The 70777-nt window shown below is 46.5% G+C and overlaps 2 protein-coding genes across 5 annotated transcripts in view; both read right to left on the reverse strand.

The window, feature by feature from the left end:
* Window positions 1–7811: 7811 nt before the first annotated feature.
* Window positions 7812–30893, reverse strand: LOC110551298 (amiloride-sensitive amine oxidase [copper-containing]). Of its 4 annotated transcripts, XM_060380034.1 has the most exons (7): window positions 30760–30893; window positions 27265–27617; window positions 17459–17538; window positions 10195–11768; window positions 9118–9403; window positions 8668–8800; window positions 7812–8438 (listed from the first exon to the last, which is right to left on the reverse strand). In XM_060380034.1, exons 2-7 carry the CDS (start codon window positions 27292–27294, stop codon window positions 8172–8174), a joined length of 2370 nt encoding a protein of 789 aa, XP_060236017.1. In that variant the 5' UTR covers window positions 27295–27617; window positions 30760–30893; the 3' UTR covers window positions 7812–8171. The 4 variants fall into 4 exon arrangements, with proteins under 4 accessions (XP_060236017.1, XP_060236018.1, XP_021497462.1 ...); XM_060380035.1 differs by lacking the exon at window positions 17459–17538; XM_021641787.2 differs by lacking the exons at window positions 17459–17538; window positions 27265–27617; window positions 30760–30893 and adding an exon at window positions 14233–14314.
* Window positions 30894–67028: 36135 nt separating this feature from the next.
* Tmem176a (transmembrane protein 176A) overlaps window positions 67029–70777 on the reverse strand; it is a 4124-nt gene continuing 375 nt past the window's right edge. The window contains exons 2-7 of the mRNA XM_021641785.2: window positions 69985–70185; window positions 69702–69812; window positions 68562–68618; window positions 68220–68435; window positions 67628–67738; window positions 67029–67286 (exon numbers count right to left, since the gene is read on the reverse strand). Of these exons, the coding sequence (XP_021497460.1) occupies window positions 67245–67286; window positions 67628–67738; window positions 68220–68435; window positions 68562–68618; window positions 69702–69812; window positions 69985–70185 (738 nt within the window). The 3' untranslated portion in view covers window positions 67029–67244. The remainder of the gene's footprint in view (window positions 67287–67627; window positions 67739–68219; window positions 68436–68561; window positions 68619–69701; window positions 69813–69984; window positions 70186–70777) is intronic.

Genomic DNA, 70777 nt, shown 5'->3' on the forward strand with positions numbered 1-70777 from the left:
AACCAGCAGCCTTCTTCTTTCTTGGAGCCCTCTTTCTGTCTTCGAAATATGGCATTTATTCCTTCCCCAGAGTTCTCAGATTTAAATGATCTGTGGCTGGCAAAGGGCCCCTCTCAGAACCTGCATGAGGCAAATACTTTGCTGCTGTTGACAGTCTGAGTCAGTCCCATATCCTACACCTGGGATCAAAACAAAAACATGTTTACAAAAAAAAAAAAAAACCACAACAAAATGTTTACATTCCTAACACCGTAGAGCCATGTGAAGTCCCCTAGGTTGTCACATGGAAAGTAGGGATTGACTACACTGGGTACAGACACACGGTTGGCATAGAAAAATCCCACTGTGCGTACAGGGGGAGAATAATGGCCTCTCTGCAGGCTTGGGCAGTGAGTCCTGGAGGATCATTTTGTCCATTTGTCTGTCCTCATGTCTCTGAGCATTACGTCAGAGTTACTTCAGTCTCCAGTGTTTGACACTTGTGCTCGCAGACCTACCAAGGTCTCCAGACTGGTGAGGTGCAGGAAACCTTCTTTCTCATAAGATAAACCAAATGCAAAGCTATCTGGATTCCAGGCCAGGGTCAGCCATGTTGGTGAAGATCAGGCACAGGTAGCCACAGAACTAAGAAGCTGGAAGTGTTAAGGAAAAACTAAGGGCTTGGTGGCCTCCTACCTATGTGTCATAGAGGAAGCCGTACTCTATGGGTTTGCAAAGGTGTGCATGGCATTCAGCGTGTGTGCACTCAATCCCATAACGTGTAGGCCATGGCAGTCAGAACTCCGAGTCATGTCCTGAGGGTACTCTGCCACGACCATCTATAGCACAAAGACGATGTCACCCAGGCCAATGCCATATTCTGCACCTGCCCAACCTCTCCAGGAAGCAGCAGAAAAAGCACGTAAGCACTTCCCTTTCTGAGCTCTTGCATCTCAGAGTGACTTGCTCATGTGCCTTGGCATTTCACTGCTGACAGCTTCCTCAGCTCGATTCAGCGGAAGACAGAGCTTGGGTCCCTATATCTCCACTCCTGATTCTCAGCTCTCTCCTATGAGCTCCCTCTGCAGAGCTCCTTCATCTATAAACCTCCCATAGTCTCTCTTACTTAAAACCATTCTCATATTTTGATCTTTACGGCAGGGTATCTCAGGGAGGAAACATTTCTTAGTCGGGCCAGCGATGAGTCACAGCACCTCAAGGCTTGGTCCTCAAGGGCTGCAATCATCTATGTCCTGGTGAGGCAGAGGGCTGTACTGATGGTGAAATTATCTATTGTGCAACAAAATATCCTTTAGGGAATTGTATTAATGATTTATTCTTCTGCTCTTCAGGGGAACGTGCTTAGAGGCACTCAGAATGTTCAGCATTTGACATACGATTGATTGTAGGCTGTCCTACAATACAGCCTCTAACAAAACTAGGCTGTCTTGAATCCCTGGCAACAAGATTGTTTATCTGTATACCAAGAAGGTTGGGAAAGCACCTAAATCTGCACGCAGTGTGTGCCTATGCAGAATGTGAGGGGTTCATGCGGTGAGGCCTAAAGTCCTTATGAGATTGTCTAAGACAAAGAAGTACATCAGCAGGGCCGATGGAGGGTCCATGTGTTCCAAGGGTGTCCAGGGACAGGATCAAGCAGGCTTTCCTTATTGAGGAGCAGAAAATTGTTGTGAAAGTGTTGAAGGCACAAGCATAGAGACAGAAAGCAAAATAAATATGCAGCTTTTTAAAGTAATAAAAGTCAAGGCTTTGTCTATCAAAAATTATTCTTTATGTTCAAAGTGCTGGTTCTGGGCTTGAGTTCTGCTTGGGTTCCAATAAATGATAATGTCACCATGCCATGTTGCCCAAAGTCTCCACTGTCTCACATGTGTGATTGTAATACCGACAGAACCAAGACCTCTTGAGCACTGGACAACGACAGCCTCCCAGATGTGGAGTACTGGACACGCTTCTCTTTAAAGAACATCCCGACAATACAGTGTCCATCTCAGTACATTGCAGGTTCTGAGCACTGAACGTTGGCGGGACTGAGTCTAGGGTATGGAGCCAGGATGAAGACGACCCTGTCTGCCCAGCCTTCTCTGGGCCCCCAAGCGGGGCACTCAGGATCCAAGGTCTGGTTCTTGACCTGAAGGCTACTAAAGTACCCCTGTGTAGTCATTCCAGACCGAGATCCAGGTCAGTGTCCTTATCCGTAAGCTTTTGAGGGAAGAAATAGTCAGGGTCTTCACTTCTTCACCTTGTCCCCAAGCAACTAGAAACACAGTGTGTGTGTGCATGCAGACCTTGGTCACCACCATTCTACCCATCCTTGTACCCAGACATGGGGCTGTCTGCCAATTCCAGCTGTGTGCAGAGCTTTTGCGAGACCTCAGGTCTTGCAGGTGTTGGCTGCTGTCATTGAAAGCAGCCTTGATTTCTCTAGATCCTAAGACCTGACCTCAGTGCTACTGGGTCCCCATGGGGAGCTCCTCCCTAACTGCATTTCGTACTGAGAACCTGTCTTGTGTCTGTCACTGACACCAGAAGACTTCATTTACTGAGGATTCCCTCTCAAGGGCCCCTGAGTCTCTAGCAAGCTGGTGTGAGTGCAGAGTCTTGATGTCTGGCTTGAGTCTGTGAATGAGCAGATGGACTCTGAAAGGACGTGGCTGTCTGAGGGGGTTGATTGGCTTTTTTTGCCCCAATTAGAACCTCCCAGGAGAACTCTGGGATATTTTTCCCTCCTATTTAGACAGAGGGGGCCTCAGAGGTCTGGTTGGATAAGTATTCTTCACCAGCAGGGGGATCTACACCTGTAAATGGCTTGCAGGATAGAATTTAGGCGAAGGGAAGCAGAGGGCTTTCATTAGGGACATGAAGGAGGAACTGGAGCACAGAACCTGGGCATCGTGGATGTTTCGTGTTTTCTGTTTGAAAGTGTCTTTTCTTGTGTCACATGTTCCACTCATAAAAACCCTTGTACTCAAAAGACTCCGGTTTTTCCTCATGGATCCTTCTACCAATCAAGATTTCCTACTCTTTTCTCTATGCCGGGTTCAGATGTCATGTCTCTGTGCCTCTGTGGGAGATGTCTTTGTGGGAGATGTCCAATGGACTGCCTGTCTTGGACCTGGACCTGAGCCTGACTCTGTCCATGTCCCACTCTCTTCCCCTCAGCACTTTGGTATTTAGTCCGCAGAGAATGAGCGTCTCCTGACTGTAGCAGTGAACGGGGTGTGCTGCCCTGCCCCACTGCCAGTGAGCTGCTGGGAGCCTCAGCATTCTGTCCTTGTGTCTACTGGTCCTGCTGGTCCAAAGCTGGCCTGAGAAGTCCTCTCACTGTCTCAGGCTCCTTCCTGTTGACTTGCTTGCTTGTTTGGCCTCATGGAAATGACCCATCCTGGGGACTTCCACAAATTGGCTCTTTCCCCTCTGGTATTGAGGGGTGATCCCAGGTACTCATGTGACATTATGCTTTCAGAGGCCAGTCTGATGTGAGTTTATTAGACAGGCGCTTCTTGGTGAACTCAGCCAGCAGATGACACTGCAGTCAGTACCATCTCTGGGCAGGTGGTTATGGATTGTATAAGAAAGCCGGCTGAACAAGAGCCTGGAAGCAAGACAACGATCTGTGTGTTTCTGTGGTCTCTGCTCCAGATTCCTGATGGAGAGTTCTGGTCCAGACTGTCCTCAGTGATGGATTTGTTTACCAGGGAGTGTGAGCTAGATAACCCCTCTTTGCCCTGAGACTCTTTGGGTGGTTGTGTTGATCACAGCAACAGAGACGCTAAATAGGACATGTATGCTAAGGGTAAAGTATCTTACTCAGCTGTTCCCCCATTTGGTGACATGGTCTCTCACGGAATCGGGAGACCACAGATTCAGTTAGACTTAAACTACTGACCAGTGAGTTCCAGACATCTGGCTGCAGGGAAAAATCTGTCTGTGTCACCAGCTCTGAGGTTACAAGTCGTAGATTCTGGACCAGTGGCCAAAGAATGAAGATGTTGGTAATTCTGTCAGCCATTCCCAACAGCAGCTCCTTGTGTATGCCCATCGCTGACATGAGACAATCCCACTGAGAGGGAGATGGAAAAGTCAGACATGGAATACAGCATCTTGTGGGCTTCTTTTGCCCTTGATGGGGAGTGCTCCGGGGAGTAAACTACAAAACATGAAAGGAGCCCTTAGCCGCCCAACTGAGCATGTGGCACTATGTCTCTCTCAGCTCTAAGAAGCATCTTAAAGTGGTGGGAGAGGAAGTGTTTGTCTGTCTCTGTGGGGCTTCTGCTGTCCTCCAGAAACTAGTGCTGATTCCTTTACATGGAACATTGTGGCCAAAATAGAACGGTATCATGCAGGTCGCATCCCCAGGGATCCAACGATGAACATGGTTGTGATTTTTGTCCTGAGGCCACAGCATCAGGTCTCTGGAAACCATCGAGGGTTCCCCAGGGAAAACCTTGAACGGCTGGAGCAAGAAGCCCATGAGTTCTAGGCGAGGCCGTGCTAGGGACATCCTTGCAGTGGAGGTTGTGTTGGGGTTGGGGTGGGTATCCTGGTCCTTTATCCAGAAAATCCAGCTCACCCTTCTTGAGCAGCAGCACCTCAATGAGAAACAGGGTTCTTGGCCAGTGTCGATGTCTTGTATGGCTGGAGCTCCACTTTCCTCTTGTTCATCAGGAAGGTGTGCACTGACCCCAGCCTGTGAGCACTCAAGGATCAGAACACCTGGGCCTTGTCATCAGGGTCTACATGGACATTCTGCCACTTCTGTCTGTGTTGCCAAGATGGCTGTTGCCCAGACCACTCCTTCATGCCAAGCCCATGACTCTGGAATGCAGCATAGTAGAAGAGGGAACTTAGGTACTTTCTGCTCCAAGCTAGCCTTAGAGCAGGTAGTTCTCATCCTTTTCCTATCATGTGAGCTTCCTCCTCTAAGCCAGAGCTGGAGTCTCTGGGTTTCCATTCACCCCTAGTGTTGTTCAGGCCCCTGTGTGTCTATCTATTTCTTCCTCACCTACAAATCCCTTATGGTATATCTTATGTAGGTAAGGTCTCATGATTTCCCTTTTTATTGGTGTATCATTGTCAGAAGATTCGTAAGTGGATCTACCATAAATAGATAGATACAGATAGATAGATGTAAATAAATATACATGCCAGTGTAGTATAGCATATAGGAAAGAGAACAAGAAAGGGCTGGATGTAGGTAATGAAATAAGTAATGAAAGATGATATGACGCTAATTGATTTTGTAGTTCTAGCTCTGTCATGGACCCTTTGTTGTTTGGTAGTGGCTAAGTGCATAAAATATATTTGATAAAGTACAAAATCCAATGAGAAGCTCCAGAGCTTCTTTCTGAATCTACTGTAATGGTATAGAAACTTACTAAGTTGTATAGTCTTTGGATCTGTTTAATTTTGATGTGTGATTTTTTTATTTATAACATTTTTAAATAATAAAGTTTAAAATAAAACACATGCACATTAAATGGAGTTATGCCACACAACATGATAATGCTTCTCATAAGAATCACAGACTCTTATTTGACAAAAACCTCACTGCCAAGCATGGGGAATCTTCTTTTCAGTCTTTGATCAAAGGAATCCAAGAGACTCTTAAAGTGAAATCATTGCTCCTTGTTGCATCCCACAACCTGAAGGTATTGTTGAAGACCTCATCCTCTTTGGACATAGGACTTGGAGGAATTGAGCTAGAACTGGCCTGGAAGACTCATCTCTGAGGTCCAGAGATGAGTTTCATAGTATTGTAATGAGCTATGCAGGCTTCCAAGGAAGAAAAGCAATCAACATTCCTACCTAGCTGAGATGCCCATGAATCCCAACAATGACTGACATGGCAAGGTATCCCCAATGGAGCAATAGCGACAAGAGCCTCTACTTCTTTACTTTCCTAAACCAACACGATTTCTAATTGACTTCTAAACCAGCGGTTCTCAACCTGTGGGCCGAGAAAACACATATTTCTCAAATTTAAAACACAAATTTATGGACTTACGAACCCTCAACTATAAATTTATTTTCGTTGTCACTTCATAACTGTAATTTTGCTACTGAGTGGTGGCTCAGTTCCTAAGACTATCAGATATACGTGTCTTTCAAGGTCGCAACCCAGAGGTTAAGAACCACTGTTCATCTCTATACCCACAGAGAAGTGCAGCTCTCCGCCCTCATTAAGGAAGCATCATTTTTAAAAAAGATGTATTTATTATGTATACAATGTTCTGTCTGCATATACACCTGTACACCAGAAGAGGGAACCAGATCTCATTATAGATGGTTGTGAGCCACCATGTGGTTGCTGGGAATTGAACTCAGGACCTCTGGAAGAGCAGCCACTGCTCTTAACCTCTGAGCCATCTCTCCAGCCTGTAAGCATCATTTTTAAACAAAAGGAGACTATCACAGAGACCCACAACTGGTTGGCAGAGAATAAGTGACTGTGGGCTGCCCAACTCCAGCTGCTACATCTGCAGGGCAACTCCTAAAACTCAGGGAAACTCTCAGAAGGGGGAGATGATTGTAGGAATGGGAGGACCGGTAACGTCTGCTGTCAAACAGTCTTCTAGACGTAACAAAGAAACTGCACCCTTGACATCTCAACAATAAGACCGAGAAAAGACCTGCGAGAGGACAAGCCCAGCCGCATGTGAGTGTGGCTGAGGGAAAAATGATCAGACCCATCAGTGGATGAAGCCCTACATGGAAATGCTGGGAAAGGAGAGTCAGCTTTCTTCAGGAAAAATATCTCCCCGACAGGTTGTCCCATCCCAGGTCACCAGCCCTACACACATGTACATACAAACAACAGGCAAAATGGGGTTAGCAGAGGTGTGTGTGTGTGTGTGTGTGTGTGTGTGTGTGACATACATATAAACAACACAAAATGGACTCAGCAGGTGTGAGTGTGTGTGTTTATGTGTAACAATAGTAATCAAAGAAGAGGTCATGAATTTGAGAGTGTGTGTGCAGGAGGGCAGATGAGAGGTGGAATGGTGGAAATGATGTAAATATATTACTTGCAAAAAATTAGAATTTTTCTTTCACAATTTTATACATAGATTATAAATAACACACTTTGGTACTCCCTCATTATCCACTTATCCTCATGCCAAACTCCTTCCCAACAAATCCCCTAGTACTTTCGTATCTTCATTCATTCATTTTCCCTTTTTGTAGTCCACTGTGCTTTCTTGGGGATTATTTTCCTGAGCAAGAGTAACTTACCAGTGGTTACACCATGGATGAGTGTGACTTCCCCTTCCCCCAGTAACCATATTTACCTAACACTCCTTGGAGGAATGTTGATGGAACCATATTTTTCCTTTTTAACAATAATTCAGATTCATAGAAAAATTGAGCAGAAGGCATAGGGTGCAACCCTGTTTCCCCTGGGGCCTTCACAAGTTCCCCCCCCCACTACCAGCATCCATAGCATGGTATCCATGTGTGATAATGGTTCACACACACACACACACACACACACACACACACACACACACACGATGGGGCGGGGGGTGGGGTGGGCATTATTCACAGGAGCTGCTTGCTTTCTGGTTTTCATCAGCTTGTTCTCTTCTGAGCTCTCTGAAAATGCTCTTCTAAGCCAAGTACAGCTATCTTTTCTTGTAACAAGAGACGGTTAGAATCTGTTTTATTAGCCCACTAGCCTTGCGTGCCCCTAGGCTTTTCGTGTTTTACTGACAAAACTGCAACAAATCACTATATGTATTTGCAGGGTTTTTGTGTGTGTTTGTTTAGGAAGAGATCAGGGGGTAAACCCCAGACACTAGACCAATGTCTAAATGGTGAAGGTGTCATTTTATTAGATTTTCATACAACAGTTTCCTTATGTATGCTCATCACTGAGGTGAAACAGTTTCCCTGAAGCCTCCTGATAGGAAGATAAAAGCCTCCAATGTTAAAAAACAAAACAAAACAAAAACCTGAAAGACCCACAGCCCACCTGAAGAGAATCCTAGCATCCTTCCCTTGCTTGGGTCATGGAAGTCTTTGGCAGGTATAGTTCTGAAACATGAGTAGAGCCCATGGTCAGCCCTTGCCTGCTGCCAAAAAGGCAACATACAGGGTAGAAGCAGAAGGGTATATTGCCTGTCTTTGTGGGGCTCTGAGGCTATTCAGCAGAGGCTGGGTCAGAACCATCACACAGGCCTGTAGGTCCCATTGTAGCTGAAAGGAGGAGACGTCAAGCAGTCCCTGGCCTCAGGGATCCAGCGCTGGACATGGTTGAGGCCTTTGTCCTGGGGCCACACTATCACAGTGTCTCTAGACGCCAGGGATGGGTCCTTCGGGAAGAAGTTGAAAGGCCGGATCAGGAAGCCCACAGAGTTCCCAGGTGTGGCTGTGTTGGGGACATCCTCTGAGTGGGGGATGTGCAGGAAGCCCACTGTCACCCAGGCCACCAAATCCTATGGGAGAGACAAGGCTTAAGTGGACAGGACAGTGCTGAGTACCAGCCACCCACGGGCACTTCCGCTTGGGTCATTAAAAATGTGTCTACAAACTTCCTGAGATGCTCTCAGTCCCATTAGAGAGGTGGGCGGGTCTATGATGACCCTGAACTTACCACACTCTGGAAAAACCATACTTCTAGAACCACAAGGCCTGAGGTGGGCAGGGGTGGGGATGGCTCAATACCTCCTCTTCAATGTTCTCATTGTTCTGAAGGAACTCCTCGAAGACCACAGGGGGGTCCCATGGGTCATTCTGGTTGTAGATGCTGCTGCTGTAGCGCTCGGATTCCCGATACTTTGTCACTGCCAGGGGGTACCTGCAGAGAAGAGCAGTCAGGCGTCTCTGGGCACCGGGGCTGCCCTCGAGGCCCCTCCAGGGAAGCATCTTCAGGGCTGAAGATGGGGAAGTTGTTGCTTCCACAGAATGATGATTATTTCCTGGGACTCTGCAAGAATGCCCATCAGCATTCAAGGGCCAGGAGCCCTATGAGCAGCAGGCACCCCTCCTCACCCCCCCAGTGCAGGAGAATGCACACCTACAAGCACACACAGACTCAGGGCCTGGAAGACAGAAGCACCAACAGGCACACACAATCGCTGAAGGGAGCCCCTGCCCTTCCCTGTGTCTCCTCACCTGGCCCAAGTGACAGCCCGCTCCTCCTGCCAGCCTGGTGGCAGCACCTGCTCAGCCATAGAGTGTATCTGCAGGCGGTAGCTGCGCCTGTGGCCCCAGCGGTTCTTTTGGGGGCTGCTAAAGAGCAGGTACTTGGGCAGAGTCTGTCCAAAGCGGAAAGCAGCCTGGCGCTCCCGCAAGTACTGGGTCTGCTCGAGTGTGGGCTGGACCAGGGAGTGACTTGGGCTCCAGGGATTCGTGATGTTTTCCAGCTTTGTCTTCAGTGTCTGGAAGCTGTTCTTGGTGCCTGGGTACATGAGAGGAGACAGATGGAGGGTGAGACTCAAATATTGGGAGAGAAACCTGGCTGTTTGTAACATGTCCATCTTAGGCCACACCTAGAGCCAGCAGTAAAGAAGATACAGTGCTGAGAGCAGGCATTGGCCCAGTGCCTGGCATCACGGTGAAGGCAGTGACAAAGAAAAGGAAACCAGGGGAGTTAGAGACCAGCTCACAGGTTGGTCATGGCATGAGGTATGTGCACATGATCCCTTGCAGATCTCTGGAGAGCTGTGTTCTGGTACATTTTGTGGTCTGAACCTTGGCACAAGGGCAGCCATGTTTGTCCAGCCCCAAGGACTGTTAGTATACTATGGGTCTGAAGTCAAGTGGGACTAAAAGGGTGGAAGCTATTTACCTGGTCTTGGTATTGCTCTGCTTTCAAATCTGACATCAGCTCTCACATCCCTGCTGCTCTTACGTGGTGACATCATCTATCCATGAAACACATGGAACAACCCCAGAAGACATGGAGCCCCGTTTCAAAGTACTGGGTTATTCATCTGCACAGTTCTCCCTTCCTCACTCTATATATGCCAACCTACTGAGCCCAAGGCAAGGACAGATGCACACCTTCGTACCTGGAAACCCTAGGGCTCTGTTCCCTGCCTCAGGGACACATGCTGCTTCATGCCGCTAGGAAGCAGACAGGCAGAAGAACCCTGATGTGACTCAGACAGTCTCAGTCCATGCCCTGTGGAGGGACTCTATTCATGAGAAGCAGCGGAGTGACTAAGACAGTCTGGTACTGAGTCATACCTGTCACATCCAGGTCAACACGGTAGTGTACTAGGTGAGTGTGAATGTTGCCAAGCAGGTGGGTATGTAGGCGAGTGCCATGGCGCAGACCCTGAGGGGTGTAGAAGGTTGCATGGACATAGCCAGTGGCGTGAATCTTGGTCTCCATCACACCATTAGGGTAGAAGATGAAATCCCAGATATAATCATAATTGTAGACTGTTGATGTAGTCCGTAGCACCAGCACATAGCCCTTCAAACCCGCATAGAAGTTGAAGCCGCCCTTGAAGTTTGAGTCAAAGTGGCGCCTAAGGGGCACCCCGGTGGGCATTTCAAAGAGGCAGAGAGCACGTGGATAATGGACAGGACTGTCACTGTCATAATAGTGGAAGGCATCTAGGAAGGTGGCGGTCTCTGGACAGTCGATGCCAGGGGCCAACTCGTGAGTGACACTGCCCAGGCCCCAGCCAACATCAATATACTTAGTCTGCATGCCTGCGGGTGTGTGTCCTCCGTAGAGCGCCACCGCCTCTTGCACACTGACCTCGTAGGCAATGCGCTCACCCCCAAAGAGCATGTTAAAGATCTGCAGCCCAGAAGAGGATCTGAGCCGGTAAGAGAAGCTCCAGCCCCCGTAGAGCACGCTGTTGCCCTCCAGCTTGTATCGGGGGCCGCTGGGCTGGACCACGTGGGGGCCAGCCACAGAGATGGGTGTGAGGAATTCCCCCCGGGGCTTGTAGGAGGAGAAGAGTGGAGGCTGCTCTGTCCCTTCAGGCAGCAGGTCCTCCAGGACCACCGTGTCCACTTCTCCATCCGCGTATTTCTGAGCCAGTTCCTCTGGGCTGTTGTAGAACTTGCCGTTATACCAGAGCTGCAGGACTCTCCAGTCCTGGACGTCTGTGCTCCCGTGATCCACAAGGATCTCCAGCCCTGTGGGGTGCAGGAAGTAGCCTTCCATGTAGCGCTGCATGATGAGCCAGCTCCTACGCTGACCGGACTCCACTCCACGGGGGGCAACGTCGGTAAAAGTCAAGCACCGGGTGTCACAGCCCAGGAATGAGAAGCCAGTGGTGTCGAGGAAAAACTGGTGCAGGGGCTTGGTGGTGTTCTTCAGCATGTGGTAGAGGAGGTCGTACTCTGCTTTGGAGATGGGTCGGGATGACCAGGATAGATGGTGGCCTGGCCTGGGGCAGAGTGCTCGAATGTAGTGGGGCTGTGGCAGGGGCCCCACAGCAAACTCAGTGACATTGGGGTGCTCCTGGGCACCGAAGAAGATGATGGCTCTGGCTTCCCGGATGGGCCTTTTTCTTCCAGTGTTCAGGAATTTCAGCACATGCATCTTCTTGGGCATGAGCATCTCAATGAGAAACACGGAGTTCTTGGCCAAAGTCAGCTTCTTGGACGGCTGCAGCCCCAGCTCCTTCCTGTTCATCAGGAAGCTGCGCACAGTCTTTATCTCCTGGGGGCTCAGGTCTGCAAATACTCCAGATTTGTCATGTGGAGTCCTCACGGCAGGTTCTGTGCCTGCCATCTGTAGAACCAATATGACAGCTGCCCAACCGAAGGCCAGCCTCATTCGTGCCAGCCTCATGGCTCTGGAACACAGAAGGGGAGGGGAGAGGACTTGAGAACAGCCTTCAACTTACTGTCACCTCACAGAACCTTGTCCCTCATCCTAGCACTTTGCTCCCTACTAGCTTTCTCCTGCAAGTCAAACAGAAGGCAGAGGTGGGGTCTCTGGGTCCCCACTCTTGGTTCCTAATTCTGTCTAGCTCTCTCTGCACACACCCACTGACTTCTCTTCTGTTTACTTCTTGAACTCATGCTGAGTTTCTTGTCTACACACATTCCCATGTTTGGTCCTTTCTGGCAGTTTACTTCAAAAGAGGAACATTTCCCTCAGTCATGAGTCACAGCAGCCCAAGAACCCAATCTCAAATGCCATGAAGGCTTGTATCCTGGTGGGAAAGACACTTGTTTTACTCAGAGCAAAGCAATCACCTTTTCTGAAATTGTTTATGTGTGTATTTGTGTTTGCATAGCTGTGTAAGGGTATGTGTGTATGAGTGTGCTTTGTATTGATACATGTGTAGAGGAGAAGTCAAATGCCAGTGTCTCTTCCCTTCATTCTCCACTTTTTTTTTTTTTTTTTGGTAAGGCGAGTTCTCTGACCTATACCTGGAAACTACTGAATTCATTAGGCTTGTCTCCAAGCATTCTCCAGGCATCTTTTGTCTCTGCCTCCCTGGCACTGTGATCTCAAGCCTGTGCCACCACTCCTGAAATTTCATGTGGGTCACGGGGATCAAACTCAGGTTCTTGCACTTGCAGGAGTGAGTTCTATCATCTGCGTCATCTCCCCAACAATAAAGGTCCCTTTAAGGGCCACCTTCTGAAGTTCAGCACAGGCGTTCAAAGTGTAGCCTCCCAGTTTTGTCCAAGTTTTATGTCCTGCCGAATGACATCCTAAAGAAAACTTGTGGGATCTTGGCCACATTGCTTTAAGTTTTCCAAGGTCTCAGCTGTGAAATAGAAATGACAAGAGCGTCATGGTTCACTCTAGGCTCATCCCCAAAAGCAAATCAGATGTTAAGTAAAGAGTGTGGAACGAAGCTGGCCTTCCGGGAACACCTGGGCTGTTAGCTAATCTTTTCCTTTAAACTGACCCCTTGATGATGCAGTCTGGACCACAGTACGGGGGTGTGGAGGACACTGCAGACCCCATAGGGAGCACAGGGACAACCCTGCTCTCTGGTCCCTCATTGTAGTGTGAGCATAGGGGTTCCTCTATCATCAAAGGCTCTAGGAGCCTGCTAGTCAGGTCATCCCGGGCAGCAAGTCAGAGAGAAGCCCTTCCTCTGTCCTTTGTGGGGAGGGCGTGGTCAAGATCTTTACCCCCTAACCCTGTACCCAAGTCACCAGGAAAACACTGTGTATGCATGCAGGGCAGGGTCTCTGGGGTGCTAGGAGTCTTAAGTGTCCATCTGTCAGAACTCCCATGTACCCAGAGGTGAGGCTGTCTATCAGTTCTCCCGGGAGAACTCTGCTTCCACACACATGTTGGCTTTTGTCATTGTCATGAGCTCCGAATTCCCCAGATTCTAACCTGACCTTGCTGAGGCTGGGCCTCCACGGGAAGCCCCTCCCTGTGACACTCCTCAGCAGGAGAGCTACTTTGTGTCTATCACTGACAACGGCAGGTTCAGGCGGAACCTGGAGTCCAATACAGACACTTCCACCGGCTCTCCTACTGGACTGCTCAATCCTGAACGCGCTTGAGCTTTATAGCTACCTTGACCAGGAAGTGGAGAGCACTGCCCCACACCCTGTCCCCCGCCTTCTGCCCCAGCCTCTTTTGCTATCAGCACCCACCAGCATGTTCCACGTGCAACAACTGAGTTACAGGGAAACCCTATTAATACTATTAATATCAAAGCCGATGGTACAAGCAGAGGATCCTGCCATCTGCAGACAGGCCCCTGCCACCACAGTGTCAGGTAATAGTCTTTTGTCCTTTCCCTCAAATCCTCTAAGCTCTCCATATTCCTCCCTCCCTGCAGTTCTCCCTCTGCCAACCACTGATCTTTTACTGCCTTCCTGGAACGTGGGGATGTAATCTTAGCATAGGCATTGTGTGTTCCTAGTGTTTTCATGCTCTTTATGACCAGACTCCGTCTTATCCCCAAATGTGTTTTGCTTTAGCCAGTAGGAAGGCAATTCAGAAGACATTTAGAATCCTCTCTTCTGAAGTCACATGGGCAGTGTGTGTGTGTGTGTGTGTAGCTGAAGCAGAGCCATTGAAGCAAGGGAAAATTTGGCCTCCACTGACCCTTCCAGCTTCAAATGGGAGGAATGCCAGCCCCCTGTAAGCCACCCTCTTACAGGAAGCTTTTCTCTCACCCCAGAGTTGCCTTCAATGGCCTTCAACAGCCCATTCTGGGCTCTTGAACTTCCTGGATCCCCACTCTGTCTTCCTGTCTCCTGACCCTCACACTGTGCCTGGTCCCCTTGCCCTTGCCCCTTCCCTGCTGACCTGTTTGCTGTCCCATCAGAACGCACCTGTGTGCTCTGCTCCGTCGCTTCCCAGAGCCCAGACTTTGTTCCTGGCCACTGACCCCAGAAGTCTTCTTGAAGATATTGGACCCCGCCCCACAGGGAGGGACAGGGTGAGGTGTGGATCAACCAAGCTGGAGACCTATAGCTCATGGGGTTCCTCCGTGGAGATGTGCTGGGGTGCTGCTGGCTGAAGTACAAGTGGCCTTGAACTGTTTCCCTGTGATTTCCCCTTTAACAGTAGCACCTTTCACAAGAACTGTCCTTGGCTTTCTTTGTTACAAGCTGTGTAGTGTCATAATTTGTTAACACAGTGCTATGTTCAGATATTAGAGTGAAAGCTAAGGAGACATTTACTAGCCAGTTTGCTTTTCTCAGCTTTGTTATTTATTTATGGATACATACCCACATGTATCCCCAAAATTTACACACACACACACACACACACACACACACACACACACACACACTCAGAGATAGAGATAGAGAAAGAGAGAGAGAGAGAGAGAGAGAGAGAGAGAGAGAGAACCATTTTGTCCCTTTCCTTTCCTCCCTTTGGTAACTTCTAGGTATCCCTCTCCAACCTCTTTCATTTCTCCCAACTCCCAAATTGATAGTCTCTTTTTCATTGATTATTATTGCTATACACATACATACATATATGTATATATTTATGTATGGTGTTAATGCACAAATAAATAAACTCAATCTGCTAAGTCCAATTTTATTATTTATGGGAATAAGGTTTTAGGGCTAACCATTTTGTACTGGATAACAAATAAGCAGGCTCAACCCTGGGAGAGGCAAATTTTCCCTCTCCCAGCGATTATTTAGTCATCTATAGTTCTCTGTCTTGGGGTGGGACCCTGTGAAAATTCTTCCTTCCGTATCTCTTGTCTGTTAATATTGCCATTCTTCTGGCCTCGTTGATGCAGCCATTTCTAGGAGAGACTGTCTCACAGCAGGCTTCTTGGCTTTCTGGCTCTTAGAATCTTTCTGCCTCCTGCCTCCTTGTCTATCGTGTTCCCCAAGTCATAGATGCAGGAGCTATGATGTTGGTGCATCTGTTGGGGCTAGGATCCCCACAATCTACTGATTTCTCCGCTGTGGCCAGGTGTGGCTTTCTGTGATGGCTTCCATTTGCTGTAAAGAGAGCCTTCTGGTCCATTCTTAGCAGGAAGCAGACCCTGACAAAACAGGGCTGATGAAGACAGTCACCCAACAGCAAACAGAGAGCAGTGGATGCGTTTATAGAGCTCAGAATCAGAGAGGGAGCCATTTGAAAGAAAGAGAAACTGCCTAGTTGAGCCTATAGAAGAGATTTTTTCAGCACTCTGGGATCCTGGCAGACAGGAAAAGACAGAGGTGTGTCTCTGAGACAATTTTGTTAATGTGGGTGTGTGTCAAGTCAATATTCTGGGACTTTGAATGGGGTTAGCTCTAGCCAGCACAATGACTATGGCTGCGGTGAAAGTGAGAGTTTCTGTCTTTAGCGTTGGGAATTCTTTGTGGGCTCAACGATTCCACAGAGCCTGGAGACAGTTCAAGGAACAACCTGACTGGAAAGACAAGAAAACAATTAGTAGCATGAGAAGGTACTTGCGCAGGTTATGAGTGAAAGGAGGAGTCACAGACAGAAGAACGGGGTTGGACCCCTGCCTCACACCTCACACCCGTGTGAACCTGAAATAGACCAAAGACCTAAACATACACTTGGAAGCATAAAATTCTTAGAAGAAAACAGAGGGTTAATCTTAACCTTTGGTGTGATATGGGAGCCTTAGCAATGACCTCCAAATCACACACACACACACACACACACACACACACACACACCAACCAAAAAACAAAAACAACACATGAAATACAACAGATAAATAGTACAGCAGCAGCAATAAATGAAGGACAAACAATTCTATTTGAAATGGACAGATGGGGCTGGAAAGACAGCTTGGTGGTAAAGAGAAAGTACTGCTCTTGCAGAGGATCTGAGGTTGATTCCCAGCACTCATGCTCCCTGTAATTTCAGCTCCAGGCAGTCAGTACCCTCTGGCCTCCTCTGGCATCCGTACTCATGAGCATCTACCCTCCCCTTACGCACATCGCATAATTAAAAACAAAATGGATTTTTATCTTAAAATGTGCACGTATTTGAGTAGACATTCATCTGAAGAAACACATCTCATCACTTCAGTTACCAGAGATGTGTGCATCAATGGAAGGACAACTTCCAACCCCTGCCTGCTGCTTGGAAATGGTTCATTGCTGTCAACTCCTGTCTTCCCACTGTGCTCTCGAACATTGAAGGTTATTTCAGCTGCATCTTTAAACACACCAGTCTTCCTCTCTCTACATCCCACCCCTTCCTATGTTCTGTTCACCATTCATCTGTTCTCTAATGTTGTTGTAAAGACAGAGTATCACTGTCTGGCTGGCCGGGAACTGCTATCTAGGCCATGCTGGCCTCATACTCACAGAGATGTGCTTACTTCTGCCTCCCAAGGGCTGTGATTTAAGGCATGTGCCATCATGCCAAGCTCCAGACTCCATTTTTATGAGATCAATGAGCAACTTTTTGACTTCCACATGTAAGTGAGAACACAGAGAATCTGTGTCTCTGTACTTGGCTTATCTCACTTAACTTATTTCAGTCCCAGTGATGGAAGTTCTCAACATGAATGGCAAATATCTGAGGTGACAAACATGCCAAGTTTACTGATCATTACATATAGATATGTCAATGTATTTAAATGTCACCTTTTATTTTGCAGTATTTACAATCAGTGTGTGCCAAATAAGATAAAAATATCAACAATAACAATGAAATATGTAGAATGGAAAAATGTGGTTTATTAACAAGTGTTGGCATGCTAGGGAGAAATCTGAACTCCTATGCTCAGTTCTTGGTAATAAAATGAGACAGTCACTTGCGAAAACATGACTATAAATTTTCCATACGATCTAGAAATTCCACTGCTAGATAAATGCTCCAGACGAAAACATGCATTCAAATAGATGTGTGCACAAATGTTTACAGCAATATTAGTCATAATTGCCAAAAGGCAGAAGAAAGTTGCATGTTTAACAACTGATAAACAGTTATTCATCCATAGAGGGGAATAAATACTGGTATGTGTTACACCACTGTTGGACATTAAAACCACTGTGTTAAATAAAAGGTCACGAAAGGTCACCATTTACGAAAGGTCACCGATTAGACGGTTCTACTTACAGGAGGTGCCCATCATCTCCAGAATGGACGTGGTCTATAGAGCAGATTAGAAGTGTTGGTTGCTCAGGGCTGGACATGGGCTAAGAAGATGGAGAGAGATAAGATAAGCATGTGTGTCTGTCATCTATCACAATCTGCTGGAGTGCATCCTTTAAAGGGGTAAATTGTGGGTATGATTTCTTCAATACAGCAGGTTTTTAAAAACATGAGTGAAATAATATCTAGACAACACAAAGACTGCTTGCAAATCAGAGACAGCAGTCTCTATATACCCCAGGGTAAAGAATCTCAAAGGTAATTTCGAAGGAAGGAAACCAAGAGGGCCCATTTGGAAAAATTCAAAGTGTTCTGCAGCGAGATCTAAGCAAGCATCCAGTAATAGCAGGGACTGGGCAGCTGGAGGATGCCAGTATTGCCACAGACATGTAGGCAAGAGGAGCCTGTGGGAGAGGGGGCAGAGTTGGTACAGATGTTCTGGAGTGCAGTTAGCAGGGTGTGGACAGTGAGGCTGCTGCACACATGCCCCACAGATCAGCAATTCTGCCTATTGGTGGATGTGGCAAAGGTCCTGGCAGGCCCAGAAGTGCGGCATGGACCCCAGCTGCTGTGGAGGTGGGGAGCTGGAGGTTGTTGGAACTCCACGCAGAACCCCCCCAGGAAATCTTAAGATATCCCCCAGGAGGGGAGTTTAAGATCATGGGAAGAAGCAGGCTGAATGTCAGAGCACGATGCTGCCAAGTTAAAATGAAAAGAAATGCACACAAAGCCACTGGACATATTTTTAAGAACCAATAAAGGATGACATTAAACTCATTAGGTTCCCTGGATGCTGTGTGATTTTTCTTGGGAAAATGAGAACAAACTTCTATTCATCCCCATACAAGACACCAACGACAGACAAAAGACACACTCCACCTAAGTCTAGTTTGCTGGACCGATGAGTTTATTGGGTTTCTTAAAGGATCATGAGTAACTCAAAGACAACATATGAAAGATGTGTCCTTGGGTTTCTCTGACTGACATCTAAGAAGCTCCATAGAAAGAGCATCTTCCCCTCAAGCCGTTGCTTCCTGTTTATGAACCCTGGGGAGTGGTCTTGTAGCTTTCTGAACTTCCTGGGCCTTGCAGGTTTTGTTAGCTGTTGAGGTCTTACGATCCTTCTTCCTCTTTCCGGTAGGGAATGCTTCAATTAGAAGGAAATAGCTATACAGCTCACAACCCCTTCCTCTAACTCCTACGTTCTTTCCACCCCTTCTGACACGAAGTGTTGGGTGTGGGGTGTGATGATACAAAGGGCTGAGCGCTGGACTTTATACCATGACAAGAGTCATTTATTCTCAGCAGCTTATTAATATCTGCGGTAACCACCACCCACTGCAAAAAAAGAACATTCTCTTTAATGACCAGAGCTCACAGCGTTGATAATCTGTGGGCATACACACGGGTGTTTAGAAAGCAATTTGCTAGGCACATCACATCTGTTTAATAAAGCTATAGCAGAGGCTTCCCCACTGGGGCCGTTGACATCCTGAATTATAGTTCTTTGTCCTGGGTTACAGTACCGAACGCGGTTATTTCCTGCATAGTGGGCTTCAAATCTGATAGCAAAGGAGTTGTTTGTACCCACAATAGTTGTGCCACTATTGCACAAGCAGAAATATATTGTTTGAAAAGCTGGTGTTACAGCACGTAGGATGCATAGCTGAGCAGAACTGTTGATAATAATTTTCTTTCCAGCAACTTGCACAGTGCCTTCTGAGACTATAAAGGCCAGTCGTGGGGGGGGGGGGAAGAACATCTAGCTCAGGCCAGGTTTACTTCCCTATGACCTGTTGCAAAAGCATGTGGTATCTTCAGCAACAGGAACTCATCTTGCTGTAGAGTATAGTCAGCAGTAGTGGCAATAGCCTGTATGGTGTGGCAGCCTCAGGAGTTTCTCTGGCCATGACTCTTAGGGAAGTAGACTACCCTTGGCACTGCCATCTTCACTCGACCACTCCACCCTTGGCACTGTCATCTTCACTCAACCACTCCAAGAGGCTCTAGGGGTGCCCTTTCCCACTCACACCTTGTTCAAACCCCTTGCCTGCTATTTTTAATGTCTTTCCAGATGTTTTTCCAACTCTGTATGACACTCAAGGGTTATGTAATGGAATTCCACAGTGAGTGAGAAGGATCTCTGAAGGCCCACCGCTGTCCATTCCAAAAAAGAAATGACAATTGTTCCCAAATGGTTAAGAGGATAATAAACAAAAATGTTAGTGAGGTTCAGCGTAGCGCAAAAAGATCCCATCAGCTTGGCCAGTCATTCAGTCAGAAGAGCAGCAACAGCATAGATGAGAGACACTGCCTCCTCCAGCCCTCTGTAACCGGCAGTCATTTTCCATGAGCAGTCTGCTCTCCTCATCTGGGGAAGATGAGGATGCTGCTGACACTGACCGACCAGGCTGTGGCCATCACTCCTCCATCGGCTACACCTGACTGCTGAAAGTGCCTGGGATGGAGGAACGATCTCAGCCCCCGAACCCTTTCTTTCCTTTTTTCTATTTTTTTTTTAAGATTTTTAAAATTTTATTTTATTTTATTAATTACACTTTATTCCCAAATAAGATTTTCCCCCCATAAGCCCATCCCTCCTCCCCTCCCGATCCGACCCTCCCTTCCCCTTCTTCATGCATGCCCCTCCTCAAGTCCACTGATAGGGGAGGTCTTCCTCTGCTTCCTTCTGATCTTAGTCTATCAGGTCTCATCAGGACTGGCTGCATTGTTATCTTCTGTGGCCTGGTAAGGCTGCTCCCCCCTCAGGGGGAGGTGATCAAAGAACAGGCCAATCAGACTGTGTCTGAGGCAGTCCCTCTTCCCATTACTATGTAACCCACTTAGACACTAAACTGCCATGGATTACATCTGCGCAGGGGTTCTAGGTTATCTCCATGTCTGGTACTTGGTTGGAGTATGGGTCTCTGGGAAGACCCCTGTGTTCAAATTTTCTGGTTCTGTTGCTCTCCTTGTGGGTTTCCTGTCCTCTCCATAACCTACTATTTCCTACTTCTTACATAAGATTCCGTGCACTCTGCCCAACAGTTGGCCATAAAGTCTCAGCATCTGCTTTGATAGTCTGCAGGGCAGAGTCTTTCAGAGGCCCTCTGTGGCAGGTTCCTAGGTTGTTTCCTGCTTTCTTCTTCTTCTGATGTCCATCCTCTTTGCTTAAAGAGGGGATATATACACATCTCACTCTGGGGACCCTGTGTACCCCCATATGTTTAGCCTTTTCCACCTGCGCCTCTCTGTCATTTAATCTTCCCAGCTGAGCTGTTGCCCGGGCTTTGAAGCTTCCCAGAGGCTCACAAGCACTGAACTTGGCTTCTTGATAATATTTTCTCTAGGAACTGTCGCTCCATACAGATGCTGCTGCATTTGCCCGAGAGTGAGCCAGACAGGCCTTTTTGCTTACTTGTTATTCTTTTACCCTCTTTTGATTAACCTGGTTTATATGTTGGTCTAAACCGTTCAGATCTGCCAGAGCCTCATAAAAATCATGACCCACCCCAGATCTCAGCAGTGACTCTAACACTCTCTAAGTTAATGCTTAACCAAGTTTATTTCTTAGCTTTCCTGTTGACGTGTTCATATCCAGCCCTATGAATCGGCCATCAAATACCATGTCTTGCGTGCCATTTCCCTCAGTAATTGTCTTTTCTTTCTTGCCTTCTAATGACCGATTTTCACAAGGACCTCACCTAGTGTTAACAAGCATCCCTGGTTTCTCATACGAGACAGTCCTCAGGTGATGCAGCCTCTGTCTCAAGGAGGGATGGGTAGCTAAATTACTGTCTCTCTGCTTCTGAAGCGCTCAGACAGACCCCATCTGCCCGCACATCCCAAAGTTCATAAGCCTGGTCGTAGAAGGTTCTTGAATGCCCCATTTCAAAGTCCGACTTGGGGTGTTACCTGACTGTCATAGTTCCCACACTGCACTGTTACTTACGTGTCTGTCTGCTTCCTGGATTACCGGATCTCTGTGCTGTATTGATGGCTGGCCCGGAACTCCATCTTTTATCTCTGTTCCCCTTCTCTTCCTTCCTCTTTATTGATTACTCACAGAACTTCCAAGTTTTGTGCCTCTAGAAATGAATCTGTAGCATGCATCTGCTTTGTACTCTCGGTCCCTTGCATCCTTGCTAGCCGAGAGAAAAGGCAAGTCCACACCTCCATCTCTTTCCCCCCCTTTTCCTGCTTTTCCTGACAAGCCAGAGGCTGATGTGGAGGAGCATCTCTATGGTTCTTTCTTTTGTAATTCTCCCTTGCACAGGAAGCCTTTTCTGGGAAGACAGACAAGCCTCGGGTGCATGTCTTATTACCCACGTCGAAGACCGTGCATCAGCTGTTGTGGCCTGATTATGGTCCAGTCCCACATTTGCTACTTCAGGAATAATTATATGTTTTCTAGTTTACCAGCTGGCCTGAGGCTATCCCTTACTTGGTGAATGAGTCAAGGAGACATATCCCACATCACACAGGAAGACAACCTCCCAGGGATCTCCCCCTAAGGATGTTTTACTCCCAGGCAGCTTTCTCTTACTCAATGTCTTGTCACTCACCACCAAGGAGAATGCAACTGACATTACAGCAAAGAGACACACTATCAGGTTACCCCAGGAGAAAGGTTGCCGTACGGGGATTGGCCCTGCAGATACTCACTCTTGGAACCATTAACTTTCATTACATGCCCTTACCACTCATAACAGGTGACAACTTTTCCTAGACTTGTTTTCAGTTCTGTCAGTCTCAGTTCAGTCAGCAACTGTATTTTGTGGCTTTTCCTGAGGGAGACATGAACAAATGTCTATTCGCCCCAGATAGGGCACCAATGATAGACCGAGTTGCACCCTACTCTACTTTGGTGAATCAGCGATGGTACTGACATTCCATACAGGGGCATGGTGAGGGGTTTCTTACAGGGGCATGGGCAACTTGAAGAGAGCTGCATCACTGTAAGACCTATCCAAGAATGGGTGATGACTCACAAGAGCTGCATCCCTAGAAGCTCCCTGCCTACTGCATTGCGGCTCTACTGGAGAGAATGTCCCTGAAGATTACTCACTGTCTATAGAAGGCCCCTGGGGAGGGGCCTTATGGGTACTGTAGCTTTCTGAACTTCCTGAGCCTTGTAAGTTTTCCCATTCTTTTTGTTTGTTTGTTTTTGTTGTTGTTGTTTTGTTTTGAGACAGGGTCTCACTATGCAGCCTTGGCTATTGTGGAACTTGCTCTGTAGACCAGGCTGGCCTCAAACTCACAGAGATCCACCTGCCTCTGTTTCCCAAGTGATAGGATTAAAGGTGTGCACAACCACTGCCTGGCTTCCTCAACTTTTTAGCTCCCCTCAAGACAGATTGTTAAATTTTGAGAATAGAGCTGTACAATATTGCCTGTTTAAAGTAGGTAGCATATATAAAGGCAACAGGAGTGAAGCTTTAGAGAGGTTTGTAAGTTTGGAAGGAGATTTCCCTTGTAAAATGCCAAGATGTCTTTTATAAATTGAATGGCATAAAATGAGCTTTTGTGACTGGCTGCTTTCATTTTAACAATGGCTTTAAGGTCAATCCACATACATATGCATGTATATACAGGTACATATAAATGAAAGAAAAGAGCTGGGAAGATGGGTGGGCCAGTAAGACACTTGCATCATAAGACCTGAGATCAGATTCCCTCATAGCCATGTGAAAAGCCAGGTCTGGTGGTACACACTTAAAATCCCAGAGGCAAGATGGGAGATAGAGACAGGTACATCCCTTCCACTCATGTGCCAGCTAGCTTAGCCTACTTGGAGAAGTTTCAGAGCAATGACAGGCCCTGTCTCAAACAAAAGGTGGAGGGTGACTAAGGAATGCCATCCGACATCACCTTCTGACCTTCACACGCACATGCATAAGCGCGTGAATACACAGATCCACACATGGGTATTGCTACACACACACACACACACACACACACACACACACACACTCACACACACACACACACACACACTCACACAGACACCTTCATGCACACACTGGCATCTCCACACACACACACACACACACACACACACACACACTCACACACACACTCACACAGACACCTTCATGCACACACTGGCATCTCCATACACACACACACACACACACACACTCACACACACTCACACAGACACCTTCATGCACACACTGGCATCTCCACACACACACACACACACACACACACACACACACACCCCTAAAGATAAGATGGAGCCTTGCATGGGCCTCTGAAGTCATTCATTGTTCAGGCCAGTTCTACAGCAGATGTCCGCAATGAAATAAATAGATGCCAGAGAAGATGGGGTGAGTGACTGCTGTCTGTGACACTGAGAGATGGAACACTACCAGCCTCACCCCTGATGGGCTGGGGAAAAGAGAGTACAAAGAGTGGTTCTGCCTGCATGTGGAGATCTGTGACACACAGCGAGGTTTTCTGTTTTCACTAAAGGAGCACATAGGGCAGTGTACAAGAAGGCATAGAAGAAATGCAATAGGAGTGGTGCTGGAGAGGCAGCTGCAGGAGTGACATTTCTCTCTAGACTACAAACCCTTGAGCCTCCGGGCTGTCATAATATATTGGTCTTCTTGGGATCTTGCTACAAAGTGCCAAAATTCAGCACAAGATAGCAAAAATGGATTCTCTTGTAGTTTCAGAGGCCAAAAGCCTGAAATCGGAGTATTGGCAAGGGCTGGATCCTTCCTTCCTCTCCCAGCTTCTGGAGTGGACAGTATCCTGATGCCATCCTCTATCCTTTGGCTTGTAGGTGCATCATTCCAACCCCTGCCTTCACTGGTGTCCTGTCCTGAATCTCTGTGCCTTCTCTCATGGTCTGGATGTACCAGTCACTCACTAGCTCATTCAGTAGTCCATGCTACTCCATCCTAAATAAGCCATCTGTAATGATCCTATTTCCAAAGAGGCCCATGTTCTGAATCACAGGAGGCACGCGATTTAGAGATGACCATCGTACAATCCGACACGCCCTCTTCTCCTACCTCACTGTATGGAGCCGTGCAGAGCAGGTGAGTGGCTTCCCAGGCCTGTGCTCTGATGTGGATTGCTGGGGCTCTGGGAATCCAGGGAGGAGCCATTTGGGGTATGACAAGGGCTGAGGAGTAGGAGAAGGTGCTCTGGGTAAGGAGAGGGTGGTAATAGAGTCACATAGCTGACATGAGTGCTTTGCCCTTAGGACACATGTGAGCTACTTCACGAGGGTTGTGTCACTGTGCTAGGGAAATGGGGATGAGGGGGAAGCTAAAGTAAGGAACTCCTAGAATGTGAGGTGAGAAGGACTTAAGAAAACACAATGGAGACTTAAGAGAAGGAGATGGCTTTTAGAGAGGTGCCCAGGGAACAGAAATCCTTGGGTAGAAAACCTAAGGCAACATCATCCATTTAGACTGTGTGTGTGGCCTAGACTGGCTTTGGGTTTATGGCAATTCTCTTGCATTAGATTCTAGTGTTGGCTTACACCAGGCCTACCTGAGGCCACCAGCCTTGATTTAAGTTTAGTGAACATGGTGGTTGGGGGAAATGAGTTTAACATCTGAGGATCCAGGCTCTCTGACCATGGCTGTGCCATCCCTTCTTCCTGGGCTCACAGCTGCCAGTCTTTTCCTATAGTTGTTGATGACCTCACTTCTTAGGCACGGCCCTTCCCTCCTGCAGTTAATGATTGGTGACAATTACAGATAACATCTGGGCAAAGATTGCAAGTCCTCACCCTTCATCTCCTCAGCTGCCTATCTCTCTTAAAGGCACAGAACCGATTGACTTAGGGACAGACTGCTGCCAGCTGGGGAGTCCTGGGAGGTGACACCGTGTGTAAAGTGGATGCGGAGTCCTGGGCTCATCTGGCTGATGTAGGAATTGACTTCAACGTAAAAGCCTCAGGGGGGATTCGCTGAACGCCAGGCTCATCAGGGACAAGAGTCTGCCTCTTGCACTGCTCGGTGTGAGACAGCCTCCAATGAGACTGAATACCATTTAAAACAAAATTTATTTTAAAAATTACTGCAATTCCGGGATAAAGAAGACTATGACACGGAGCTAAGTACAGAAATAAATAGTGAAAAACAAAGTGACTCAGGACTGGAGGGATGGCTCAGTGGTTAAGGACACTTAGTGCTCTTTCAGAGGACCTGAGTTCAAGTCCCAGCACCCACATAGTGTTTAAAAAGGTCTATAACTCCAGTTCCAGAGAACCCCACATCCTCTTCCGGCTTCTGTGGGCTTTGAACACACGGTACAAAGATACATATGCAGGCAAGACACTGCACACATACAATTTTAATTTTTACTTTTTTAAAAAAAGAAGACTCAATAAAGAGGGTTTCTGTCTTCTGGTCTCACTTCATATTTCAAAGTGTCCCCCATATCAAAAAGTTGCAGAAGCTAACAAGTAAAACCCGCTACTCTCACTCAAAACCCTGTGGAATTGGCCTTGCTGGTAGCCAGCGACTGAGAGGAGGAGGCCAGAGCCAAGGGAGAGAAACGCTTTACCATGCACAGTCAGCCAGAACCCAAAGGGTTTCAAGAACTCTCATTTTAAAGGATCCTATTATTCACACTGAGTCACCCAGCTTCTGACCAGGAGACCATGAGAACTGCAGGGTTGGACTCTAACCAGTGGGTACTCTGCAGGAGAGACAGGTGTGTCCTCAAACAAATGCAACAGAAGTCACATGCTCAGTGAGACCCTGACCCCTTCTGAAACCCACACAACTGACAGGATGAAAATGCTAAATGCCAATGAGCTCCTTGCAGATTTAACCTCTTGAGTAGGTCTGTCTACAAGGGGGAAGAGCAGTGTAAGTATTCCTGCCCCCGAATGTTATTTTCATCAGAAGCTGACCTTCTGTTACCTACCTTGGGCTTTCTAATGGGTTGTCTACATCCACTCATTGCAAGGACCTTGCCTTTAAAAAAAATTAGATCCTGGGCCCTGGGCCCTAAATAAAAACTCCTCTGGTTTCAAGTCAGTTTCCAACCAATCTCAATTTGTCCTGCTCTATTATGCAGAAAAAGGATTTCTACCCCCCAAGAACAGGTTCAGGCCAGTGTCACTCATCAACTGATAGTAGCCAAAGGATATTAAAGACTTGGCTCTTTCTTCTTAAGATGAAGGAAAGCATAGGGATGAAGAGACAGCTCAGTGGTTAAAAGCAGTTGTTCTTCCAGAGGGACCAAGGCTCAGCTCTGGCAGTCACAAAGTGGTTCACAACTCTAGGACCAGGGGAACTGAAGCCCCTTTCTAGCCTCTTCAGGCATGAGGCACATACATGGTGCATAGACACACATGCAGGCAGAATACGCTTACACACACAATAAGTTAATTTTAAAATGATTAAGGAGAAAGAAATCTCTGATGGAAGAATGAGGTAGATAGGGATGTTTATGTAATCACAGATTTAGAGCCCTCTTTCAGTCTGTAAAGTGAAAATGTGTCCATTTTCCCCATTGTAAGTTGTGCATGGAATGATCCTGGCCCTATCCTTTCTTACCCTCTACTCCTGTCCCAGGAACAAAGTGCACCATGGGAGATACCACAGGTCTACAAATAAACAGGGCGTGGACTCATATCTTATATGAGAAAAAAAATTCTCTTGAGGCAAAAGGATGAATCTTAAAATATGCCAGCTCTTACTGTAGTGTAGTTAGACTAGAAGAGTTGATAAGATGAAGGAGAGGGAATGAGGCCAAATGCACAGGGCCATGGAAGGCTCATTATCAGCACTTACCAGGAAGAGAGGCTCCAGGCAGATGAGCATTGACAACAAATGCACTGCTGAGGCCAAAGTCTCAGATCATGGGGTCTGGGCTTCAATCTTGCTGACATTGTAACTCTTCTTCTTCCGATTTCCAGTCTTCCAGCTCAATTCTGCTTACAGTTGCCACTTGCTGAAGCAGTGAGCCTGAAGTGAGGAGTCTTCCATGAAGAAGAAAGAGATGCTATGCTGGGCCTGAGAGAGGCTGAAGATGGACTGGACAGAGGAAGGTTGGATAGGATAGTCGACATTTGTGTCCTATTTGGGCCTCAGAAGGCAGCTGTCTTGGTAGGAAGCCATGTTTCAGTCAGCAATTAGCTTAACAACTGAAAAATGCAAGAGAGGGGCAGAGAGATGGCTCAGTTGGTAAAGTGCTCATGCTACAAGCTTGAGGACCTCAGTTCAGATCCCCAGCACTCACAAAGACTTTTCAAAAGCTAGGCACAGTGATATGTTTTTATAACCCCAGCACTGGCGATGCAGATGCTTCCCTAACGGTTGCTGGCAAGGCAGTCTAGCCGATAGGTGAGCTCCAGGTCCAATGAGAGATTCTGTCTCAAAACTGTAAGGTGGAGAATGAAAAGAAGGCTTTCCACACTGACTCCTGGCCTCCATAGGCATATGTATATTCTCTACACGAACAAAGAGATAGATGGGGATTCGCTCAGATCAGTAGCCATCCCTATGGTCTAGTCACTCAGGCTGAGCAGGGCGAGGCTTGAAACATATCTTGAGTGGCAGTTACTGGTTTCTTATTTTAAGCTGTCAGAATCAGGTAGAAAAATCACTGTCTAACCCCGGGTGGCCAGTCCTTAAAGCTGACTCTTCTTCTACCCAGTGGCTCCAATGTGAGGCCCACAAAGGAGACAGGGGCCCTCACAGGGACAAGAGATAAGTAGGTTCTTGAGCCCACAATTCCTACTCTAGAAACATAAATATGCCCCTTCCTTCTCCCGTTGAAAGTATTCACAGAATGTGCTCCTCCCTTATTTCCAAGTCCTTGTCCCACTTATCATGGGGATAGAATCTGCCTGGCACAGAGTGATGTCAAGAATGAAACAGGCTAATTGATCCATATCTTATACGAGGAAAGGTGTCTTGAAACACAAGGAAGTAACTGTTTGAAAAGGGTATTTTCATGAGCAGTGGAAAATCACAGAACCCTGGAGATACAGGAGCGACACACCAGTGCAGAAGAGCAAAAGAGGGACTTGCCTTCCTCCTGTCCAGGCCCACAACTGACTGGACAGAGTCCCCCCACACTGCAGGTGCTCTTCCACTCTCTTTCCACTGACCTATATGCCAGGCCCTTCCGAAACACTTTCATAGACACACCTAAGAGAAGTTGTTATCAATTCTTCTGGTGCTCCCCGCCCATGTGTCTCGTTGCTGGCTTTCCTCCTCATAGCAAAGAAATGACTCCAGAAGGGAAACAAGTGAGATGTTTGTGAAATACAGATGAAGGAACACACATGTGAACAAAATTTCTAAAGCCCCTTATTGGAGAAAAAAAACAGTGGGTTAACTAGACCCTTCAACTCCCTAGGGAGAGGCCTTACTAGGGCAAGAATTCATCACCCAGTCAACCCTGGACATCAGAAGGAAACTCCAAAAATTACAAATGGGACCACAGGCCATCTGAATAAGCTAGTAGACTTCGTCAAACAAAGGGGCAGAATGAGAGCTGAAATCACGGCAGCCATCATTGGAGATGCCTTGGCTAGAGGCCGCCAGGTCCAGATAAGCCCGGAGGAACTCACTTTAAATGCAAGAGGGAACCCTGAGGAAAGACTGTACCAGGTCACAACTGACACCCTGTTCTACCTGCCAAGAAACGGGGCTGGACACCTGGCACTAGAGAAATGACTGTCCCAAGTCTTGGAGGACACAGAGACATCTAAAACTCTGGTGGCCATGGAAGGCATGGATGACTAGGGCAGCCTGGAGAGATCGTCATTGTCCTCACTATCACCTTTGAGGGAACCAGCGTTAACTCTGGCCATTACGGGAAAAAGCACATTTATCATTTTACTAAGATATGAGAGCAGCTTATTCAATTTTACCTACACTTGCAGGTAATAATATCTCAGCCCACAATTGTTACTGAGGTGAAAGGTCATGTTGATGCAATTCACGTCTCTAAACAAATTGTGGTTCATGCCAACGGCCATCAAGAGATGGTGTTGAGACCTCTCAGGGCAATAGAAAAGTTGACTGGTACAGGAATTGAGAAATGGGACCATCCCAAATTAGAAAGAAAAACAACTGGACCTTGAATAAGGGCCAGCTAAGAAGAAAGAAGAACAAGTTAGGTGATTTAGGGGAGGACTGTCCTTGAAGCTGTAAGCGGCCCGCTACAGAACCGAGAGATGGGAGAAGAGGGGAGGACTGTCCTTGGAGCTGTGAGCTCCCCGCTACAGCTGCCAGCCCGCATTACTGCTATCTTTTCTGCTGACTAATCAATGTAAAGGCCTGATTTTTTTTTAGGAATAAAAACTCTGTGCTTAGTATGCTCGGGGTCGTCTCCTGCTTTGAAGGGACGACCCCCATCGTGATCGGAATAAACTGCCTCTTGCTTTTGCATCGAACCGCGGTCTGTGAGTCTCTTTGGGGAGGGAGCGGTACGGACCCTGCACTGGGAGTGCAGGTTTTGCATGTGGTGCATCGGCCGGGAAACTGACGTGGCCCTTCCCCGACCCTCACCAGACCGGGTTCGGAGGTCAGGTTGAAACAGGTCAGTCATTTTGTTTGTTTGACTTCAGGTTTCTGCAGATTCTGTTTTGTTTTGGTTAGGCGCCTGTCTGAACCGTCTTGGTTGCTTCATTAGGCTATTTCGATTGACGGACGCGTCAGATAATCGAAAAGCCAGGAAGCTGGAGGACGCTCCAGGCTCCGTTTGTTGGGAGGTTGGATCAGAGACGGTCCTCCTCCCGTCTGAGTCTGATTTTGTAGAGACCGGCCGGGGAGCCGTTCCGTTAGGGCACTGTGGTATCACCCACAAGGGCGTCCTTGTCTGATTGCTTGTTTGGTTCTTTTTGTCTCTGTTCTTGTTGCCTCTCTGACTTTTCTGACAGAAGATTTCATTATGGGACATAAGGGTGTAGTCACAGACGGTGACTACACCCTTATCCCTCACCCTTGCCATTTCTCAGAAGTGAAATATAGGGCACATAACCTCTCAGTGGAAGTTAGAAAAGCGAAGTGGCAAGCCTTTTGCTCCTCGGAATGGCCTGCTTTTCAGGTTGGATGGCCACCGGAGGGCACCTTTCACCTTGACACGATTCTTGCTGTTAAGGCTAAGGCCCTCCAAGCGCAGGGGGGCCATCCTAATCAGGTACCTTATGTCCTAACCTGGGAGGATATTGTTCGCCATCCACCCCCCTGGGTGCACCCCTTTGTTCTCCCCACAGAGACTCCGTCGACAACTGTTTGTGCCGTTAAGGAAGAGGAGAAAAAGAAAGTACTCACTTTTCCAGAAGCAGACTTCCTCCTTTTTGACCTTCTGCCCCCTTATCTGCCAGCCATGGCCCCTACCCCTGCCAGTTCCCTGGCCGGTTCTCCTGCCAGACCTCCGACCATTTCCCCTGTCAGTCTCTCGGAGGCTGTCAGTTCTCCCTCGGGGGCCTAGGGCGGGGCTAGCATGCAACTTTCCTAGTCCCCTCACAGGTCCCTCAGTGCTGCCGCCACAGACACCGTTGGCGCCGCAGACACCGCCAGAGGTCCCGCTGCACTCACCAGCTGACCCTGCTCAGAATGAACGGGGCCCAGCAGCTGGAACACAAAGCCGCAGAGCAACTCAGCTGGATTCGGTGGCTCTCCCGTTGTGAGCCTATGGATTCCCAGATGGGGATGGGGAACACCCCCTTCAGTACTGGCCTTTTTCCACAGCTGATCTCTACAATTGGAAGGCTCACAATCCCCCTTTTTCTGAGAACCCCCAAGCCTTGACTGACTTGTTTGAATCTGTCCTTTTCTCTCACCAGCCCACTTGGGATGATTGCCAACAGCTTTTACAGACACTCCTGACTACCAAGGAGAGGGGACGAGTTCTTCTAGAAGCAAGGAAGAATGTCCCGGGGGCGGATGGGAGGCCTACAGTTCTCCCCAACGAGATTAATAATGGGTTTCCTCTCTCTCATCCTGATTGGGATTACAATACACCAGAGGGTAGGCAGCACTTGAAGGTTTACCGCCAGACTGCTCGAAGACCCACCAATTTGACTAAGGTAAGAGAAGTGGTCCAGGGGCCGGAGGAATCTCCTGCAGTCTACTTAGAACGGCTGATGGATGCATTCCGCCGGCTTACTCCCTATGACCCTGCTTCAGATGAGCACAGGGCAACTGTAGCTGTATCTTTCATAGATCAGTCAGCTAGGGATATTCGTAGGAAACTTCAGAAATTAGAAGGTCTGCAGGATAAGTCGTTGAAGGATTTAGTGCAAGTAGTAGAGAAAGTCTTCTATAGTTGAGAAACAGAAAAAGAAAAAGAAAAAAGGAAACAGAAAGAACAGTAGATAAGAGAGAGAGAGAGAGAGAGACAAGAGGCAGGATAAAAAATTGACTAAGATTCTGGCCACCATAGTTCAGGAAAGTCGTACTGAAAGGGAGAGAGTTCCTGGCAACCGTAAGGGCCCTTTGTCTAAGGACCAGTGTGCCTACTGCAAGGAGACGGGACACTGGAGGAGGGATTGCCCCAAAAGGAAGAAGAAGCAGCTGAATTCTCAAGCCACAGGGACCAGGGTCCTGACCTTAAACAATGACAGCAATTAGGGAGGACGGGGTTCGGTTCCCCTCCCCGAACCCAGGGTAACCCTCAAGGTGGAGGGGAAGCCAGTCCATTTTCTAGTGGATACTGGCGCTCAGCATTCAGTTCTGTTGCAAGACTCAGGGGCTAAGAAAGAAAAAAAATCATGGGTTCAAGGGGCCACTGGATGTAAGCAATATACATGGACTACCCGAAGAACAGTGGACCTTGGAGTGGGCTGGGTATCCCACTCATTCTTAGTCATACCTGACTGCCCATACCCATTGCTGGGACAGGATATCCTGACCAAAATAGGAGCCCACATTTATTTTAACCCAGAAGGCCCACAGGTTACAGATAAAAGAGGGGATCCTATTCACGTGCTTACAATTCACTTGGAAGATGAATACCGGCTATTTGAAAATTTAAAAGAGGGGGAAAAAGACATTGACTGGTGGGTAAAAAAATACCCTGAGGCCTGGGCTGAAACAGCTGGCTTAGGGAAAGCAAGAAAGCAACCGCCAGTCCAGATAGAGCTAAAACCTCAGGCAGCCCCAGTTGCAGTGCGGCAGTATCCAATGTCTAAGGAAGCCCATGATGGGATTCGCCCTCATATACAGCGACTCCTTGACCTAAGGGTTTTGAAAAGGTGTCAATCTGCTTGGAATACTCCATTACTGCTGGTCCAGAAGCCTGGGAGCAATTTTTATCAGCCTGTGCAAGACCTGAGGGAAGTTAACAAACAGGTTATGGACTTACATCCAACAGTCCCCAACCCGTATAACCTGCTGAGCTCCCTTCCCCCTGACAGAGCCTGGTATACTGTTCTAGACCTTAAAGATGCATTCTTTTGTCTTCAACTTAGCCCTGCCAGCCAAGACATTTTCGCTTTTGAATGGAAAGATCCCGACTCCGGGGTCTCGGGCCAACTAACATGGACTCGACTTCCCCAAGGATTTAAGAATTCTCCTACCATATTTGATGAAGCCCTGCACCGAGACCTGGCACACTTCCGGGCCACAAATACTCAGGTAACTCTTCTCCAGTACGTGGATGACATCTTACTAGCTGCAGATTGTCAGAAAACCTGTCTCAAAGCCACCGGCAAACTGTTACAAGAATTGGGCGAACTCGGCTATAGAGCATCAGCAAAAAAGGCCCAGATATGCCAGAAACAGGTCAGTTACCTGGGGTATATACTAAAGGAAGGAAAAAGATGGTTATCGGAGGCTAAAAAAGAGACTGTGTTTCATATTCCCCCTCCACGAACTACAAAACAACTGAGGGAATTTCTTGGTACAGCGGGGTTTTGCCGATTATGGATTCCTGGGTTCGCTGAAATGGCAGCCCCTCTGTATGCCCTTACAAAGGGCAATGACTCTTTTTCCTAGGGAAAAGATGAACAGACTGCATTTGATAATATTAAACAGGCTTTAATGTCAGCTCCAGCCTTGGGACTTCCTGATGTCACTAAACCTTTTCATCTCTATGTGGCCGAGAACCAGGGAATGGCTAAAGGGGTGTTAACTCAAAAGATTGGACCCTGGAAGAGACTGGTAGCTTATCTATCTAAAAAGCTTGATCCAGTAGCAGCAGGATGGCCGACCTGCCTTCGGATAATAGCAGCAGTCACCGCATTGGTAAAGGATGCTGACAAGCTGACCTTGGGACAAGATCTTACTGTTTATGCCCCTCATGCCCTTGAGAGTGTTGTCAGACAACCACCTGATCGCTGGCTCACGAATGCTCGCATGACTCATTACCAAATTTTGCTTTTGAATAATGACAGGATTACTTTTGCCCCAGCAACAGGGCTAAACCCTGCCACCCTGTTACCAGATCCAGAGATTCAGCCCCCAGAGCATGATTGCTTGCAGGTGTTGGCGGAGGAACAGGGATGACGAAAGGACTTAAAAGACCAGCCTCTGCCGGATGCAGAGGTGACATATTACACAGATGGGAGTAGCTTTTTTGAAAATGAAAAAAGAAAAGCGGGAGCAGCGGTGGTGGATGGACACAAGGTAATATGGGCCCAAGCGCTGCCTGAAGGCACCTCTGCTCAACGAGCAGAACTAATTGCCTTAACTCAAGCATTAACTTTGGGGAAAGACAAAAAGATAAACATCTACACTGACAGCAGGTATGCCTTTGCTACGGCCCATGTGCACGGGGCCATCTACCAGCAGAGAGGCCTATTGACGTCAGCCGGTAAAGAAATTAAAAATAAAAATGAAATCTTGGCCTTGCTCAATGCCTTACTACTGCCCACCAAGGTAAGCATAATTCACTGCCTGGGACATCAGAAGGGAAATTCCAAGGCAGCAAAGGGAAATAAAATGGCTGATCAGGAGGCGAAAGCAGCTGCTAGAGGAAGTCCTGCTCCAATGATATTAACTACTGAATTGCCAGAGAAGGAACAGCTAAAATACTCAGAGGACGACCTGGAGCAAATACAGAGAAAACAAGGGACATTCGATGCTAATGTGGGAGCATGGATTGACTCCAAAGGTAAGGTCATTTTGCCACAAGAAGATGCTAAGAGACTAATAGCGCAAATGCATCAATGGACTCATTTAGGGGCAAGAAAATTGAAATTGTTCTCCAATCTCCTTACCGAATACTAAACCTCACTGCTCTAACTGAAAAAGTGACTCAGACATGTATCCCTTGCCAAATGGTAAACGTAAGGAAGAATTTCCAAAGCTCGGAAAAACGGTTAAGGGGAACTAGACCTGGAATGCATTGGGAAGTGGACTTTACCGAGATCAAGCCTGCCAGGTATGGAAATAAATATCTTCTAGTCTTTGTAGATACCTTCTCAGGATGGGTGGAAGCTTTTCCCACCAAGAAAGAGATTGCTCTGGTTGTAGCCAAGAAGATTTTAAAAGACATTTTTCCCCGGTTTGGAGTTCCAAAGGTAATCGGGTCAGACAATGGGCCGGCCTTCGTTGCTCAGGTAAGTCAGGAGGTGGCCAGATTTTTGGGGACTAATTGGAAATTACATTGTGCATATAGACCCCAAAGTTCAAGACAGGTAGAAAGAATGAATAAAACTCTAAAAGAGACCCTTACTAAATTGACCATGGAGACTGGCGGTGACTGGGTGGTACTCCTCCCTCTGGCTCTTTGTAGGATCAGGAATACTCCTTCCTTGTTGAATCTCACGCCTTTTGAACTATTGTATGGAGTTCCTGCTCCCTTGACTCTCCTGGGAGACCCTCTTGACATAACTAGTGGTAACTCTGACTTGTTGTCCAGGTTAAAGGGACTGCAGCTTATTCAAAAAGAAATCTGGAACAAGGTTGGCAGTGCATATGCGCCCAGGATCCTTAGAGGTGCCACATCAGTTCCAAGTTGGAGACTTGGTTTATGTACGGCGACACCGTAGTCAAAATTTGGAACCCCGGTGGAAAGGTCCTTACTGCATCCTGCTCACCACCCCAACGGCTGTGAAGGTAGAAGGCATTGCTGCTTGGATCCACGCATCACACGTCAAACCCGCTCCAGAGAACTCCACTTCTAACTGGAAAATCCAGCCCAGTGACAATCCCTTAAAACTTAAACTTGTTAAGAATGTTAGCCGTGGGTGATATCCACAAACTGCTGGTGCTTTTGGCTCTGTTAAGCACTTACAATACTTGCTTGGGCTCCAGTCCTCACCAGCCCAAATTTTTGACTTGGGAAGTAACTAATCAGAGACATATTATAATTTGGTCTGTTTCAAAGATAGCCCCACCCTTCACATGGTGGCCAGACTTGTACCCTGACCTTTGTAAAATGGCTTTAGGAGCACCTGCTAACTGGGATTTGCAAAGCCACCCAGACCCCAACGTGGTTCCTGGGGACCATAGACGTGGGTCTTTTAGTGAGAGAAGGGGCTTAGATCCCTGGGGGGGCTGCGGGACCACCAACCACCGCAGTATGCTGCAAGTCCTAACCTTTTATGTATGTCCAGGACCCCACCAGCAACCTAAAATGGTAAACAAATGTGGGGAGAGAAATGACTTCTACTGCAAAAATTGGGGGTGTGAAACCACTGGCAATACTTACTGGAAGTCTACCTCCAGTTGGGATTACATTGTTGTTAAAGCTAATTATAGTCATGCCCAGCCCCCAGACTGGGGACCAAACAATAGGTGGACTAATCAGCCAATATGTACCACCTGGTGCCACCCCCTGCTAATCCAGTTCACAGACGCTGGAAAACAGATTTCAACTAACTGGGTGACGGGGTTCACTTGGGGCCTACGAATATATAAGGAAAGATATGATGATGGGTTACTTTTCACCATCAAATTAAAAATAACAGCCCCATCTGCTGAAGTAGGGCCAAATAAAGCTGGCCCTCACCTGGTTCCCCCAGTGAAAGTGGACCCCCAGACTATAGCCCCACGTCCAGCAACCCCCTCACTGACTCCTAACTCAAAAATGGGTAAAGATTCTTCTTCCCCTAAGCCTCCTGGACCATACATTACTTCCCTAGCACAGGGGGCCTTTCAGGCCCTAAATAACACCAACCCCAAGGTTACTGAGTCTTGTTGGTTATGCTTTGGAATTGCTCCCCCATATTATGAAGGAATTGCCTTTACAGATGAGATAAGTAACTCCCAAGAGGCAACAGCCTGCCATTGGACGCAAAGGGAGGCTAGATTTTCCCTGTCTGCCGTTTCAGGGCAAGGGCTCTGTGTAAGTAAAGTCCCCCCCAGTCATCAGTTTTTATACAACCAAACCTATGATGTTGCAGGTCTGTCTGGGTACCTCATACCACCAATCAATGGATGGTGGGCCTGTGCGACAGGGATCACTACTTGTGTCAGTACTCAGGTGCTTGTCAATTCATCTGTCTACTGTGTCCTGGTCCAGGTAATCCCCCGAGTCACCTATCACCCGTATGAAGAGCCCTTCCAATACTGGGACTCTGTGGGGGAACCACTGATACGAACAAAAAGAGACCTGGAAATTTCCTTAGCCATAATGCTTGGGGTCGGGCTAGGAGCAGTAGGGACAGCAGCTGGAGGGTCGGCTATAGCCCTCCGACATAGCGGGTTAAATGAGCTTAGGGCAGCTGTTGATGAGGACATAAAAAGATTAGAAAGCACAATTAGAGAGCTCAAAGATTCCTTACAGTCATTATCAGAGATGGTGTTACAAAACAGAAGGGGCTTAGATTTATTGTTTTTGCAACAAGGAGGTTTATGCGCTGCTCTAAAAGAAGAATGCTGTTTCCATGTCGACCATACTGGAGTTGTCACTGAGACCCTAGATAAGGTCAAAGAGGGCTTAGAAAAGAGAAAGCAAGAACGAGCCCAAAGCCTAGGATGGTTTGAAGGATGGTTTAATTCCTCTCCATGGATGACCACTTTAATCTCCACCTTGCTAGGCCCTTTGCTAATTCTTCTCCTGACTGTAACTCTTGGCTCCTGCATTCTTAATAAGCTAGTCAATTTTGTGAGAGAACGGATCAGTACCGTTCAGGTCCTTATGCTTCGACAGCAGTATTAGCAATTAGAGATGCAGGCTGAATCTAGCCTGTAATTTTAGGGTTAAAATTATGCCAAAGAAAAAGGGGGGAATGAGAAATGGGACCATCCTAAATTAGAAAGAAAAACAACTGGACCTTGAATAAGGGCCAGCTAAGAAGAAAGAAGAACAAGTCAGGCGATTTAGGGGAGGACTGTCCTTGAAGCTGTAAGCGGCCCGCTACAGCTGCCAGCCCGCATTACTGCTATCTTTTCTGCTGACTAATCAATGTAAAGGCCTGATTTTTTTAGGAATAAAAACTCTGTGCTTAGTATGCTCGGGGTCGTCTCCTGCTTTGAAGGGACAACCCCCATCGCGATCGGAATAAACTGCCTCTTGCTTTTGCATCGAACCGCGGTCTGTGAGTCTCTTCGGGGAGGGAGCGGTACGGACCCTGCACTGGGAGTTGGGAGTGCAGGTTTTGCAGAATCACTGTGACCTTAGCAGGCTGCAGAGAGGAACGCCATGGTAGATAAGAAGGTACTTTGGCTCAACACGACTCAGCAGCCAGTTCAGACTTTGGGATGCCCCGTGGTTTATTTTAGGCATATTTAAACGTAGCACAGTTTGATGATAACTGTTCTGGCGATTGTTAGCCCAGTCCTGTGAGCACAGCAAGCATTCACAAATCCCCTCAAGGAACAAAGGAAGCCAAATACAGATCAGATGTGACCACACAGAAACTCTTTGTAATGTCCATGAAGATAGGTTGTGGAGGTTGACTTAGAAAAACAAATTTACAGTAAGGGTCTGGTGCTGGAAAATGCCCAGCTGCATGAGAGTGCAAAGGTCACCAGGCTAGTAAGCACTTCCACACCAACTTTCTGGGTGGATAATAGGTACCGCATCTCTTCCCTTGAAGGCACATCCTGTGTGCTTAACATTCTAGGTTCCCCTGGTGCTCATCTGGGGACACAAAGACCTCTGAGCCTCCTACACACCAGAGAGCCAGGGAAGCTGCCGTGAGAGCCCTTTCTATCTCACCTACGCTTAGACTCACCAGGAGTTAAAATCAAGATAGACTATGTGATTGGCAGGCACATGGGGAAAAGGTCGGTGGCCTCAGGCAGGATGATAGGAGGCAGCACAGGTCTTTCATGACGCCTTTTATGCAGGACAGGGCACCTCCATAACAGTGGTTTTGAGGCTTTTTCTGGGGCAGGATGGGGAATCACTGTGAAGTAATGCACCATGCTTGTACCATGTCTGGCTAACAACAGGGGACCCAAATCTCCTTGATGGTTAAACCCTGTTCAGGGATGAGGCTTACCCAGAAGACTAGTGATTAGATTTCACTCACATGCCAGTCTGAAGGGGATACCAGTTATCTCTTTCTTGGTTGAAGGGGAGGAGAGCTGGAGCAACTTGTCTTTCACCTTCAGGAGGCTATTTTGTCTTTGCCATCGTCTATGCCTCTGGACTCTGAGAAATTTCACAGAGGCAGAAGATCTGTTTCAGCTGGACTTAGGAGACATACAGGTGTTTTCCTAGTGGGCCCAGGATGGATGCTACTTCATGCTCACCAGGTCCAGTCGGCATCACACCATTAATATCAGTGATGCCTCATGGAAGCAGAAGGTGATCAAATCCCTACAGACTACACTGAGACTCCAGGCTAGAGAGCTGATATATCCCCAAGGTTAAATGGTGAATCTATACCCATTTTTGTCAACTGAAATTAAACTGCTTCTGGTGGACTTTGCAAGCAGGGATGGTGGGAAGAGCACTTGTCAGATCCATGGCTGCAAAAGCAAGTACCTGGGGATGTGTTTATCTGCTCAGGCAATGAAATCACACCTGGTAAAACAGCTGCAGCTGGAATCGCCACTTAGTTAAGTTTACCACTGTCAAACTCAAGATTTCAACAATTGGTCCGTCTTTTGTATGAGCCAATAGAGAACTGTATGCAGATGTGGCACAAGTTATCACCCATGTGTTTGGAAGTCCTTGATGGTGAGAACCCTGATATCTACAACCCTGATATCTACAACCCTGTCAAGAATGCAGCTCTCTAGCAGAGGCTGCTGTAAAGTCTCTCTGGCCTCCAGAGAGCCGGAATGGAGCTTCTGCCAATTACTAAGGAAATTTGTGCTAGTTATTCATTCTATCACTGTAGAAGTGACCATGAGATGGGTCCATGGACCCACTTCCCCCTGTGAGTCAGAGCTTAGCTGAAACTTCACGGATCATGTGACCTTTATAAAACTCTGGCTGGGGAGCTCTATGATGTTGGGTCGCATGGAATCGGTGCTGGTTCAGAATCAGTGCTGTCCTAAGAGTCTGATTATTTCTTTATCTCCAACGCACAGTCCACGGGGGAACAAAACCACACAGTTCCCTTCAACAAAGCCTAGGAGAGAGATTAACAGTATAAATGTTTAGTTAGTGAGTGGGGCCATCCTAGAGGGAATTTGACCTCTCGTTCTTCTCAGGGTTCAGAGAATTTATTGAGTACCACTGATCCTCTGTTTCTATGATTTGGAATACACTATGGTTCTACTGACGTGAACGTTTTCTGCTTGTCCGGTTTAAACGTGAACCCAGGGGACAGCTTATCTATTTTGCCTCTAGAAACATTCAGTTCAACCTCAGAGGTCTCCACAATTCAGCATGCTCCGATTGACACCTTGCCTTTGATGTCTGCTTCTGTAATCATGTTTTGGAGTGTCACCACTTGGTCCATGTCATCCTCAGGTCAAATTATTCTTGTTTCATTTCTGATTGAGTAGCAGCGGTTCTTATAGTAAGGTCTGGCCAATAGAGAAGAGAGTTTACAGAGCTCTTCAAGGTGCTTTTCACAAACCTATTGTTTGAGGTATTGGTCAAAAGCATATCTTCTGAACCCTTCCAGTATGTTGGAAGTGACTAAATGATAACTCTGTGGTAGCATTGCAATTTCCCTAAATCTTTCAGTCCTTTCTATGCTGGCCCAAGGGAGATCAGATCTTGCTAACTTACTCCTAATGGGCCACCTTTGGTCCATGTTTTAGCTAACCAGTCAAACTGAAAGGGTTAGACTAACTTTGTAACCTATATGTCTTCTAAAGCCTATAGTTTTGAGTTTTAGGTCCAGGTTAAGCTAAAGCCTCTTAGTACCTTTCCAGAGAGTGAAGGAATGTGACCCTATCTGTGAGGACAGATATAAAAAAAAGGGGCAAGCAAGCAATGACCTTCACTCAGCAAAAGGAGGACCAGACCCTTGTCCTTGAGATAGCGTTTCTTAGCAACGAACCTAGACTTCTTCTGAGTAGCTTTTGACCTCCAGCCAAAAGTCTGTAGCCCCTAATCTTCAAGGATGAGCTAACCACCCCCACCTTAAATTGCAGCTGCATCCATACTTGGCAGGACTGGCCAAGCTTGAGCACCTAAGACTAGCCAATTATCTTACTTTATAACTTCCTCATCCAATCCTAAATTGCCAAAACTCCAACTTCAAATTTTCCGCAATTTTTCTTTTAAAAACCTAAAGGCCTTTGTCTCTCGGTGCCACTCTTTGCTGACCGGCAGGGGTGACCCCATTGTACAATGGTTAATAAACCTCTTGCTTTTGCAATGAGTCGTGGTTTGGGGGAGTTTCTGGGAAGGGAGCGATTGAACTCCTGAGCTGTGAGACCCCAGGTCTTACAAAACTGTTAGCCTCACCCTGATTCCATAAGCTACATTATTAAATACATATTCTCTGTCTTGGGAAGTATATTAATAAATTCAGTCAAACCCATATTTATGTTCCTTCTCCAAGTGTCTCACACCTTTATATCAACAGGCCTACTCCTTGGGGTTATGCTTGTATTAAGTTACAAAACTCAGGTAGTTCTCTTGAACCAGAACACATCCCATGAGTCAGACTTTGTGCCTCACTCTAGAGGCCCTCTGGACTTTATTAGCGTGTAGGTCTAGAAGCAAAGTGGGTGGGTGGGTCTAGTTCCTGGGGAGACTCAGCATTGTCTTACATGGCAACTGCCCTAGGGAGGCCATCATGTCTTACAAAGCAATGTGGCCTTATGTAGCAGAAAGCCACCGGTAGCAGTCTTTTTAAAAACTCTACTTTATTTGGGGTGTTTAGGCCTCTACCTCCCTTCCACTAACCCCACCCCCAACCTTAAGTAGGAGAGAGAAAAGCTTAGTGGGGAGAGGGGACCCAGACCTCTTTACTTCCTCTGACTATTTAGGGTCAAGTGGTTCATTTAGGGCTCTATACTAATCTCCATCAACCACAGACACAGCCAGCAGTCTCCTCCTCACACATGTACCCTGAAGTGCTTCTCTCCATCTGTCTACTCCAAACAGCCACACCGTCTCTGGCCTCTCCACACTGCTACACGGAACGCCACATCGAATGCCACACCTAACACCACCACATAAAACACCTTTTCTCTTTCTCTGCTCTCATATTTATACTTTCAGAATCCTAGACCACGCCCCTCTCCATGCCACATGTGGAAGGCCGTTACCAGCTGGCGAAAGCCAGACCCCGAATGAGACAATTAACGGGTGTGGACAAACTGTAGCACAACTAAGATCTCATTCTTGGGATTAAAACAAAAGCATATTTACATAACAGAAAAAGAAATCAAAACATCCATTACAGTCCCAGGTAGAAAGGCTGATCACACTACGTGAGGAAGTCACTACTCACTTCTCACTTCATGGGGTGTCAGGGGAGGTGGACACAGAGAAATCACTTCCATTCATAAGAAAGACATCAGAATCCAGAAATTCCGTCCCCAGCTTCTTCCAGATCCTTCCACACAGCCCCATTCTAACTTGCAAGATCTTAATTTTTCTCAACCAGTGACCTCACCTGCACGGTTGATGTCCTCAGAGTCTGTTCATTCAGTGTTCACTGTAACTCAGCAACTACACATAGACACACACTTGATTTCAGAAGTTTCAGCCCATGATGACAAGAATCCAACTTCCGGGGCATTTATGTTTAGCTGGAGGCAGAATCCAAATTTTCATGGTCCTTCTTTTTCCTCCTTCCTTTGTCCTGAGGTGCTCGGAGCAGCCAGTGTTGTCATGACCCTTAGTTTTCTACTAATGTGTACAAACACCATACGTTGATTCACCAACTTCCTCTTATCCTACAAGTGAAAGATCAGGAGAACACAGGACATTTATTTTGCATGTATTTGCAAACACACCATGGACCATTAGTGCCATCTGCACTAGACTTAGAAGAGAAGTCCTCAACATTCTTATGTTGAGGAGATTACAGAACCAATTAAGTTTGTGTTTCCTTGAATTTTGATTTCTCTGGAACTGTCTTCGTTTCCCAAATCTGTATTAGTTGCGGTTTGACAGAGAGTCAGAGAGGCATGAGGAGGGATTTATTAGAGGAATTGGCATATGTAGTTAGGGGTTGAGGGGCCCAAGCAAACTAAAGATCCAGGGATGCTGCTGGTGAGGCTCAGTCTGATTCCAAAGGGTTCAGGACCAGGAAATCAACATAGCACTTAGTGTCAGGCTGAATGCCTGGACACCTAGGTGGGCTGCTGGTGTGTTTCGGATCTCAAAGGCTGGAGAGTCTACAGTCCTGTGGTTGATAAGAGACCAACACCATTGAGGTGAAAGCCTCTGGGAAGTGTTTCCTTGGGGTTGGATCACAGAGGATGTGGGCCAGAGGGTGATAAGTCTGCACCTCAAGCTAGTTGCCAAACTTGGTAAGCATCTCCCATGTGATACTGAAACTTGAAGGATCAGAGGAGTCATGAGAGGAAAAGAGACTTGAAATATAAGAGGCCAGGAGAGGCCGTAGGTGAAAGTGCAGGCTCAGGATTGTGAAGACCCCAGGATTGAAGGGGTCATGGAGAGAAGCTGAGGCTTTGCAACATGAAGCAGGGTTGTGAAGAGTTTGAGTTAGCTTGGGTGACTCCATTTTGAAATGAGAAGCCATCTTGACCAGAAGCTGAACTTTTGTACCAGGAAATATTACAGAAAGTGCATTTGACAGAAAACAAATTAACTCTCCTAGCAATAGCCTCCAGGAAATATCATAGTATAAATACTTGGTAGAAAATAAAGATAATCTCCCTGGCAACAATCAATGAGAATCATTTGGGAAAATTTTCCTTAACATTCCAGATGTAGTTTAGAAGAATGGCGATTGTGATTATGTGCCTTAGCTAGAGGGTCACCTCGCCCCTATGACTTTTACCCAATCCTGCAATATCAAGGCATGAGCCCCCTGCTTGCTGTCATGGAAAGCCCCTGCTAGTGGTTTTTCCCTTTAAAAATCCCGTTCACCCAGGGCTCGGGGTCCCACTTCTCTACTGCTTGTCAGTGAGACTTGGGTCCCAAATTTGATCACTCTCTTAATAAAGCGCTCTTGCTTTTGCATCGAGTTGTCGCCTGGTGGTCTCTGAAGGTCTCGTGATCCTGGCATAACAGTTGCAGTTCCTGAAAAGAAAAATTGCCCTCAGAAAAAAAGTGCAACCTCAGTTGCAATGGGAGACTCTAGCATATTGGACTGTGGGGTGTGGACATGACAAGACTATGGGATGACCACCAAGCGCAGTGGCAAGTGTGGAGAGGAGCTGTTCTGAGACTACAAGACAAATTGCATGTGAACTGCAGAGCTGGAGAGGTGGGGATGCTCAAGCCCTTTGTAGCCCACAGGATCATGAGTGATTCCAAAGTGTTGTACACTGAGCTATACACACTGTTGGGAATGGGCTTTGCTTTGATTTGGTTGCAACTGTATCCTGGTCCTTCTCTCTTGGACTAAGAAAGCATACAACTTATTTTGAATCCATAGTTAAGAGACATTGGCTTTTAAAAGAGCACTTGGTCTTTTAAATTATTGAAAAATTTAAAGACTATGGGGTGTTAACACAAAATCTTGGGGACAACCAAGAAAGAGAAAGTTGTAGTTGAACAGTGATGTGTTTGTGTGTCAGACTGACGAAAGGTCACCTGTGCCAGTTAGCTTGACACAACTGTGTCAACTTGACACAAGCTTGAGGCATCTGGGCTGGTGGAACCATCAGTTGACTAGCCTTTAGGTAAGTTTGTGGAACATTTTTATCTTTTTCCATTTTTTAAAATTTCAGTTCATTTACTTTATACACCAAGGGTGGCCCCTCTCTCCTCTCCTCGAAGTCTCCCCTTCCCCTCCTTCCCCTCTCTTTTCCCCCCCAAAAGGGGAGGCCCTTCCCCCTCTATCAACCCTCTCCAGCACATCAAATTACATCAGGACTGAGCATATCCTCATCCCCCCAGGCCAGACAAGGCAGCCCTGCTAGGGGAAAGTGATCCAAGAGCAGGCAATAGAGTCCATGTTAGAAACAGCCGCAGCTCCTTTCCCACACAGTCACAGGCAACCCATATGAAGACCAAGCCATCCATCAGCCACATTTGTGTAGGGGCCTAGGTCCAGACCATGCCTGCTCCTTAGTTGATGTCTCAGTCTCTGTAAACCCCCACAGGATTGGGTTAGTTGTCTCTGTTGATCTTCTTGTGAGCTTCCTGTACCCTCCAGGTCCTTTCATCTTTCTCCCAACACAGGACCCACAGAGCTCCAACCCATGCTTGGCTGCAAGTCACAGCTTTTGTCTAGCTCCACCGCTGTCTGGATCCTCCCAGAGGACAGTCAAGTTAGACTCGTGTCTATAAGCATAGCAGAGCACCATTAATAGTGTCAGAGGCTGGCTCTGTACCATAGGGTGGGTCTCAGGTTGGACCAGTTATTGGTTGGATATTTCCTCAATCTCTGTTTCCTCTTTATCCCTGCACTTCTTTTTTTATTATTTTTATTTTTTATTATTAGTTACATTTTATTAACTCTGTATCCCAGCTGTATCCCATTCCCTCATTCCCTCCCAAACCCTTCCTGCCTCCCTCATCTCCTCCCTGCCCCTTTCCAAGTCCACTGATTGGGGAGGACCTCCTCCCCTTTCATCTGACCCTGTTTTATCAGGTATCTTCAGGACTAGCTGCAAAGTCCTCCTCTGTAGCCTAGCAGAACTGCTCCTCCCTTGGGGGGGTGGGGGGATCAAAGAGCCTGCCATTGAGTTCCTGTCAGAAACAGTCCCTGTTCTCCTTACTACGGGAAACCAATTGGTTACTGAGCTACCACGGGCTACATCCGAGGAGAGGTTCTAGGTTATATCTATACATGGTCCTTGGTGGAGTGTCAGTTTCTGAAAAGACCCCTGTGCCAGATATATTTGGTCCTTGTGGCGCTCCTATCCTTTCCATGTCATACAAACTCCCCCTTCTTTCATATGATTTCCTGTACTCTGCTGAAGGTTTGGTTATGAATCTTAGTATCTGCTTTGATACACTGCTAGGTAGAGTCTTTCAGGGGCCCTCTGTGGTAGGCTCCTGTCCTGTTATTTGTTTTCTCCTACATCCAATGCACCTCCCATTTGTCTTTCTAAGTGAGGATTGATCATCTTACCCCAGGTCCTCTATCTTGTTTATCTTCTTTAGGTGTATAGATTTCCTTATGTTTATCATATCTTATAGGACTATATGAGTGAGTATATACCATGTGTGCCTTTCTCTTTCTGGGATACCTCACTCAGAATGATCTTTTCTAGATCCCACCATTTGCCTGCAAATTTCATGATTTCCTCATTTTTGATTGCTGAGTAGTATTCCATTGTGTAAAAATACCACAATTTCTGTATCCATTGCTCTGTTGATGGACATCTGGGTTGTTTCCAAGTTCTGGCTATTACAAATAAAGCTGTTACAAACATCTCAAGCTGTACTACAGAGCAATAGTAATAAAAAGTGCATGGTATTGGCATAGAAACAGAAAGGAGGATCAATGCAACCAAATAGAAGACCCAGAAATAAACCCACACACCTATGAAAACTTGATTTTTGACAAAGAAGCCAAAACCATTCAATGGAAAAAAGACAGCATCTTCAACAAATGGTGCTGGTCCAACTGGATGTCTACATGCACAAAAATGAAATTAGATCCATATTTATCACCCTGCACAAAACTAAAGTCCAAGTGGATCAAAGACCTCAATATAAAACCAGATACTCTAAATCGGTTAGAAGAAAATGTGGGGAACAGCCCAGAACTCATTGGCACAGGAGACAACTTCCTGAAGAGAACACCAATAGCACAAGCTCTAAGAGCAACAATCAATAAATGGGATCTCATGAAACTGAAAAGCTTCTGTAAAGCAAAAGACACTCATCAGAACAAAATGACAGACTGGGAAAGGATCTTCACCAACCCTATATCTGACAGAGAGCTGATACCCAGGATATATAAAGAACTAAAGAAGTTAAAAAGCAATAAATCAAGTAATCCAATTAAAAAATGGGGTACAGAGCTAAACAGAGAATTCTCTGTAGAGGAATATAGAATGACAGAGAAACACTTAAAGAGATGCCTTAGCCATCAGAGAGATGCAAATCAAAACGACCCTGAAATTTCACCTTACACCCATCAAAATGGCTAAAATAAAAACTCAAATGACAACACATGCTTGCTAGAGAGGTTGTGGAGAAAGGGGAACCCTCCTCCATTGCTGGTGGGAATGTAAACTGGTACAACCACTTTGGAAGTCTGGTGCTTTCTCAGACAAGTAGGAATAGCGCTTCCTCAAGATCCAGCTATACCACTCCTAGACATATACCCAAAATTTGCTCAAGTATCCCTGCACTTCTTGTAGGCAGGGTAATTTTTGGATCAAAGGTTTTGTTGGTGGGTTGCTGTTCCCCTTCTTCCACTAGTCCTGCCTGGCTTTGATATGGGTGAACCCACCCATGGGCAGGTGCTTGTGGGCTGCATAAAAAGTAAGGCTGAGTGTGACACGGACTGCAAGCCAGTGAGCAGAACTCCTCCATGGCCTCTGCTTCAATTCCTCCCTCCAGCTTCCTGCCCTGCTTGAGTTCCTGCCTTGTCTTCTCCTGATGATGGGCTGTAAATTTAAGACAAAACAAACCTTCTCACCCCCCACTTGCTTTTGGCGATGGTGCTCATCACAGCAATAGAAAGCAAATTAGAACAACAGGAAGTGGGGCTCACTGCCTGTCTGTCTGTCATGTCAGTTTTCGAAGCAAAGCAGATCTCTCCATCCTATAAGAATGAAACAAAACCTGTGACCAACTTTATCACAGGCCTCTCATCTGTGTCTTCCACAAACAAGTTCTACCCCTTGTTTCAGATACTTGCTCTGTGCCAAGTACTTCATGGGGACATTTTATTCAGGACACAGGAGAACCATCATGTTACTGATGAGAATGTTAGAACTAGTTTCAGCTCACCAGACCCGTGCCCCTCCCACCGTCGGAGTCAAATCTGTAAACAAGTATGGATCATAAAACAGTCAAGGACATAGACCGAAATATGTACAGGGCAGGGAGGAAAGAACAGTCCCCTGAACTGAGGCGTGGCAGTGGATTACAATGTGTTTTCCAAAGACCCAGCCTTCTCACTGAGTCTTGTGAGGCCTATGGGTGTGACTTTGTGTTGGGAACACAGGTCAGTGGCAAGGAGGTTATTACAGGCCCAGAGAGCAGCAGTGTCAGCAACAAAGATCATAATGCCAACTGGAGGCTGGCAGAGTAAGTTGACTATGGTCTGCCCAGCTGGAATATTACTCAGCAATAAAAAGAAACAGCTTGATACCGATAGACACAGTATGGACAAGTCATAGTGACACTTTGCTAAGTAAGGGAAGCCAGATTCAAAGGTTGAAGTGTTACTATTTATTTTTCAGAAGAAGTAAAGAGACTGAGAATTTGCTTCTGGTGCGTGGAGTGGAAGAAGAAACTCACCAGGAAAGGGCCCGAGAGACCTTCCCATGGGTTATGGAGCATTCTGAATCCCGAGGGAGCTTGGATTACCCAGTGGAGACATTTGTAAAAGCTCATTAAATGATGTAGGGGATGGGCTGAATGGTGACTCCCAGGGTGGCCACGTCTGGGTCCACAGAACATGTGAATGTACTTCTCACGTGACGGATGCTTCACAGCTGTGCTTACGCTGAATGTACTTCTCACGTGACGGATGCTTCACAGCTGTGCTTATGCTGAATGTACTTCTCACGTGATGGATGCTTCACAGCTGTGCTTACGCTGAAGCTCTTGAGATGGAGAGGGCAGTCTAGATCGTCCTCATAATAAGAAAGCAGGAGGTCAGAAGGTCCTATACAATCAGGTGGTCACAAGCCACGGAACAAGCACAGAGATGGACAGTCTCATTGGAGCCCCCAGAAGGAACTAGCCCTGCTGATCCATTGACTTTGACCCAGCAGGACTGATTTTGGACTATTAAGAGAAGAAATTCATTATCCGTTTGGAAAACAAACTGCGTTAATCTACTTCAGTAGCTAGAATGGGAATACACTGAATATAAGATGTGTACATTTCATTGTATGTTAGTTTTACCTTAAAGGAAACATTTTTAGAAGAACTGAAGCAAGTATGATAATATGCAAAACATATGCAAAGATACACTATTCCAGGTATTTCTCCTGGCTCTAAAACTGTACAAAAAGAATAAAGGGACAAACGGGTGTGTGAACCAAAGCAAGCCGAGCTAAATGTTAATTATTTAATTTGTGTTTTCACTGTTCAGGGTACAAGTTGCACCTAAGAATGGATGTTCTTTTCCAGGTTTTCTAAATTTTTGGCACAGGGTCTGGTTATATAGTCCTTCCTGGCTTGGGACCTGCTTTGTCGGGCTAGCCTCAGACTTCCAGTGACTCCCCTGGCTCTGCTTTCCAGGCACTGGGGTCTCAGAAGTGCATCATCACGCCGGGCTCCCATGCTGAACTCTGTGATTATCATTTGGAATGTGGTCAAGAGCTGCTTCCCTTTGTCAGCCTCACTCTTGCCAGGTGGGGATAGGGGAAGCTCAGACCTGCAAATGGAGAGCAGGAGGCAGGAGGGGCAGTGAGTCTCTGCTGTAAGGCTTTATCTCTTCTGAAGGTGGGGGAAAAGTCTCTGAATAGACAGTAACTGGGCTGTTGGCTCAAGAAAAAAATTAAGGAATCTCCCAGGAGCTTGAGTTTTGCTGTCTAGATTCCTACCTGTGAGGACATTTTTTAGGAGGGTGGCCTGGGGTCAAGGCACTGAATTCTTCACAACCTGGAGCCTCATAGTGTTGTTCTAACAAATGGGGTCAAAGTATTCTCCATAAAGGACCTGCATGGCACAGTGCCTGACGGCCCACAGCACTCATGAGATGGTCTGTCGGCATTGTGACTGTCGGTCATCAAGTACTTCCTACCACACAGCAGGGTATGGAGCACATGGCAAGCTCACCGCGCTCCTGGCTCATGCTGTTCTGCCTCTCTTGAAGATGAACAGCACACGCCCTGTTCTGTGAGACAGCTCACCGGAGAGACGGCTCAGCGGTTAAGAACACTGGCTGCTCTTCTGGAGGATGCAGCACATACATGGTGACTCACAAATGTCTGTAACTCTCGTCGCAGGGAACCCGAAGCCCTCTTCCAACACACACGTGGTACACTGACGTGAAGGCAGAGCATTCAGACACACACAATAAGTAAACGTTTTTAAAAGGAAGAAAACACACAGTGTGAGTCTAGACTACTGTGACCTCAGACCTACCTCTACAGCTTTCTAACAGGTTTTTTTTTCCCACTTGCCCCACAGACACCAAACTCAAGAAAACTGGATGGAATACAGTGCTTCTCTTGTCATGGGCAAATGCCATGGCCATCCATTCAGAAGTGGTTTTCCAGACTTACTTTCTTCCTTTTGTTACTCCCAATGTACTAGCAAATGGTGTTTGTTGTTGTTGATGATGATGATGGTGATGGTGGTGATGTGTGTATTTGGAGACAGTTTTACTATGCAGCTCAGGCTGGCCAGGAACTCACAATGCAGTCTCCAGCCCCCACAGTGTTGGTAATGCAAGGATGCCTGGCAGCAATGTCTCCTTCCTAGGAACTTTGTTCATCTCTTCCACTCCACTACTCTCCTATTTGTTTTAGTTCATGGCCCATTTCTGCCGGTATCCCAGAAAATTCTCCACCGGCTGCCCTGTTTCCAAGCTTGCCACCTCCATCCTTCTGTCCTTGCTAGGATGACCTTTCTGCAAAGGGAACCTGACTATCTACTTCCAGACTCTGGCCCCCATCAGTGTCTCTCGGTGCACTGACTCCAGTCAGTCCCTGCAGTTCCTGCCATATGGCCTCCTTTAGTTTTCACAAGGCTACCCCAAGAAACATTCCACTTCCCTCCCTCATGCCTGGCTGTCTATGGCTGGAATGCTTTACATGCCCACTCCACGCTGGGCTCTGTTCCCACCAGCTGTGGACCTTTATCCTAGACTCACCAGACTAGTGACACGGCGGTCAGCTGGTCAGTCATCTCTGTGTCACTGAGCTCAGCTCTAGGTGTTCTGTTTATATGTGGGTTCATGGAGTAGAATTCATTCTACATTCAAAGGAGAATAAAGGTGAAGGAAAAGAAACCTCACTGTGTCAGCTGGGGTCCTGTTAAGGGGTAGATGGCATTCTCCCAGGCAGAACAGAAGTTTACAAAGATGAGGAAGGTTAGGGAAATCAGCAAGGGCTGGTAGAGCACCTATGCCTGGCAGAGCTTGGTACCATTTTCACCTCTCGCTGAACAGAGGTCTTTTGCAGAGCAGAGCCATGATAGATGGCTGCCTGGCGCAGAGGGAGCCCCTGGAGCTGATACAATGATCTTATTCACTGGCCAAGCTACCTACGGGCTGAACCTGAAGTCAAGGGCATGCTTGAATGGAGTCCTTAAAGGCCAGACTTCCAGATACAGGCCAGAGAGAAGTGGCTGGGAGGCAGGTCTGCAGAGGAAAACAAAAACAAAAACAAAAACAAAAACAAAACAAAACAAAACAAAAAACTGCCAGGAATACCTCTGTCCTCCTATTTAATGAATGAAGGCACCCATTGAGTAATGAATGAATTGCACTCATGAAGAAGAAGAACATGGCATCTCCTTCTCCTGAGCTATGGTGTCAGGTGAACAAGTCAGGGCACACTCTTCTTCCGGAATAGCAGTCACCAGGCACCCAAGAGACACTTTCTGGCTCTACTTTTTATTCTCAGCTTATCCCATGTAGAAGTCTTCTGGGGGTTTATTGGCCACAGAAGTCTCAAACGAGTCTGTTGTCCGCAAACTCCAAACTTTCTTCTATCCTTCTAAGAAGGTTCATGCACCAAGTCTCTAGTGTAGAGCCTGACTGCTTTTCACAAGACCATGGACTGAATATATGTGTTCTACCTTGAGGTAGAAAGCCTGGGCCCAAATCACCCGCAAGGGTACCCTGAGTTCTGGTGTGGTGGCTAAAATGTAACCCAGCACTTGGGAGGATGAGGCTGGAAGTTAGCTGCAATCTGAGGCCAGCCTGATCTACAAACAAACAAACAAACAAACAAGCAACCAACACTCACCCACCCAGTCAATCTGAAGAAAGAACTGAGTCCAGCAGGAATTCTGTACTCTATGCTATGATTCAGCAATGCCCTTTCTAGGGTGATGGGGTGTTAGAGTGCAGAGGAAGCAGTTTCTATTCTAGAATAGCTAAAGCTGGCTGGACTTGGAAGTTAGTCAGGGTAACCCTGCATGACAACCACCAGCTAGGACAACAAAGGTGGCAGGCAAGGCAGGCATGGCTGAGGCAGGCAAGGCTGAGGAGAGGTGTGAACCAGCAAGCCGGGACTGGCCTTTGTGTTTACTGCTGGGAAGGGGCTGGTCAAGGGGCTACAAAGAAAACCAAGCTGGGCCAAGCCGTTAGGACACGGCAAAAGCGCCTGGGCCCACGTGCAAGGGAGAAGCAGCCACAGCTGGGCAGCGCTCGCCCTGTGCCTCCTCTTCAGGCATCATGGGTGAAGGTGCAGGCCCCTTCTCCAGCCCTGGGAGCTGCAGAGACAGGCGGGGCGCCAGAGGACGCTCCGAAGAGATTCCTTGGAATCTCGGGACTCTCTGTCGGGGACTGTATTTTCATAGCCAATTTGCCTAAAACTCACTCTGTAAATGCCAATGAAGACAGGAGCACCTGATCTCTGGCTGGCGCTTTGATCACCTCTCCCTCACTGGGCCGGCGCTCGGGGGTGGGGGTGGGGGCTGGTGGTGTCCAGCTTTACCGGGCCACAGCCAGTCTTGATGAGACCTGATAGGCTAGGGTCAGAGGGAAGGGGAGGAGGACCTTCCTTATCAGTGGACTAGGGGAGGGACAGGGGAGGAGAAGAGGGAGGGACCGCGGGATTGGGAGGGGACGAGGAAGGGGGGTACAGCTGGGATACAAAGTGAATAAATTGTAAAAACAAACAAACACACAGACAGGAGCTCAAGTCGCGGTAAAACCTGCCTTCTGCTGTCTGTGGGAGAATAGCGCCCCTTGTGTCGGAGAGGTGCAGCTTCAGAGAATTTGGCAGCCTTACTGTTAGGTTTGGGATTCCTGCAAAAATGCCTCCCTATGGTCAGGCTTAGTAGCAGGCGCCGTCTTCTCCTTAGCAGAGGCCGACACCGTGTTTCTTAAGCTCACTAGAACAGCGCCATCTTCCTAAATGCCAATGCTTGTTCACATGTCAGGGGGCCTGGAAGCAGAGCTGGGTTTTTAATCTTCATTTTGAACTCAAATATGTAGTCTAGGCAAGCCTCAGGCTTGCAATCCTCCTGTCTCAGCCTCCCGCGTAAGAGCCTTACTTCTGACTTACTTCTTTTTTTTTTTTTTTCGGCAAGTAAAATATACTTTAATAAATATAAGTATTTTTAGTAACTAAAGAAAGGCAAATTAAAACAACTTTGAGATTTCATCCCACACTTGCCAGGATGGTTAAAATCAAGACAGTAGCTGAGAATAAATGGTGCTGGTGAGGATGTGGGAGAAACAGAACCCTCATTCATTTGTTCATGTGGTCGCAGACTGGTTCAGCCACTCCGGGAATCCATGTCGAAAATCCACAAAATCCTAAAAATGCATCTACTGTATAAACCTAGTTATATCACTCCTGGCATATTCCCTAAAGACCAGACATCCTACCCCACAGACACTTGCTCAGCCATGTTCATTTCCACACTGCTTATGATAAGTAGGAAATGGAAACAACTTAATTGTCCTTCAAGAAATGAATATATAATGAAAATGTGGTCATATACACAATGTAATGTTTCTCAGCTGCAAAGATAAATGAAGTCATGAATTCTGCAAGTTAACGGATGCAACTAGAACATATCATACTGAGTGAAGAGAACCATATAGACAAATATCAAATGTTCTCTTTTCTTGTGTTCACTATTTCCAAATATTTAGATGTGAAAATATATAACCTGGAGTAACAACAACAAAAAAACAGAAAAAAAAAAAAAGAGGGGGGACCAAGTAGAGGTAGGGAAGCAGGAGTTGTAGAAAAGGAGATAATAGCATATGGCTGGTATGAGAGAGAACATAGAAAAAATGAGGTGGGAATTTGTCTGTGGAGAAGACAACTTTGAGAGAGATGGAAAGAGGAGGGGTAAAAATTGCCATGACTGAAAGGCCATCGGATAATAGATTTTGTTCACTTAAAAATACATATAGTGTCTGTAAGTGTATATGTATGTACACATAAATAATTTAAATTACATTATTCCACTTGTGGAATTTTCTCCAAGAGCCATGGATTCTCCAGCAAAATACCCAGTGTCAAACATGAGAAACTCTAAGCCATTGGTGTGGGGCTTCAAAGAGAGACCCTAACCAATATTATCTGCCACAATTGTCCTTAGTTGCCTCCCAGAACTTGAAGTTAAATGTAAAACCCTAGTGCTGGAGATCCCATACACTTGGGACACACACACTACTAGAAGAATCATGCTGGAACAGAGCTGGAAGCCTTCTCCTTGGGCACTGCCTCATATAGTATCAGAAGGTGCTTACCAGCCTGCCAAGAAAAGAAAAAGTGATAAACAGTCCTATTGAACTATAAATCCTATTAAACATGCAATGACTCGCAGGGCAAGATATCCACACTGGTGCAATAATGCCACCTTTACCTTAAAGGTAACCAAGAGCTCTCTAATTGGAGTCAGATCAACTGGAGGGAATTTATGCCTTATACCATAAACCTAAATTGTCTGTGGATAGAGAAGTCATATGCCTAAGAGGAGAACCTCCTACTGTCATTTTTAACCAATGTAATTTCTAACAGTATTATAAACACTTATCCTTATGCCCACAGATAAATTTAGTTTTCACCCTCATTAAAGGAGCTTCCTTTCTCAACAAACGGAAAATATTATAGAGATTTGCAACTGGTCAAACTGCAGGAAACAGGTGACTTTGGGGTGCTCCAGGCCAACTGATAGATCTGCAATGCAGTCCTTTCACCTAAACCTCAAGGAAATCCAATCAGAAGAAGGAACAGAAAGATTGTCAGAATGAGAGACAAGATGTTTACTGTTAGATAGTATCTTCTCTACACTGCAGGAGAGCTGCATCCATGAATTTTAAAAAATGTGGTTGCATGGACAAGTCCAGCATAATGATAATACCAGCTGACATGACATGCCAGGGAAGACAAGGGACTCTACAACCTCCCAGCCTGAGAAGAGGAACTTCAGGGGGTCGATGCCTATTGAGAAAGGCAGAATTAGTTTCCTCCAAGCATAAGTTTCGCATATCCTGTCCAATCCCATGTGATCAACCCCAGGTACTGACTTATTTCTGATGTTCCATTCAGACCACAATCCGTAAACTCCTGCCTGGCAGTCCACACCACCCAAGTGGAATATCCATCCTTTTGTCCCCAGGATTTGTCCAGAGATCTTTGACCACGACGGAATTTTGTGCTCATTATCTTTTTAATAATGAAATATATGCAAATGGAAAAATAAGCAGACGTAGGTCCTGTGGATGGACACAAAGCAAGTCATGAAAGGGCTCATTGCTCATAGGATGCCCCAGTTTTTTCTCCTCCTCCCACAACTGATCCCCGTGGCCTGTGTACATTACCCCTTCTTTTTGCTCTGGACCAGCTTTTGCCTTCTACAGATACAACCTTAGAGGACATAGGAAGGCTTTGCCTGTTTTGAACCTCATAGAAACAGAATCTTAATGAAGGTAGTGTCTTATGTGTCTTTGATGTTTTGCTCAATTTCATGTGTCCATAGATGTTCCGTTTAGTTTTTTTTCTTTCTTTCTTTTGTTTCACTCTGGGAATCTACAACACTGATATATCCGTTTTATTGGCGATCTGTTTGGTTTGGAGATATTACAAATTGTGTGTTTATAACCATGTTGTTGCGTGTGGACTGGTGAATCTGTACCGGAGTGTGTTGGTGGAGCCATCAGTGGAAAGCTGCAACTTTATACTAGTGTGTAATCACTTTTCAATGTGATTGCACCAATCCCTGCCAGGGGCACGAAATAATTCTCATTCTACCATCCTTACCATCGCTTGGTATTACTGGACAAAGCTTTTTTTGTCATATATGGTAGTTTTGGTTTATGTTATCTTATTGTGGTCATAATGGATGTTGATACTGAATACATTTCCTGCGTTTATTGACCATTTGGATTTCCCCTGATATCCAGTATCTATTAAAGTTTTGGCTACTTTTTCTGTAGCATTATCTGCGTGATGAGTCCTGTGAACTCCTCGTATGCAGTCCTTTTTACCACCTCCGTCCTACTACAAATGGCAGTTTCACACAGTTAACTTAAAAGCCTCTGAACACCTGTCCCTTGTTAATTACATGGTCACACATAGCCTTTGACAGTAGCTGCTGTATCTCTTCACTCCCTTTGTTCATTTTGAGGGAATCAGACGGTTCTGCTTCCAGTACAATGAGCTTTTCCAACCCCTCGCTTTATGGTTGGCTCTTTTGTGTTGTTCAGGAAATCTGTGTCTTGAGGCTGAGTGTGACCAGGTAGTGAGGGGGACTTAGGGCTGTGTTCTCAAGCAATTCTTTTGCTCTTTGCTCATACTGCCTCCACTGCTGTGATGACAGCCTCCCTGCCTTCTGTGTGGTGGAAGGGAGGTGATGGTGTTTTCAAAAAGATTCTTCAGGTCATTTACAACCCTGTCTTTTGGGTGAAGAGGGTTCTTTCAATGAGATTCAGGTCTAGGTTAGAGCAGGACCGGGCGGAGGGTCTCTGTGGATGGTGGGGAAGGTGAGCTGTGACGGGGTGACTCCCACATAGAATTAATGGCCTGCTTCCTGTATTGTGTGTTCCAAGGGGAGTGGAATGGATTAGGGAAGAAATGGGTGGGAGACTGTGGAGCAGAAGAAAAACGCTTCACCTATCTCTGAATTCGGGACCCAGGGGCACAGCTCAGACAAGCTGGCTGAGATAAAACAGGTGTCTGGGAAAACCCGATAGCAAGGGGGGAGTCCCTTACCTCTCAGCATCTACAGGGCCTAATTTCCAGGACTGATGGGACCTTTAACAGGTCGCCTTAGGAAACAATTCCTCAGTAGGGGAATGAGCACTTTTGAAAGAGCTGCTTTTAGGGTTTTTTAATCAGTACCACCTCACACCCAAGGTTTTGTTTTGTTTGAAATAGCCAGTAGGTGGCGGGTTTAGTCACATTGGGATGCTTGCAGCAAATAAGACTAAATAAGGACTAAAGGAAGGAACTAGGCATTTGGATTTAAATTCAGCCTTTCTTTAATTCTTTTTGTGAACACATCAGTCACAGAGTTTTAAACACATACTTCTGTGATAAGCATTACACAGTAAAGCAGAGACAAGGCTGGTATGACAGCTCCTGTTTCAGCTTTTAAAGATGGTGTGGATTTGGCTTCCAGAGCACTGCTTCTAGATTTGTCCTTTTGTGGCCAGGCTGTAAACATCCAGTTAAACAACTGTCAATCAAATTGTTCTGCTAGGAAATGGCCTTTTACTGGCAGGATCTGGCAAGCAGCTTTGTTTATTGCCTCTGGAGGGTTCCAGACTCGGGGAGCTGCTGACAGCAAGCAGCCTGAGCCCACCCCGCCTGACCCTGCTCCTCAGTTCAGTCCCACCCATTGCCCTGCCTCTTCTCTGCAGCCCCAGAAAACCCCAGATGTTTGCTTTTTTTCATGCCACTCTTACTTTGCATTTAAAAATGGACAAATACATCAAAAGCAAATTGTGCATTGAAAAAAAAAAAAACCTGAGAGAGATCTGAGTTTGATTCTTCAGATCCCACAAGAAGCTGGATTCTGTGGCTCACGGGCATCTGTAATTCTGGCATTCCTACAATGAGTGACAAAGACTCCTATAATGAGATGGGAGGCAGAGACAGGATAGTGGCCTGGAGGCTCTAGGGACAGCTAGCTTAGGGTGGCAGAGACAGCTTCATGCAGAGCTCAGAGAACAGCTTTTGGCAGTGGGCTTTGCTCTTCCATCATGTTGAGGCGGGATCTCTTGTAGTGTATGCGCTGGGGTTGGGTATGCCGTGGCACATGTGTGGAGGTCAGAGGACAACTTCTGAGAACCAGCTTTTCATTTCCACAGTGCAACCCAGCTATTGAACTCAGGTCTTGAGGCGTGGCTGCAAGTGCCTTTACCTGCTGAGCCGTCTTGCAGACCTATCTTGAATGCCGAAAGGCAGTGTACCGTGTGGCTGCTGAGAATTCTTTGAGTGTAGTGGGGACCGATGTATTAATGATGTGACTCAATTCCTCTGTGTCCTGCCTCTCTGTATACTCATTTTTTTTTTTTAAATCTGTAATTTCTTTTAGAGTGTTTGGTTCTAGAACTCCTAGGCAAGCTCTGCTCTGATGGCTACATGCTCACCCCTGCTTATTCTGTCTGCCACTGAGGGCAGCACTACAGTTTCCTAACTAAATATGGATTCCTCTGTTCAGGGTTTGCAGCATTGCTTCATGTGTTTGGAAGCTCTGTTATCGGGTGCATGTGTACTTGGTCTAGTATTTCTGTCTTGCCGAGCCCACCGCTTAAAAAATATTTATTTTTACATTTATTTTTATGTGTAGGGGTGTTTTGCCTGCATATATACCTGTGAACCACATGCCTGCTTAGTGCTTGCGGAGTCCAGGAGAAGGCACCGGGTCTCCTGGAACCAGAGTTACAGGTGGTCGTAACCAACAGTGTGTGTGCTGGGAATTGAACTTAGGTCCTCCAGTCAGTGCTCTCGACCTCTGTGCCATCTCTCCATCGCAAGATTTATTTGTGTGTGTGTGTGTGTGAAATAATGAGTAAGAGAGACAGACAGACAGACAGACAGACAGACAGACACACACACACACACACACACACACACACGGGGAGAGAGAGAGAGAAAGAGAGAATATACCATGTATCTACAGATGCCCATGGAGGCTAGATTCCTGGAAGCTGGAGTTACAGGCGATTGTTAGCTGCCTGGCATGGGCTGAGGTCTGAATTTCTGGAAGAACAGTGAAAGCTTTTAACCACTGAGCAATCTCTCCAACCCAAAGCACTCTCCTTATTATGGAATTACTCAGCTTAATCCTGGAAATTTTCTTTGTGGTATTAAAAACATCTACTCCTACTTCCCCCTGATTAATGCTTGTGTGATATGTCTTTCCCAGCCTTTTGCATGTAATGTGTCTACGCCATTATATTTTGAGTTATTTTCTTGGATACAATGTAAGTTGGACCACTTAAGAAAGACACCGTGGACAGTCTATTTTCTACTGTGACTTGACTAGACATGGAGACTTGATGTTAGTTCCGGATTTCATTATCTGCTGTTTTGTTTTTGTTTATTTATTTGTTTTTCTTCTCCATGTCTCTTACCACCTGCTCTATTTTAGGTCACATTAACCTTTTTTTTTTTTATAGCACTCCATTTGAATTTGTATAACATTTATTTCTACAATGTTTTGGGAGTGTCATTAGCTGTTGTTGTGGGGATTACACTATACATGCTTTGCATTTTATAGTCTGCTTAAAGTCAATCTTTGGCTACTTGAGTAGAAGGCAGAAACTTTACCAATGTACTGTGCTTTGCCCTGTCTCATTTATGTCTCATTTGTCATATATCTCACATCTGCATTCACAGGAAGTCTAGCAGACATTTTCTTACTTGCTTTCAGCCGTCGAGTGTATCTCAAAGAATGTAAGAGAGCACATTAAAATCCACAGATCGTCACCTCATGCCCTCTGTAACGATGCATGCCTCCCAGTGGGCACTGCCTCCCCGTGGGCACTGTCTCCCAGTGGGCACTGCCTCCCAGTGGGCACTGCCTCCGGCTGCCACCTCCTTTCTTTCAGCACTTTAGTGTCGTGTCATTTCCCATGGCTCCATGGCTCTGCCAAGCACTTGGATCACTCTTCCCAAAAGTGGTCAGCCACTTTCCACTGGCTAAGCCTTTGACTGTATCCATGTGACAGTGTGGCTGGCTTATATCTCTTTGACTTTGTTCTGCTGGAGGTACACTGAATGCTTCAGTCCTTAGGCTTATGTCTTTTACTATAGCTGGGAGCTTCTCAACCAGTATTTCTACACATACAGAGGAATATAAGTATTTGTTCTGGGTGCTTTCCATTTGCCACAGAGTGCGACGGTTGGTTCATATGGTAGATCTGTTTTCAGATAGTTGAGGACCCTTCATACTGATTTCAATAGTGGCTGAGCTAATTTATGTCCATACTGGCAGCAGAGAAATGTCCTTGTTTTCCCACACATCTTAGTTACATTTCTTGCTATTTGTTGTCTCAATGGAAGCCATTATGACTGGGGTGGGATAGAACCTCAATGTAGTTTTAAAAAATTTTATTTATTTATTTTTGGTTTTTTTTTTTTTGAGATAGGGTTTCTCTGTGTAGCCTTGGCTGTCCCAGACTCACTTTGTAGGCCTCAAATTCACAGAGATCTGCCTGTCTCTGCCTCCCCAATGGCTGGTATTACAGGCTTTTGCCACTGTGCCCAGCAAGGTTTATTTTATTATTTTATTTTTTAATTTTATTTTATGTGTATTAGTGTTTTACCTGCATGTGTATAAGTGGCCAGAGGCCAGATGAGGGAGTACGATTCCCTGGAGCCGGAATTGAACCCAAGGATGTGGGTGCTGGGACCCAAATTCAAGTTCTCTGTAAACAGTGATGAGTGGTCTTAATAACTAAGATCAATTTGGCCCCTTCAATATACTTCAATTGCATTTCACTGATGCCTAATTTTGACATTTATTGTCCATTATAGAACATTTTTTTGAGAACTATCTGTTCTATTGAATGAACTATACATGCCTTTAATCCCAGCACTAGGAGGCAGAAACAAGCAGATCTCTGAAGTCAGCCTGGTCTACAGAGTTAGTTCCAGGACAACCAGGGCTACACAGAGAATCCTGTCTCACTCTGCCCTACCCTGCCCCTCCTTACCTCACCAAGGAGAAAGGGGGGTTGGGAGGAGAGAGAGAGAGCTGTCTATTCATTCCACTAGTTATTTGGGGATGGTGTAGGCATTTAATTCTTTTAGATGCTTTTTTAGATGCTTATATAATGTAGAAATTAACCCAGGTGTTTGCTTGGCAATCTTTTATCCCATTCTGTAGGATGTTTCATTACTCAGCCGTTTTCTTTGTTGATAAAGAAGCTTTTCAATTTCATGCACTCTCAGTCAATTCTTAGTTTTATTTACCAAGCTATTGGAATGCTTTTCAAAAGGTTTTTGCCTGCACCTACACCTTGAAGTGGTTTCCCCTAGTAGCTTCAGGGTTTCAGGTCCCCTGTTAAGGTCTTCAGTCTTTGAATTGATTTTTATACAAGTGTATGGACCAGAGAATTTCATTCTTCTGTGTGTGGATATCAAGTTTTTTCCAGAACCATTTGCTAAAGATGTCTTTTCTCCAATGCATGTTTTTTTTTTTTAATTTTATTTTTTTCTTATCAGTTACATTTTATTAACTCTGTATCCCAGCCGTGTCCCAATCCCTCATTCCCTCCCAGTCCCTCCCTTCCAATGCATGTTTTGTTGTTGTTGTTTTGTTTGTTTATTGGGTTGTTTTTTTTAAATCTCTTTTAAAAATCTGTTTTCATCTCTGTTAAAAAGCTGTTGCTGCATGGGTTCATACCGGGTCAGCTATTCTATTCCATTGATTGACGCATGTGTTTTGTGTCCTCCATGCTGGTTTTGCTTCTATGGCTCTGGATGGTCAGTCTATCAGTGCAGGAAAGATGTGGGAGTCATAGATTGTCATAGATTAATATGGTGCTGAGGCCAGTCTGTCTCTTTACAGCCAGGATTGCTCACTTTGTGATATCAGGTTAACTGATGTTGGATACATTTATATTTGAAATATTATATCTTCTTGATGATTTTTTTTCTTCTTCTGAATAATTTTGCTTTGAAGTCTAATTAGCTAGATTTTAGTATGGCTGTACTGGCTTGTTTTCTACTTCGATTTTCTTAGAATGTCAGTTCCCAATCTTTTACCCCCTATAGCTGTATTCAGCTTTGATAGGGGAGGTGTGTTTCTTGAAAGCTACAACTAGATGGGTCGTGTTTTATAAATTCAATCTGCTAGACTTTGTCTTTTGCCTGGAAAATTGAGGCCATTAACACCCAGGGTCATTAGGAAAAGGCATTTACTAACTCCTGGCATTTGGTATTTTGCTAATCTTCACTTGACTGTTCGCTATTCTAGTTAGCGAACATATCTTTCATATGATGGTACAATTGTTTTTATATAACTGTGTTTGTTTCTCTTTCACTCTTATCCCGCCTATCATATAAATAATTGGGACTCTTTATATTTGTTTATAATAAGCTTCACAACAGAAGAACTGAGCAGTTATTACTCTATTCTTCACCCTCTAGGTTAATCTGGTTTTCTCCCAGTGTACATCCCAGAATACTTTGTAGAAAAGCACTTTGTAGCTTTTCTGCTAAACTCTCTCTCTCCTGGTGTTTCTTGGCCCTCTCCCTGTATGCCCTGGCTGAATCACCTACTACTTCCTCTCCTCTAACTCCTCCTCTTTTGGATGGCAGGAACTCCAGCCCTATTTTCTCCCCTGCTCAGTGATCGGCTGTAAGCTGCTTTATTGACATATCAAGGGACCATTGGAAAGCAGAGTTTATACAGAACAGGAGCTTGCAACCAGATGGGGAGTGGGATATAGAAATCAGTATTTGAATTACACAATAACTTTATGCCTACAATATAACTTTGTGGGTATCTTTAAATATCTGTATTTGTGAGGCCTCATAAAATCTTAACCCATTGGAACTAAAACCCAAACTCCAAAGGTGTGAACAGTATTCACCTCTTTTTTTTTTTTTGTAGACGATGATAACCAACCCAACTATAAATGTTACAGTGATTTGGATGTTTGGGAACAATTGTCAGAAACTATTTTATCAGAAGTTCTAGGCACGGTGGGAGTGAACAGGCATTACTTTGAAATGTTATTCTTGTGATCCAGAAGGTCCAGTGAGATGATGCTGAGCAGGTGTGTGTTAGCTGACACAATGGATGACTTTCACACAGGTTCTTGCTTCTATAATTTTAGTGTTAACTCAGTACAGGAAGCTGCAGTGTGCGGCTTGTGTTGCAATTATAGTAGTATAGTATTCATGCAGAAGAGGGTGTAAACATGCATACCATTTCATTAATAACACATATGTACCTGCCGGGTTACCAGCGAGGCGGTAGCCATGACTGTAGACCCCTGTGTGATTCCACAGGCCAGTCTCTGCCCGTCCCCATTCATTTACCCCTGAAACAAGGAAACTATTCTGATTTCCATGTTATATATCCCTCTGCTTTTTCCTCTTGGCTGTGACTTGCATGGGTAAAAGCGGTGAGAAGCAACACACAGCTGAGAGAGCCCAGAAAGGTCACTATTCCTACCTAAATGAAGGTCAAAGAATTGTTTCTGCTTTCCCAGGAGAGTCTCCGTGGGTGGAGATGGAAGAGTACAAGTTTAAGTGCAGGCCCGGAGAGCCAAGAACTCACACTTGAAGTGGCTGCTGAAGATGTATTAGGGACGGCAAGGTACGTGCCCAGCGAGGCGGAATGGCTGACATTACATTCATAACACCGGAAGAGACTGAAGGACGGTTCTGTGAATGTCCTCAGTGAATGCGGGTGGAAGATAAGGATGACTGTGCACGAGAGGCCAGTCAAGTGAAGCAAGAGTCACGTGTCATCCTCAGACCTCTGTTTTATCCATGTTTTGCCAAGCAGTGCTTTTTCAGCCGGCTCCTGCAAAGGTCCGTACCCAGGTGCAGCGAGCTGAATTTCTACGTGTTTTGCAGCTCCTTCTCGGGAAGATACTAATTTTTTAATGTTTTAGATTTTATTTATTTATTTGTATTTTGTGTGTGTGAGGGTTTTCCTGTGGGTATGGATGCTCACCATGTGCATGCCCGGTGCACACAGGGAACAGAAGAGGATCTCAGATCCTTTGGAACTGGGAACCACCGTGTAAGTACTGGGGGTCAAACTAGAGTCCTCTCGAAGAACAGAACGTGCTCTTAACAACTGAGCCGTCTCTCCAGCCCCGATGGTCAGTTGTTTTTTAATGATGGATTTTTGTCTACAATGTGGTGACTGGACAAGTTTAATTGCCACCCTTTGCGAGGCGAAAATGCATTGGTTAAAATGGCTTCTGGTTGTGAAGACAGAATATACAAACTAACCCAGGGTGGTTTCTCACACAGGCACCTAGCTAGGCACTCCAGTGTTGTATGATTGTTCATATTTAATATTGACTTACATAATTATTATGGCATCAGTTAATCCCTAACCTGTTATTTCATAAATAAAGACACAGAAACCGGTTCAATATTTAATAAGCCTTAATGGACTGGGGCTGGGCAGATATTAACCCTCTAGGCTATCTTGTCTACTTCCCAGCCCGAACCCCCATAAATATTTGCACATGTTTTCCATTTGGGCTGTTTCTCTCCATCATGCTAATCTTTAGGGTAAGCTCCTCCCAGCCATATTCTTCTAATTCAGGCTAAGGCATGGCGACTTGCTCCTTCTTCCTCCTTTCCATCTCATCCTTGTAGTCTCTCTGCCACCCCCAAGCCCTCAAACCTTGGCTTCGCCTACTTCTCTTCTGTCTAGACCAGGCTGGAGGCAACTTTTTTTTTTTTTTTAGCCAATCAGGAACAATTTGGGAGGCAAGGTTTACACTGCGTCATTTTGGATAAGTGAAAATTTGCTTGCAGAACAGTAAAGATCTTGGGGTCAAGCAATTAACACAGTGGCTCCAGATCAACCCTAACACCCCAGGATTTCATGTGTGTGTGTTCCCTCTCCATTGCAGAATCACCCCAGTGTGGCTTGCTCCAGGGCCAGAAAGGAGAGCACAGGGAATGCCACCTATGTGTGTAGTCTGCTTACTAGAATCAACTCACCAAAGCAAGTTGGGTGACAGTCATTATCCTGAGAAGTAATGCACCCAGTCAGTATCCAGGGCACCTGCTCCAAGGAGTAGAGAAGGTGGGGCAGCGATGCCAGCCTCTGCCAGCAGCTCGTTGTTTGCTGTCCCTGTGCACTGAAACACACCTCCCACAGTGTCTGTCTGGGTCCATCCTGATCACCATTCCATAGGTTTTCTTAATGCCTGTCCTAGGAGCTTGAAGGGAGGTTACATTTTCATTGGGGGACTCTGTTCCAGTTCTTCTGAAGTAAGGAGAAGGTTCTTGGGATGCTCAGAACAAGATTATTTTTGTCATTGCTTTACTTTCTGTTTTCTTAAGGAGGGGAAGTTTTGGGGCCATAGCTTCAGGGGGCTCTCTAGTCGTTGCTTGGCACCGGGCTGGAACATCATGGAAGCAGGAGTGGAAATACCCTTCACTTCCTGATAGACTAAAAGGAGGGAAAAGTGATATTTTAAAAATTATGGTATGTGTGTTTGTGTGGGTATCTGCGTAGGAGTCCAGTCCCCACAGAAGCTAGCAGAAAGTGTCAGATGCTCTGGAGCTAGAGTGACAGTGAGCTGCCTGACCTGGGTGGTCCCAACAAAACTCAGGTCCTTGGCAAGAGCAGTACACACTTTTAACCCTAAGCTATGTCTCCAGTCCATAGGGCTTTATTTTTTTTTTAAGTAAGATTGTATTTTACTACTTTGAGAGTATAACGAAAATGTAGGACAGAGAACCCAAGAACATTCTGAAGGCTGGTTTAGTGGCCTGAATTGTGGCATCTAGCAATCTGTACAAACATACAAGATATATATGAAAAATACCAATTTCCCCTTTTAAAGTAGTTTTAAGAAAAATAAAAAGCAGGATCTTGGATATTTTGGTTCTTTCCTCTCCTCCCCTGTTGCAAACTCCTGTTGTGGTGTTGTGGTCTGGTAGAGCTTGCACTGCGTCTGCAGATGGTGCTGTCAAGTGGGTTGGTTCCTCTGCGTATTTGCTGACCACATTTAGATTCTGAGATGGGAAGTGGAGGGTAAAGAGGTCATGCTGGTCTTGCGGTTTGGAAGTTTAGTTTTGTCTGTTTTGCCAGCTATTCACTCTAAAGATCTTCTGCTTCCTGGTGTCAGCATCTTCCTCATCTTCAGAGCCCTCTCTGCCTATAGCTGCCTCAGGCTCCTCTTCTCCATATCACCCTTTTAGAATACTCTTTTGCTGAATGGGTGGCTTTGTATGCCCAGGCACAAAATTCCACAGTATGAGATTGCCTAGCTTATACAAGCAATGGAATTTTAAGAGAACATCTGCCCCCCTCTCTCCTAGGAGTACTGAATAGCAGAGTCTGTTCAAGGAGAGAGAGAGAGAGAGAGAGGGAGAAGAATTGCTGTGTACAAACTTCAGTAAGATCCCTGGCCTCAGAACCTCACATGGGTTCCTCTGGCAGAAGCACGCCTTCTCCTGTGTGGCCTCTCGCCAGAGGTGAGTGCACGAAGTCACATGGTATTTTTCTAGTGTCCACCTACAGTGCCTTTCTGCCCCTCAATTCTGGGGTGTATCTTTTTGATGCTATAGGTTATCCACAAATAAAGACACAGGCTGAGCCCCTGTGGGTCCTTCAGAAGGAACCCCAATTGTGCAGGTGCTCATGGAACCCTGACTTGAGATCCAGCTCTCTGGAATCATCCTCCTGCTTCCATTGTGGCCTTTAAGGTTGTTATTTTCTTGATAGTATATATGCTGGGGATTTTTAAGTCTATGAGTCATATGCTGTCCTAAAGTTTTAGGTAATTTTTATGAGACAATCTGGGGTTTAATATCACTATGTCATTGGATAGTTAATTTGAAAAAAAGTTTTTAGAACCAGGATGGTGAAACACATCTGTAATCCCAATACAGATTAGGAGGCTGAGGCAGAAGGATCATGAGTTCAAGTTTAGCCTGGGCTAAATAACAAGTCTATCCTCAACAACACCAAATAAATAAAGGAGATTTCTGGAATGATTTTATCTTGGTGTTAAGCTGCCCATGTCTCAAGTTTGCTCAATAGTAAAAATAAAAACCTATTTATCCAACCATACAACATCCATCTTCTTAAACCACCCTGTACACTCACTTGGTTGTTCTCAGGTTGAAAAATTCTGGACCTGGGTAGGAGTATCATAGGGTTACTGTCATCATGCTGCCCTGCCTCCTAGTAAATGAGAATTCCATGGAGGGACAAACAATACACAAGAGTTTATTACCAAGTCACTGCCTGAGAAGGGACCCAGCATGGCGAGGGTAAAGGAGAAGTGAGCAAATGCTGCTGTGATGCTGGATGGAGCCAGGCAGTGGCCATGGCCCTGGCAGTGGGGTCGGGTCCTTTTACTCCTCTCTGACTCTTCTTTCAGGTTTCTGAAGGAGGGACACCCAGAGCGAGTGGACAGGCAGGGCTAGATCACACTTGCACCCAGAGGTTTCTTCTCATCTGTTTTCTAATGAAGAGGCCATATTGGTGACAGGGAGAGAAAGGAAAGCAGGGTTATGTGCTCTAGGCCAGCTAGTTCTGGAGCCAACCAGAGCCAATATCAGCCCCACGGGACCAATGACAAAAAGATCCACAGGCCTGGGATAGATGTGGCCTTCTCTAGCTCCCTGAGGTCTTTGGCTAGGAACATTAGTTGTAAACAGGGACCATGTGGGACAGGACAGAAAGACAATTCTTCCTGGGACTCACATGACGAGCCTCCTTCAACCCTAAGCATTGATGTTTCATGTGCACGAAACATCAATGTTTTTGTGCCATTGCCCCAAACACACCAACACAGGGACTCACCGCCTTTGTGAAGCATCTTTTCCAGAAGAAAACACATACAGGGGTGAGAGAGGCCAGAAGCAGCAGCACCCACACACCCAAGAGCATTGCCTGGAGGCTCAGGAGCAAGGTCTGGGAACACAGGGAAAAAGACAAGCATGCTGGCATAATAGCCACGCTCCTGTCCCCCTCTGTCCTCTCTCCTGATGAGGGTCATTTTCTAACCCTCATCTCCACACCTATCACTTCTGGAATGCGGAGGCATCATGGGTCTACAGGCTAGAACTCGCCAGAAAGTTATTTCACTTTCCTCAGTATCCTGAACTGTGATGTGAGTGACTGGTTTAGGGAGGACACGCATTTACCATGTTGGTAACCCTTGCCACACTTGCAATCCTGGGTCACTCAAGGCTTGTGGCTGGTAGCGTTTCTTTCCTAACAGCATGCGACACCCACAGCAGTGGGAACAGTTTCTGATTTGCTCAGTCCTGCATCTTTAGGAACAATCACCAGGACGAGGGGGAGGGGCACCTACTGCTGATGGCATGCCTTCTCCCGCCCATCTTGGTCTGCCTTCCACTGTCTGCACTTGCCTGTCTCCGTGGCCACTTACCCTTAGCATGCTTATGTAGAGTATGCACAAGCCTCTCCTATCAGCTTCTTCAGGAACTGGGGTGCTGACGGACTTGAACCAGCGGTCTGAAGAAGAGTCTTTACAGATATAATTTCCGAGATAGTAATGGAAATGATTGAACCTACGAGCCCCAAGAACAATGGCGGCCACAGCCATGCAGAAATTTGCCAGCACGAGAAGGGTCCTCAACAGGGCCTAGGGAAAAAGAGGAGATAGAGGCAGACCTCAAAGATTCAGTTTTACCCAGCATGTGTGTGATGGGGCGGGAGGCCTGGCATAGCCTTGAGGCAGAGCCTGGGTCTTGCCTGGTCCTAAACTCACCCAGCAGGTGCCACCCCATTTCTTGTGAAGGAAGGCAACAGCTCCAGCCAGCATAGCCTGGGGAGAGAGTGAACAGAAAGAGTCAGCATAAGAGATATACCCAGTAATCCTCTGCCTCATTTCCCCTGTGCCCGCCATCAATAGTGCCAGCCACGTGGCCTATACCATTCCACCTGCACGCCAGGTGTTCTGCCACATTTGATTGCCAGAGGTGGAGTGACTAACGGTGTGGGGTTATGAGGCTGGAGCCTGTTTGTGAGGCTGCAGGGCACTGTGTAAGTGACCCCTAAGCACACATGGCTAAGCCAGGTATGAACCTTCTTGTCTGTCCCTACAGTCTTTTTTTAAAGTCACGCTAAATCCTTCAGGAAAGTTCCAGGGACCAGAGATAGCTTGGGTCACAGTCCCACATTGTTGGCAAAGCTGTCAATGGAGGATGTGGCTTTAGGTATATTTGGGTCCAGACACTTATCTTAGCAGCTGTTGGGTTCATGTGACTAGGAGAGAAGAACAGGAAGTCTGGTACAGCCCAGCAGACTCATGGGTCCTGATCCTATTTGGTTATTCTATAACTTATCCATATATTTCTGCTGTTGGATGGGATAGCATGGCTACTTTAATCCCCCCTCTTAGTAAATACATGTTTGTTTGTTTGCTGTTTTGAGAGTGCGGGTCTGTCAGAAAGTTCTCTTTACCCACTGTACTCAACCTAAACAGCCATCATTAGATACAATAGCACTCATCTGTTAGAATCCATTCATGGATTCCCATAGGATGAGCAAAAGGAAGTAGGAGAGCCAGAAGGCAGCTCTTCCTGCCTGACATGTTCCACTTCCCTTGTCTTGAGGCAGGCATTAGAGATAGGCAAGCTGTTAGAGCCTTAACCAGTGACTGCTATTGATAGTGAGGAGAGGCTGCCAGACTGCTGGGAGAATCACGGGGCAAGAGACAGCTGACCTGAGACTGCCCCTCACCTCTGTCATCTCTATAGGGACCAAACTGGCCTATTTCATGCAGGTCTTGTTTGGCTGGCTCCATACTCTATGATGCCATGGTCAACGATGGTAGTGGAAAGGAAGCAAAGAGAGCATCATGGCCATGCCCTCTGACAGCCTTGGACCCTCATGGAGCCACACTCACCACGATCCCAGTCCAGAAAGGGGCGCCTGACGTATCTATGACAAAATCCTGGCAGGTGTAGAGGATTCCACCCAGAACCACACTCAGAATCCCCAGCACTATCTGCACCACCTGGAAGAGAGAGAGGACACGAGAACATAGCTTTCTATCGGTGAGGTCCACCCGTTACCCCAACAGTGTGGACTGATTCCTAACGAGATAAAACCAACTCAATGTCTTAGGCATAGAGGCAGGCCAGAGGAAAGTGTGGAAAGCAGGAAAAGGGAAGGCTACTCTCACCCACCCAGGAGACCACCAGCAGCCTGCTGCTGCTGCCCAGGCCCCGGGCCGAGGCAGATGCTGGAAGCCTTAGCACTGAGCATCCGGCCAGCAGAAGTTTGGCAAGAGCGGATTCCTGATGGATGTGCACGTTAATCTGGGTGGGTTGTGGGGCCTCAGGGCCCACCTCACGGATGTCTGTAGTCTCCATGTCTGTTGATATCATCTGTGAGGGAAGAAAGGAAGAGCAGGAAAGACTATTTGGCGGATTTTCAGAGGCTTCTTGGAGTCAAGTGGCACAGAAAGGCTGCCGCTGGCTGTGGAGCTGCACTCTGACCCGTCTTGAGGGTTGTCAGTCAGGGAAGCCTGATGCTGCTGGAGCTCCTTCTTCACCCCACATCTGCACTGGGAGCTCCTGCCTCGGTCTTCACAGGCTTGATGTTTGGATCAAGCAGTGCCCACATGCCTTAGCTCTCCTTCTCAGCCCTGACTGGGTCTCTTCTCTCAGCCTCTTTTATCCAGGGTTCTCTGACTCCACGGCAGAGTCCAAGCCCCTTAGACAGCAGGCCCCCTCCAGCTGTTCACTAAGCTTCTGTTGCAATATCTCTTCCCTATGGGGGGCCTAGGGACCACTTCATCCTCAAGACTCTTTGGATGAATGCTTAGCACCCACTGACCCTGCACACAGGGTTGAGTGGTGGAGATGGGGGCCATACCTGCTCCTGGAGGCATATCCCAGTGTGCCCATTTGCCTAGCAAGCTTTTATGGCGCCAGACTGGAAGGCTCTGGGGGGACTGGGAAAGGGGCCATGCAGGGG

The sequence above is a fragment of the Meriones unguiculatus genome, chromosome 3 (genome assembly GCF_030254825.1).
Source record: "Meriones unguiculatus strain TT.TT164.6M chromosome 3, Bangor_MerUng_6.1, whole genome shotgun sequence".
In the NCBI taxonomy this organism is placed as follows: Eukaryota; Metazoa; Chordata; class Mammalia; order Rodentia; family Muridae; genus Meriones; species Meriones unguiculatus.

Bases quoted from the DNA above. Each gene is read 5' to 3' on its own strand.
- LOC110551298 (XM_060380034.1), bottom strand. From the start codon at position 27,294: ATGCTCATCTGCCTGGAGCCTCTCTTCCTG. The intron at 11,769-17,458 runs GTAAGTAGAACC...TCTGTGTTCCAG, and splicing joins GGAGATGATGGGCACCTCCT to AGCCATGAGGCTGGCACGAA. The intron at 8,801-9,117 runs GTGAGGAGACAC...TCTTCTCTGCAG, and splicing joins CGGGCTGTCACTTGGGCCAG to GTACCCCCTGGCAGTGACAA.